Source organism: Sceloporus undulatus, chromosome 2, assembly GCF_019175285.1.
Source record: "Sceloporus undulatus isolate JIND9_A2432 ecotype Alabama chromosome 2, SceUnd_v1.1, whole genome shotgun sequence".
In the NCBI taxonomy this organism is placed as follows: domain Eukaryota; kingdom Metazoa; phylum Chordata; class Lepidosauria; order Squamata; family Phrynosomatidae; genus Sceloporus; species Sceloporus undulatus.
In genome coordinates this window covers 25174478-25246566 of record NC_056523.1, presented here as the reverse complement: position 1 = coordinate 25246566, position 72089 = coordinate 25174478, and the positions used below count along the sequence as shown (strand labels likewise).

General features: G+C 41.2%; 2 protein-coding genes and 1 long non-coding RNA gene across 5 annotated transcripts in view; 2 read left to right on the top strand and 1 right to left on the bottom strand.

Moving 5' to 3' along the window:
* The window catches only part of FAM107A (family with sequence similarity 107 member A), an 80324-nt gene extending 66350 nt beyond the window's left edge, over positions 1–13974 (top strand). For all 3 annotated transcript variants that reach the window (XM_042447895.1, XM_042447896.1, XM_042447897.1), the window contains 3 exons: positions 2967–3141; positions 8928–9084; positions 12666–13974. In XM_042447895.1, coding sequence (XP_042303829.1) covers positions 2967–3141; positions 8928–9084; positions 12666–12773 — 440 coding nt within the window. In that variant the 3' untranslated portion in view covers positions 12774–13974. The remainder of the gene's footprint in view (positions 1–2966; positions 3142–8927; positions 9085–12665) is intronic.
* A 15772-nt stretch (positions 13975–29746) lies between these two features.
* On the top strand, positions 29747–59691 carry LOC121920730 (peroxisomal acyl-coenzyme A oxidase 2-like). The gene is made up of 14 exons (XM_042447890.1): positions 29747–29906; positions 33075–33237; positions 36112–36263; positions 37618–37725; positions 39666–39785; positions 41791–41906; positions 46203–46375; positions 48633–48795; positions 49624–49814; positions 51681–51842; positions 52540–52645; positions 53748–53965; positions 56829–56961; positions 58334–59691. The coding sequence occupies exons 1-14, from the start codon at positions 29747–29749 to the stop codon at positions 58394–58396; spliced, it is 2028 nt and encodes a 675-aa protein (XP_042303824.1). The 3' UTR covers positions 58397–59691.
* On the bottom strand, positions 29863–55485 carry LOC121920733. Its single transcript, XR_006101742.1, has 3 exons — positions 55310–55485; positions 54375–54483; positions 29863–29998 (listed from the first exon to the last, which is right to left on the bottom strand). It is a non-coding gene; the product is annotated as an uncharacterized LOC121920733 (long non-coding RNA).
* Positions 59692–72089: the final 12398 nt, after the last annotated feature.

Below are 72089 nucleotides of genomic sequence, written 5' to 3'. Positions count from 1 at the left end.
GAAGCAATGCATGATTTTAGTAAGAAGATTTTATTTGGCAAGTAGACTTTTGTGAAATATACAGACAGCACAAAAAAGTAAAGTCTCCTGATCGTAGCAATATGTGAGATAGGGTAATTCAGAGCTTGAGTAAGGGTGGTCAGGGGGCATATAAAGCTTATGAAAATTTGTAACAGAGCAAGCTTGAGTATGAAGTTCTCTTAGGCCATAATACCATAGCTTTTCCTCACATAGCTTGCAGACTCTTATTGAGTTCAAAACTACAGAATTATTATTATTATTAGTTGTTGTTGTTGTTGTGTGTCTTCAAGTCATTTCTGATTTATTGCTACCCTCAGGGGTAAGGTTTGTTCAGAGGAGGTTTGCCTTTGCCTTTGAGGTTGAGAGAGTGTGACTTGCTCACATCACCCAGTGGGTTTCCATGGGTGAGAGGGGATTCAAACCCTGGTCTCCAGGGTTGTAGTCCAGCACTCAAACTACTATACCACCCTGGCTCTCTTTATAGTTTAGGCTCTTGTCTAGTTCTTTCATGACTGCCCTTCCCATTCCTAGTCTTCATCTTATTTCTTGACTGCAGTTTGTTAAAAACAGATTTAAAGATTAACATGTTTGGGATGAACTTATGAAGCCCAAAGGCCTTGATGAACAGCCAAGTGGTGTTTAAGATTAATTAGGCACCATCTCAAAAAGTTCGATTATTCACAAGAAAGAGCTGGTTATGGAGTTGTGTTGTTCTCACGTAAGTAAACCATAGATGCCCCTTGTATTGTATGAAGCAAAGATGATTTGCAGTAAGAAACATCTGTGAGCAAGAACAGCAATGGCCAGCATAAACAGCTTTGTTGTTGTGTGTCTCCGAGTAATTTTTTTTCTTATGGCAACCCTAAAGTGAACCTGTCCTGGGGTTTTCTTGGCAAGTTTCTTCAGAGGGGGTTTGCCATGGCCATCCTCTGAGGCTGAGAGCGTGTGACTTGCTCAAGGTCACCCAATGGGGTTTTATACTCGAGCGGGGAATCAAATCCTGATCTCCAGGGTGCCAGAGCTCAACCCACTGCATCATGTAAGTAAGCCATAGATGCCCCTCATATTGTATGAAGCAATGATGACTTGCAGCAAGGAACATCTCTGAGCGAGAACAGAAGTGGCCAACCTAAACAGCTTACCCCCTCCCTTTTTTATTTGCATAGCCAGCAAGGGTTTCTGAATCTCATGTAAAATAATTTGATGGAAAGAGTCACTGGACTTCAGTATTCCTGTGGTGTTTAATCTGAGCATTGCACTTTTCACCCCAATTATGCTGATCTAATCGGTTGTGATCTATTTTCCTCCCCATGGTTCCACCCCCTCGGTCGTAGCTGTGGGATGCTAGTCCTGCTAGCATGCAATGTGAAATTAGTTGTTCAACATTGTGAATGCTCCTCTTTTCAACCCCTCCCTCCTGTCTTCATGAATTTTTATCTGACTGTAATTCACTTAATTCTCACCTGCTTTTTCTCAGCTTTCACTTTGACTTTGGAAAAGTTTCACAGGATTCAGTTCCTCAGTCACAAGGGACGTCATGGGCGAGGGCGTAGAGAAGGGAGAAATAATGTTCATTTTGAACACTTTTCCAGACATTGTTGGGCTGCAACTCCCTAATTCTGACCAACAACCCTATATGGAGGTTGGCAGTACCATGTTCATTGTTGCATCTCCAGCCACACTTACACCTATGCAACTAGTGTCCATATTAATGTTTCCTTTGGGTAGGCAAACATTCCCATATTAATATTAGAGTACCCATGTGTCCTGCTTTGGTGAGAACCATCTTTTTCATGAAGGGCTGGCCAGTCCAAGTTCAGGATAAAGAAGAAGAACCCCAAGAAGAGAGGAAAACAGGGACCTTGAAGTTGACCATGAACTATTGATTCATTTAAACAAGACTGGAGAAATGTTGTCAGATTTATGAAGAAGAATTGGAATAATGTAATAGTTTTAGGATTTGAAATATAATAATATACTATTAAGTAGAAATGTCATATTGTAGTTAGTAATATAAGCATGTAATTTTTATTATGAATTAGAGGGAGTAGGAGTAAGTGATAATGCTAACCTTAGGTTGATAAGTGGGAAGCCACATGTATTTCCTTGTATATGTTTATATTTCTGTTTGTGTTTTAGGGAGGTTGTAGTTTAGTTGGAGGATTAGGGATTTACATGTTATCCTTGAAAGTTGTTTTAGGTTAAAGATTGCTTGTTTTTCTGTGTGCCTTCCATTTGGTTCCAATTTATGGCAACCCTAAGGTGAAGCTATCATGGGGTTTTCTTGGCAGGTTTCTTCAAGGGGGGGGGGGGGGGTGCCATTGCCATCCTCTGAAGCTGAGAGCATGTAATTTGCCCAAAGTCATCCAGTGGGTTGACATGCCTGAGCTAGGATTTGTACCTGGTTTTCATCTGTAAAATGTTGCAGGGTATGAAATAGTGATTGGTTCCAGGACCCCCGGTGAATACCAAAATCCATGGATGCTCAAGTCCCATTATATACAACGGCATAGTAAAATGGTGTCCCATATATTATATATATATAGTCGAGCCTCTATTTTCAGAGGGGATCTGTTCCTGACCACCACCACCCGTGAAAACAGAGTTTCTCATATATTCAAGCTCCACTGGCTTGCATATAGGTGCGTGGCTGTAGGAGCGTGCATGCCTGTGCCATGGTCACACACCCCATTATTTCCCCTTCTGTTTGCCCCTTGCGCATAAGCGTGGTTTCCAAAACCGCAAGAATGGACAGAGGACTGTACATACCTTTGTGAAATATTTTCAAGCGGTGGAGGGTTGAGTCCGTGGATACAGAGGGGCAGCTGTATGTGAAGCCAGACTTGAGCTATGCCACATTTTCTCTAAAAATGCTGTTTATTTATTATCTTAGTTGAGAGACGTTCTCATTTTCTCTCTCTCTCTCTCTCTCTTCCCTCCCCCAGCATCTATGTATTCTGAAATACAAAGAGAGAGGCCTGGTATTGGTAATATCATGGCTCATCCAGACTATTTTGATGGGAACCCTGATCTGATCAAACCTAAAAAGCTGCTCAATCCTGTGAGAGCCTCAAAAAGCCACCAAGAACTTCACAGAGAGCTCCTTATGAATCACAAAAGGTAAGAAGGAAAATGGCGACATATTTGCTTAAAATACTATACCTCAAGGAATGTCATAGAATCATAGAGGTGGAAGAGACCACAAGAGCCATCCAGTCCAACTCCATTCTGCCATGCAGAACTGTAGAATTATGAAGAAAAAAGAAATCACTGCAAACATGAACCACTAACCCTTACAGTTTATCCCACTTGCAAATGCTGAAACATATTTTTCAACCCTACAATGCAGAATGTTCTTTTCTGCCAAGGCTTTGCTCTGTAGCTAGGAACATAGGGTAATGTCATGTGTCTTCCTGGGGACCACTGGTATGTAAGGGTTCATTTACACCGTAGAGATAATGCAGTTTGACACCACTTTAAATGCTGTAGCTCTATCCTATGGGATCCTGGGTTATATCATTTTACAAGGACTTTTGCCTTATTTGCCAAAGAGTGCTGGTCCCTCACAAAATTATAAATCCCAGAATCCTGTAGGATGAAGTCATGTCAGTTAAAGTGATGTCAAACTGCATTATTTCTACAATGTAGACGCATCTTATGATTTGCAGAACTCCAGAGCACAGAGTCATAGGAAAGAGAACTATGAGAAAAGAAGAGTCAGTCAGTTTTGAAAGGAGGCTCTCAGTAACCCAAGGGGCTCCATGGTACTAGTATTCAGAGGTCATGTTAGTCTGGATTTGTATGCATTTTCTCACAGACATCTTTCTCCCTGTTAGTCTCAAAGGTGCTACAAGATCCCTTTTTCATCAAGGGACTGGAATTATTTAAAGCCCCCTTCAGAAACTGCTTACAACTTTACAAGTTTTCCTTCACAGACATGAGGATTGGGAACTGGATATTTATTTTGGTGGAAAGCCCTCAGTGTGGGCAAAAAATATAATAGGGGATGGAGAACCTGTGTCCTTCCTCATATTTCTGGCTCCAGTTCCCATCAGCCCCACCTAGCCTGGCCAGTGATGAAGCATAGAAGGATTCAAGTTTCTCTCTCATTATATAGGGACTTTTTGTGGTAAGCAACACTTGGGTGATCTATTGCTTATTGGTAATGTCTTTGTATTAAATTATAATTTTATTTAAAAATAAAAAATAAAAAGGGCTACATGGTCAAAATAGGTTCTCCTGATACAGAGTTGGATTATTATGTTCCATTGTGAACTCTGAATTCCTGCTCATGGAGTTAATTGGATTGGCTCCATAATGCCCAATAAAGTACGGGACACATGGATCTTTTCTTTATCAAAATCTTCATCCTTACTATCTCACAGCCCAGGATAACTTCCATCAGTCAGTAGAACCCTAACACATGCAGCACTGTTTATTTTACTGGACTTTAATCCCAGGCGTTCGGTATTTGATCAACTGAAGTTGAAAAGATGGTTTGTGTCTGTCATCTGTCATTAGCCACAGAAACATTCAGTAAACTATAATCTGAAATGAATGGGCTGATAACATGGGGCAGCCTGTGAAATGAAGCACGCATGGATGCCTCAGGGGAGTAACCTTTGGTTTCTCAGCAGGGCAAATCCAGACAGACAAGATCCATGCAGGTGATGTGATTTACCCAGAGGATACTTGCAGTGTACCTGTGTTAAATCACAAGTGTACAGAACATATACTGCTGGAACTAAAGAGTGACTTTTGTTGAAAATACTTTCCTTCGCCCATTGTGAGAACTAATTATCTAATGCTGCTGCCCTAAACACAGCAATTTGGTCAAAGATTTTGAGTGGGACTGGCTTCTAAATAAATATGCATAGGATTGTGCTTACTTTTCAACTATCCCAATTCTGGCAGGAAGAGTATTGATTAATTACCTGTCATCCAGTCTTTTCAGCTTCTTTTAAAATGTCCCATATTATCTCCCCTCTTTTTTGTACAGTTGGCCTTCCATATCCACAGATTCTTTATCTATGGATTCAACTAAAAATACATATAAATTCCAAAAAGCAAACCATGATATTGCCATTTTATATATGGGATACCATTTTACTGCACCATTGTATACAATGGGACCTGAGCATCCATGGATTTTGGTATCCATGGTGGGTCCTGGAACCAAACCCCAGCAGATACCAAAGGCCCACTGTAAATAAATAAATTTTCCAAATTCTGGTTAACAAAAAAATATACAAGGATGGCTTGGTTAATGGGGTGCAAGTAGTGGGATCCTTCCCTCCTGGAAACTTCATTTTAAACCCAAAACCTGCTCCAGGATAGGTTTTGCCCAGTCAATATGCCTGCACAAGCACCCCCAATTTGGTCTTGTTTGAGGTCAGACAGACATTTTGTCGATATCTTACTTGACTCCTCAGCATTGCTGGCCATGCCACAATCCAACTGCAGCTTGCTGAGCCACTTTCATCTCACAGTATCGCCTAACATCAGTGCAGAACTGCCTTCTGTCATTATCTGCTACCACCTTTTATATCATTAGTTCTTGGATATGTGCATGAGAGAGTGTCTTTATGTGAATGGTGATTCCCTTTGGTGCATAAATAAAACTACATTTGGACTTGCATTCTGGAGTTGCTGTTTCTCAGAACCAATATGCATAGGGGCAGTACAGACCACCCCTTTTGGGGCAGTCTGTAAGCGCCTGTTTTTGGTCTGCAGCATTGCCGTAACAACCAAACCAGCCGGCAATGTTGCGGACCAAAAAAAAGGGCTGCCTAGAGCGGCTCCTTTTTGGGATATCATAAGGGCTGCATCGCAGCCCTTACTACGTCTCTTCCTTTGCATGACGTGTGGGCACTGTGATGCCCACACATCATACACACACACCCCAAGTCAAAGAATGTAAACCATGGTCTGTTCTAAGATTTCCCAAACCCTACAAGAGGCCATTTGTAAAGATATTTCTGCTAGACAAAAAGAGGAGGTTAAAGGAGGTGATAAATATCCTGTTTCCCAGCAGCCACTACTTTTATTTGTTTTACAGAGCATGTTTGTGTTTGAAAAAGCAAGCAGAGAGCAGTTAGCACATGTCATTCAAAACTGCTAATGCAGGAGAGGAACTCAGATTTATTTTTAAAAGCCAATGGAAAGCTTATCATAAGATGAACAAGGATGATCAGATGCTAATTTTCTTCTTTTTGTCAATGTATTTATTTGTTTAATACAATTATTCCCTGCCTTTCAGTGGAAAACGTCCTGTTGAAGCAGCTTGCAGAAACTTAAAACAAGAACAAAAAAATGCAAACCAAATTATAAGCACCTAGACCTAAGAAAGTGTGTTAATATAACCATGAATGATACAGAATGTTTTGTTGTTCATTGTTGCGTCCCTTAAAATGATTTCCGATTTACAGTGACCCTAAAGTGAATCGATCATAGGGTTTTCTTAGCAGGTTTCTTCAGAAGGGGTTTGCCATTGTAGAGTTTTATCCTGGTTTATCCCAGGTCTATTCTTACCAGTTATTCACACAGCCAACAATGCAAATCTTTTAGATAAACTCGGGGAAAACCCCTGAGATCAGTTAACCTGGGTCAAGTAGGTTTTTTGGCAACCCCCCCCCCCAAAAAACCCCTTACTCTGGTGCATTTGAAAGGCAAGCATGTGAATAACAAATATTCAACCCACATTCTACTGGGATTATTTTCACCGTCTGAATAACCCCTAGTCCCACACTCAAACCACTACAACATGCTGGCTCTCTGGCAGTAACAGAAATTACATTATTTGTCTTGAGTGATACTAAAGTTGGAACAGTGGGGAAAGATATTCAGCTTCTGTGGTGCTGAACTCCAAAATGGAAATGGATAATCATAGAGCAAACAGAGATACCCAGGGATGATTTTTAAATGGGGGAATACCAATACCTGAAACACTAATGCTAGAGTCATGCATGTGATTACTGATTGAATTACTCCCCCTGCTGGATGAAAGGAAGAAATGATCTACACTTTTTAAAACTGGGTGATCTTAATAAGATCAATTGTATACTTCATTGAAACTGATTATTTATTATTGTAGTTCTTTCATCTTATTTTTATGGCTACACCTAGATGATCATAGGACAATAAAAAAAATTGGTGAAACATCTTTGCTCTGATGGATATGGATCCTGGTATGTGTAGCATAGTTTGAGACTATTGAGATTATCACACTGGGCAGGAGGTATCGCTCCCATCCTTACCCTGTCCTTATCACATCGACACTTATCCCATCCTTCTCCTTTCAGTGACACCACTCATTGTATTAACTTGAGTTTCCATTAATACAAACTGATGGGGCCATTCCATTTGAAGGATGGGACAAGGATGGGATAAATGTGATGTCATTTGAAAATCTTATTGCAATTGTGTGATAAGAACATGCTAAGAATGGGATAATGACAATGTCGTCTGAAAATCTCTGCGTGATTGGGTGGGAAGGGCGGGACAGGGACAGGACAAGAACGTCCCGTCCCCCATGTGATACTCTCCAAAAGTCCAAAACACACTGCAGAAATAGTCCAGTCTGAGACTGCTTTAACTGCCCTGGATGAATGCTAGGCAATCCTGGGAGTTGTAGTTTATTGTGGCACCAGTGTTCTCTGTCGAAGAAGGCTAAATGTCTCACAAAACTACAGGTCCCAGGCATTGAGCCAAGGCTTTTAAAGTGGTCTCAAACTGGGTTATTTTTGCAGTGTGTTTTGGACATATGACTCAAAGTTTGATTTCCCACTTGACCATGGGACACATCGGGTGACCTAGGGCAAGTTGCATGCTCTCAGCCTCAGGGGAAGGCAATGGCAAACATCCTTTGAAGAAATCCTGCCAAGAAAACCCCATGATGGGTTCACCTTAGGATGAGCATAAGCCAGAATCAACTTGGAAGCACACAACATGAACAACAAATTATAGGCACCCAACTGATCCACCTTGAGGCTTCCAAATGTCTTTTTGTTGCCATGCAATTGTAGGAACCTCACGAGGATTTATGGGCCTCTTGCTTCTCGCCGCTTCTTCCTGGGGAATGGAACCTCTGCTGTGCTCAGTCAGCCAGAATCCATGTAAGAAGATCCCTTGCAGCCAACTCTCTGCCACTTCCTATCATACACATACACTTTCAGACAAGCTTCACTGTGAGGAAGATCTTGCCAATGCAGACCACTCATTTTCACTGCTCTTGCAGGTTTCTCTGGAAGTTGGATTGGTAATGGCAACCTCTTCCTGCCAGGGCTAGTCTGGTGCTTGAACAAGTTGCATTTCTCTGTAGAGTTTCTGCATGGGAGGCTTATTTTTCCCTAGAACCAGTACTGGGAAACCCAATTTCCTGCTGAACCTATGTTCCTTTATGTGTTTGCAGCCCCGTTTTGAAGTACATACATTGGTATTTAGAACACAGACAGTATATACCCTCCAATATTCCACAAATAAAAACTTGGACAAATAAGTAATTTGATAGATTTCAGTTTGCAAGAAAAAGAGAAATATGGGAAGAAATTGTAGATAAATTATAAATTATAAATAAATATAATTATTATAGATATAAGTATTATATTTATAAATATTATAACATTTTATATTTATAAATATACATAATATATACATTATTTTTATATTTATAAATATAAATATTTATTTATATTTATATTATTGTATTCTATTTTAAATGTATTATACTGTATTATGTCATTGTACATATTGTGGAAATGATATGGTATCATATATTTAACTGTTTCAAACATGTCCTATTGACAAGAGTAAATGTTGGGAGAAAGGAGCATGTGACTGGATAAAGTTTTCTCCTCCAGCACTTAAATTCAATTTCAGCTTATGCATTTTCTTCTCTCCATCCATAGAGGATTAGGAGTGGAAAGCAAACCAGAACTTCAGCGGGTGCTGGAGCATCGGCGACGAAACCAGCTGATACGACAGAAGAAAGAAGAAGAAGAGGCAAAAAAATTAAAATCTCCTTTTGAACAAGAGCTCTTGAAGAGGCAACAAAGGCTGGAACAGGTAGGAAGCCATTCTGAAATTCTAAAATCATAGAATCTTAAAGTTGGAACGAACCACAAGGGATATCTAGTCTAACCCGCAGGAATACACAATGAAAGCACTCCTAAAAAATCCAACCTCTGTTTATATACTTCCAAAGATAGTGAGTCTATCATATAGTTGTGCATATAGTTATCTTCAATAACACAGACCTGTGATTTTAAAAAAAAAAAAACACCTTTTTTCAGCATCGTAGCTGTTTTTAATGTCTTTTGGGGTGCTGAATTCATAAAACACAATAAAAATGTGTTTCACCAATTTGATATTTTTATCGATTCAGTTTTGATCCCTACGTGCAGACTCTGATGTTCCAGTGTGATTTCTTTTAGTGCTTTTGGGTGGATTTTTGTGTCTCATATCAGCAAACTAAAGTGTTTTGAAAGTCTGTTAGACATAGGCGCGTTACAGACCGCCCGTTTGGGGTGGCCTGTTACCGGCCCTTTCCCCGCCGGATCGGGGCCTCAGGTGCCACAACGGCAGCCTCCGAGGCCCTGATCTGCCACTTTCCAGGCCACGGGGAAGCTGCAAAAGGCCACTTCCCCGCGGCCTGGAAAGGGGTGTCCTTGGGGCTTCAAGCCCCAAGGACACCCGGCGACGGTGGGGAGGAAGAGAAAGGGGCCGCTTGGCCCCTTTCTCCTCTGCATCACTGGCGCAGCCATGTAAAGGCCGCGCCCAGCGATGCAAAGCTGGAAGGCGCTCCGAAACGGAGCTCCTTCCGGGGCCGCAGAAAGGGCACCCTAGGCACCCTCGCGCGGCCCCACTACGTCACAACCACGCTGCCCCGTTTAGAGGCACCGCAGTCGTGACATAGTCACGGCAGCGCCCGTGTGCATAGGGTGCCGCCATTTTGTACAGACTTGGTCCGTACTAGGATTAGGGGCATCAAAAAGTGACACCCCTTCCTAACCCCAGTACGGACCCAGTCTGTACTTTTATGCCCATTTGTAATGGGCCTTAAAGTCTGTTAGGCTGAAAGACTTAAACTCTTTCTTACTCTTTGCAAGATAATTCTGTGAAGGATCACTTCATTCAATCACATATTACAATATAGAAATGTAAAAACAAATATAAATATAAAATCTGTTCCATTGTAGAATAGACTGTAGTGAAGATGTTTCCCCTCTTTGGAGATGTTTAAACAAAAGCTGGACTTTTTTTAGAAGTCCTTGAGTTGTATTTTCCTGCATGGCTTCGGATTGTACTAGTTGGCTTTTGCGGTCTGTTCTATGATTCCATGAGTCTACAAGCTTTCTCATTCAAACTCTGGATTCAATTTGTGACATGGTTTTGTGTTCTATTACCTTTTGCCCAGGATTCACAGGAATATCCTACAAGTTTTCAAATAACTATTTGGATAAATGGTTACAATCTGTGTTCTTCTCTCAGCAATGTGATTATAGCCACAGGATTCCTAAGCCTCCAGCCTTGATGGCTGAGCAGCTGCGTTTCTATCTTTATCTTATGCCATTTACCAGCTGTTAAATCCCATTGAAATCACTTGGAACTCTAAGCTTGTAAACAGTTCCAGAATATTTCAGGGTTTTTTTTATTAATCATCCTAAAAGAGCGGGAGGTCCCCAATATGTTACCCATTGCATTCTGGCAAGATGAAGATTTTAATTATGCTGTTGATAAACCTGTGCACACATCACCTGAAGGCATAACATCTTGCTATGTTATCAACATCTTGCTGTGTTCATGCTTCTTTTGGTTAATACTGGCAGGTTCCTTCTCTCTGAACGTGCCTAATCACAGGCAATTCCCAACAATGCAAGACATGCCCTGATGTACTGAATGTTTCATGCCTTTGGGGAAGCCCTACATGAGCTTAGCTGGAAAGCTGCAGTTAAGCTTTTTTTTTATTAAAAGACATACCTGAAGCTCATTTAAAGGAAATGCTCTTGTATTTAATTAAGAATTTCCTTACTGTCCGCTTTTATTTTCATGCCTCCTAATTATTTTTATTAATTATTTTGGTTTTAATCATTTCCAAAGTGAAATCAAACTAGTAGTAAAAGACAGGAAAATACAATATCCAAATGTATATTAATTAAGAGCTTTTAGCAGCTGCCTGGCATTTTCTAATAAAGATTGAGTCTCCCGTATCTGAAATGCTTGAGACCAGAAGTGTTTTGGATTTTGGGGGAAAAAAATTGGATTTTGGATTTTGGCCATCAACCAGTCTGAAATCCCATTGTCGGTTCCTGGGAAAGACCACCAAGTCTTCATTACATTGCAAGATGTCATCAAGCACCTCCAGAGGCTAGTTATCAGATATAAATATTAGTTCTAAAACCTAGTCTTCTCATGCACACAGACAGCATCCATCTCTGTGCACACAGTTGTGCTCTGTGTGCACAGAGAAATTCTCCCATGCAATATGTCATCCTCAGACCTCAGTCTGAGCCCCTTCCATTTTCCATGGTCTTCACTTCAGACAGGTAATTATCACCCCTCTGCATCCCTCAAACTCTGCTATGTAATTTCCATTTCAGTTAGCTCTGAATGCTGTGTCTGTTTGAATTACTATTGGCCAGTTACAAACCGGCATTTGGGACGTCCGGAGGACGTCCCATTTTAAAAAAGGGGCATCTCTTCTAGACGCCCCTGAGCCTAATACGGACTCCGTCCGTACAAGATGGCGCCGGCCCTTCTACATGGCCGGCGCCATCTTTGCGTATCGGACGCTGAGCGTCCGTACGCGTCGCGTCCTTTGTGACGTAGCGAGTGCGCCCCTGGGACCTCGCTATTTGGAGCTTCTTTTTCAGTCTGCATGGGAGCCGCGCCGTGTGAAGGCTCCGGCTCCCCCGCGGACTAACCGGCGGCGGCGGCAGACCACCGCAAAGCGGCGGTTTGTATCCCGCCACTGTGTGTTTGATTGCATACTTGCTAATTTCACAATAAAACATTCCTAATTCATCCAAACTTGGAGTCCTCCTCAGTGAGTACTGGTATACACAGGTGCCAACCACCCTAAAGGTTACCCAACCTCTTACCGAACTTAAGCTGATTTATCTCTGTCAACATCATGGTTACTAAAGTGAAACTGACAGTTGGTGGGGACCCATCAGTACTCCGACCTTTCTTTAGGTAACACTGTAAACATTGTCCCTCCCTGCTCATGGTGGTTTGACTGCCATATGAAGTTCTAGTTATGGTTTACAATATAAACTGTCAATAGCACATGCCATGATTTGGTGTGGTGCTTGGCCTGAATCAGGGGCTCTTGAAACCAGTCATCCTATTCATCATGCCTCTCAAATGACCATTGCCTTGCCTGTGTTAACTTCCTGGGGAAAAATTGATCTCTCTGCGATTTTTTTCATGCCAGACCTAATTTTGTTAAATATTTGATTATCACCTAGGAATTTGTCTGTTCTGTGCAATCATGCTGACCACATGTTCACAGAGTAGTCTCTGACAATGCTGGCTCTTCAGCCCCCTATGGATAGACATGACTTGTCAACCTTGTCAACAGGGAATACCTTTACATTTACATTTACCTTTAATTTAATTAATATCTTCTGCCTTTCTTCCACCAGCTGGAAAGGGAACAAGAGAAGGAAGAAGAAAATGAACCCGAATTTATTAAAGTGAAAGAAAACCTGAGGAGAACATCGCTCCTTACTGGGACCGAGAAGGTTGCCTAATAGGCATCAGCTGAGACCAAAGTGTACAAGAACCTTCTGCTTCTTTGAATACCTTCATGCTGACATCTTTGTAAACAGTGGCCGTTTGCAGTCTGTGTCATTGGGGGCTACTTCCTGTTTATTAATGCTTGCTCCAATAGAAATCCCAAGAGGGGCATTTACATTGGGTAAAGAGTAACACCCAAAACAAACGTGCGGTATTCTACCAGTAGAGTACGCAGATGAGAAAAAGGTGAGGGAAGACAGACTGAGTTTTCTTTGCAAGAACTAGGACCATGTCAATGCCCTTTCTCCATTGCTTATGATTAACCCTTGACCTAACCTTTTGAGATTCGGCATGTGTTCAGGATGGAAGCATTTGGGGAGTGGAACATGCTACGCAAATAGGGGTTTGTTAAATGCCGCAATTTCAAGTTTCAAAATACTTGAAACACTGCTGGTATCAAAATCTCTAGTATGCTAATCTAACTGTTGGAAGAAGTTTGTTAGAAAACCAGTGAGGATGGGGGGGAAGCATCCGTCAGCAGGGAAAACACTAGCTATGTTTTAAAGCACATTTGTCTATACTTGCATGATCTGTGCTGTATCTACCACAACACCATCCAGCCAATGTTATTGTTTCAATAGACCACTGCAAGGTGGAGAAAACTTGGGATGCTTCCCAAGTTTGTAGAGAAAATTTTAATGCCTGGACTCTGAAATGAGGGGCAGGGATAGGCTGAACATGTGTCAGAAGAAATGTCTAGGGGCTGCACAAAAGGGAGAAGAAATCACACGTACTGAACATTTAAACTGATTCACTTGTGTGTGTGTTTTAATGGCAAAGCCAGGATTGTTAGAAGAAGCCAAGAGAAACTGGGAAATTAGATGGTAAACAGTGCATGTGTGGAGGCCAAAAAATCATGAACAAAGGGTGGTTTGACACTGAAGCCCATTGAGGCTTTGTTTTTACGCACAATTGGTGGGGAATTAAAGGAGAAATTCCAGTGTTTTAATATAACATTATCTAGTGTTCTTCTATGAAGCTATACCTTTCCTCCTGGCCAATATCCAAATATAATGTTTACTCACAACTAAATCTTTTCCACTAAAGGTGCCGGCAGCTTCAATTAAAAGTTTATTTCTTGCAATTTCAGCCCACATTATGATTTTCTGTTTGTTCTGTCAAGGGAACTAGTAATAAACTGATCTGTTTATTAGACTTTTAAAAAGACTCATTGAATAGCCCTAGAGTCAACATGGGTTTCAGAGAAAGAAGTCATGCCAGACAGACCTGATCTCTTTTTTTATATATAAAATTATCAGCTTGTTAGATGAAGGGAATGCTGTGGATATAGTATATCTTTATTTCAGTAAGGCCTTTGACAAAGGTCCCCATGACATTCTTGCAAACATGCTTGTAGAATGTAGTCTAGACAAGGCAACTGTTACATGGATTTGTATTTGGTTGACCGGCCGAAGCCAAAGGGTACTCAACAATGGCTCCTTTTCATCCTGGAGAGAAGGGACCAATGGGGTCCCACAGGGCTCTGTCCTGGGCCCAGTGCTATTCAACATCTTTATCAATGACTTGGAGGAAAAAATTGGGGGCATGCTTATCAAATTTGCAGATGACACCAAATTAGGAGGAGTAGCTAATACCTCAAAGGACAGGATCAAGATTCAAAGTGACCTGAATGGACTGGAAAGCTGGACCAAAGCTAACAAAATGAAATTCAACACGGAGAAATGTAAGGTACTGAACTTAGGGCAGAAGAATGAAATGCACAGATATAGGATGGGGGACACCTGGCTGAATGAAACTACATGTGAAAGGGATCTAGGAGTCCAAGTAGACCACAAGTTGAACATGAGTCAACAGTGCAATGCGGCCGCTAACAAGGCCAATGCAATTTTAGGCTGCATCAATAGAGGTCTAGTGTCTAGATCAAGGGAAGTAATAGTGCCACTCTATTCTGCTCTGGTCAGACCCTACCTGGAATATTGTGTCCAGTTCTGGGCACCACAATTCAAAAAGGACATTGAGAAACTGGAGTGTGTCCAGAGGAGGGTGACTAAACTGGTGAAGGGTCTGGAAACCATATGAGGAACGACTCAGGGAGCTGGGGATGTTTAGCCTGGAGAAGAGAAGGTTAAGAGGTAATATGATGGCCCTGTTTAAATACTTGAAGGGATGTCATATTGAGGAGGGAGCTAGATTGTTTTCTGCTGCTCCAGAGACTAGGACCCGGAGCAATGGATGCAAGCTACAGGAAAAGAGATTCCACCTCAACATTAGGAGGAACTTCCTGACAGTAAGGGCTGTTCGACAGTGGAATGCACTCCCTCGGAGTGTAGAGTCTCCTTCCTTGGAGGTCTTTAAACAGAGGCTGGAAGGCCATCTGTCAGGGATTCTTTGATTGAGATTTCCTGCATGGCAGGGGGTTGGACTAGATGGCCCTTGTGGTCTCTTCCAACTCTAGGATTCTATGATTCTGTGATTCTAATGGCAGTTTTTCTTCTCACAGAGGAAAGATGGGAGGCTTTCATTACAGTTGTTTTAACTGCATGTTATGAGCAAAAAAAGAGGGGGGGAAAGCCACACTGCACAGTTACAGAACTTTGGTCCCATAGCTCCATCATAAAGGATCCTGGAATTTGTGATTTGGTGAGGTACAGTGTCCCTCCACATTTGCTGGGTTTGGGTGTGAAGGACCCCTGTGAATGTGGAAAAACTGCAAATAATAATAAAAAAACCACTATTCTTTTTACCTAAGAGAACACCTCTCTAGGAATCTCCAGATGCTTCAGTGCAACTCTGTGCCAGAAGTTGATAACAAAATCATGCTGGAGAACCTACAGATGCCTAGAGAAGTGTTTTCTCTAGGTACTTTTAGGTTCTCCAGCACAGCTCTATGGTCAATGTCTGGCACAGTTGTGCTGGAGGGCCTAGAAATTCCTAGAGAGAAAATATTAAGCCGCAAAAGTCAAAGCCACAAATGTGGAGGGCCAACTGTACTCAGATTTTTGTAGTCATTCTCCCCTAAACTACAGCATAGCAGCTCTCTGGCAGAAAAAATTAAGGACCTCGGTAAACTTCAAATGCCATGATTGGATAGGATGGAACAAGGCGGTTAAAGCAGAATCAAAGTGCTATAACAGTATGACATGGATACAACCCTAATATAGAAAAAAAAAATTGTAGAAGGTTAGTACAGGAAACAACCAGAGTGAATGAAGACTGACAATTCCAGAGACAAGTGTTGCAGTGCTTCCTGGCAGATAACTCCTGCTGTTGACATTTAAAAGACATTGTGTAGCCATTCTGTCATTTTTCTTTTGGATCTTTCCAGATGAGCATTTTACTGTGCAATTGCACTGCCTCATTCATGGAAGTTGGTGTGAGAGGGCCAGATGACATCATCTTCAGTTTGCAGCCTTCTTGTGTTTTCCCTCTGTTTGTCCTGTTCTTTTATTTTCCAGGGAAATTTGTTCTGGAAAAGGATGGAATGGCTGCAATTAAAATGTCTTTCAGTAGGAGTCCTCTGTATAGAATCATTCATAGAGAGTTTTCTCTGGTAAGAAAAAAAGTTCACTATAAGCATCAGAATTCGTGCCTCCAAACAAATTTGCCCACTCTCCAACTGTAGTATTACATTTGGGACACAGGAAGGAATTCCTGTGGGGTTTTTGTGGGTTTTTCGGGCTATGTGGCCTTGTTGAGAAGCGTTCCTGAAAATCGACCCCTGGGGAACACATCCAGAACGCGATGGTAATGTCCGGCGGTGGCAGCAGCGTTCTCCCTATGCGGTAAGATGCGTTCTATGCCGCCTTCACAGTCCCTTTTAAAATGCAACAGGCCCGTTCATGGTGTCACTTCCCACGTTGACCTCCTCCCATACCACACCATACCGAATCTTTGATAATGTTTTTTGTACTAACGTTCCTCATCAATCATAACTCTCATATATCACAGAATTTAGTGGCCACATAAACAAACCACAAAATTAAAATCATCCCTTTAAATTACAATATCATATGCACAGCCTAAATGTATTTACATGTACCTAGTTCCATGGAATTAAAGTGAAAATTTGGTGAGATGTGATGTTTTTAAAGAAAGGTTTAAAATAATTTTTAAATTTTAAACTAAAAAACTAGTGACTTCTCAGTCCCCCCCCCCCCCCCCCCCCCCCCCCCCCCCCCCCCTTCTCTTATGCTGAGCTCCAGCATTTTATAGAGCCACAGGCAAACAGCACATCCTATTTAGGCCAAAAGGCAGATGTCTGTGGATCAGTGATGTAACTCCCCCCTTGGGGTGTCACCTGGTGTGGACCACACTCCATGCATCCCCCAATGACACTCTTGCCAGTGTTGAAGCAAAATTAATCAGATAAGTTTCTGTGGAGGTGAGCACTTTTTCCTAAACTTCAGGCAGCAGAATTTCCTGGACCAGGCCTAAGTAGGGGGCGGGGACCCAATGAACTATTGATAGGTTCCTGGTGGCATTCTTTCTTTTTTACTCCTTATATTTAATTAGTTTGTAAAATGCACTCACTTCATTGGTTGAAATGTATTCTCATAACTGACTTCGTCATAAAAGCAGTTTACTTCCTAAAAGTAAAGATGCTGTTGGAAGGAGCTGCAGAAATGTTATTATCTGCAAATGGGAACCTCTGGGAGAAACAATTTTGCCTTAAAACAAGGCCAAGTTTTTCCCACACCTTTCCTCACCACCACTACCACAAAAATTGAATTAAACCTCTGCATTAGACAATTTTGCTTGCCCACAGAATGGTGTAGTAGTTTAAGTATGGGGCTACAGCACTAAAGACAAGGGTTCAATTCCCTACTTGGCCATGGAACCCACTGGGTGAACATGGGCAATTCACGTGCTCTCAGCCTCAGGGGAAGGCAATGGCAAACCTCCTCTGAACAAATCTTGCCAAGAAAACCCCATGATAGGGTCACCATAAATTGGAAATGACTTGAAGGCACACAACAGCAACAACCAATTTCATAGCAGGCATAGTCCATAGTGACCCTAGGTCTGAAAATGTGATGTTGAACATCTGAAGCTTCCCCACCCTGTTTTCTTCATGCAGTTCTCCTCTTCAATGGAAAGAGAAGCTCCAAGAGTAGAAAAATAATATTGCCAAACTACTGTTATGAAACTAGGCATGACTTAACAAGATTGCCCAAGTGCTTTGATATTAATGGGATCTCTATTAATTAAGAATTTCATCTATAGGAGATTACTGAGAAGGCAAGGTGAGAAAGATCAAAAGATCTATCTACTCCAAATTAATTCTGAAGAAATGAATCAGGTTAATTTTGTGGCCCTATACTCCAGGCAATTCTATATTCAAGGATTACAATTCAGGGATTACGTTTGGTACTTTATTACATTTAAATACCACCTTTTTTCTGCTAGAAAGCAAGGTGATAGAATAAACAGGGTTCCCAGGTGGTCTCTCATCTAGCCAAAGAACAGACCCAGATCTGCTTCCCTTGAGCAAGACTGTTGTAATACATAGTCTTGCTAAACCTATATAGCCTATATAAACCTACATAGTCTATGTAAACCTATATAGCCTACAAACGCTATCAGAAATTGTGAGCAATTATTTTTTTAAATTCATTGGGTTTCCATCTAATGAAATATGTGAGTGGCACTGCACTCTTCTCAGAGCTGCAATTTTGCAAGTAGCTCCTCAATATTCAGAGCTTAACTAAGTACTGTTAGAATTCAAAAAGTAGCCATCTTAGTCTGTAGAATTATATGTAGAGAGATCTTGTTGCACCTTTGAGACTAAATGAAAGAAAGAAGTTGGCAGCATGAGCTTTCATAGACTTCAGTCTACTTCCTCAGATGCATAGTTACCTTTGGCCAATGTTGTTATTTGACATCAAGTTGGCTTTGACCTGTGATGACCTTCTGAATGAGAGACCTCCAAGACACGCTCTTATCAGCAGCCCTGCTCAGGTCCTGCAAACTCAGTGCTTCTTAATCTGAGTCTATCCACTTGTAGTACAATTTTCCTCTTTTCCTTCATTAAGCTAGTTTTAATTTTTTTCCCAATCATTTAATTGTTTTTTAACTTTTGTATTTTTGTAGATTTCAACTACAGTATGTTTTTTAAATTCTTGTAAGCTGCTTTGAGTCCTAGACTGGAAAAAAGGCAGAATTATATTATTATACTCATTCTCATTCTCATTTATTCCTACTGGCTCCCTACTTTACTAAACATTATACTAAAATGTCTACATGCAACCCACTGTATCCTTTTAAAAATGAGGGCACAATGAAGATGCATTTTAAAAAGGAATGTAAAGGTGGGGGAAATGCCAGGTCCCTTTTTTAGTAATGGGCAATATTTTCATGGCATAGTGGTTTCAGGGTTGGTCTGTGTCTCTAGAAACTAGGGTTCAATTCCCAGCTCAGCCATGAAACCCACTGAAGGACCTTGGACAAGTCACATGCTCTCAGCTTCATGGTAAGGCAATGGCAAACCTCTTCTGAACACACCTTCCCCCCAAAAATAAAAATAAGATAGGGTTGTCTTAAAGTGGCTGTACTTCAGAAATGACTTGAAGACACACAACAACAACAAACTCTGAATAGATCTAACATTGGATTTAACCCAGAGATTTTGTGGTATTACAAATCCCAGCCCAAATGTTGTAGGGTTACAAGTCCCAATAGGCCTAGCCATCAAATACCTTATGGTCACCATAAGTAAAAAATAACTTGAAGGCACATAGCAGCAACAGCATTTTCCACTTATTGTTGAAAAGTTACACTGAAGTTACTTTAAACGTTACTTGAAAGGGCATTTAAAAGGTATTTTAGAGGCACCTGGAACAGAATTTTTCAAACTTTACACTGTTTTATGCATAATCAGTCCTAATATCTTTTTTTAAGTGACAAACAGTAATGAGCAATGTGGTAAAATACTTCAAAAAAGACCATAACACCAGTTACAATTAATTTCTTGCAGAAAAGGGTGTCTTGCAAGGATCTGCATAACACATAACTTTTAGCTTTCACTGTGTCCTGAATGGGCACTTGCAAACCCTGATCCTAAAGGGGCCAGTCATGAAAACTAGGGGACACTTTGGACTATCCCCCCCCCCCCCCCCACTGTTGTAAGGCTTTTGGACAGTGTTTAGATTAATTATATCAGCTTATTCTCTAACTTCAGCCCTGTTGGACCTACAATGCATCTACACTGGAGGAAAAAAATGACATCATTTTAACCGCCATGGCTCCATCCTACAGAATCCCAGGATTTGTAGTTTTGTGAGAAACCAGCACTCTTTGGCAGAGAAGACTAAAGGCCTTGTAAAACTGGTAATCTCAGGATTCTATAGAATGGAGTTATAAGTGGAGTCAAACTGCATTATTTCTACATGCACCCTTAGAGATGTGAGAACCTTAATGTGGTCTCCATTCTCTTTATTGTTTTCATTCTGTTGAGTGGTCGCTTGCAAGCCGCTTGAGGCAGAGACTGAGCTAATTCTGTACGGCATTGTTTCAAACACAAATATGGCACTTTCTATGCAAATAAATAGCTTAACACCCAAGATCCATAGATCACAGGTTCAGGTTTATACTTTCACCACATGGGGGTGCTTTTTACATAGTCTCAGGAAGTAGAGAGCCTTCTGCAGCAGTTAGTATGGAAAGCTTTGAACAAATGCATGAATAAACCCACCCTCACTCATCCATGAAATCCACTGGGTGAAAAAAATGCCAAGAAAACCTCAGGACAGGGCTGCCCTAGGGTCGCCAAAAGTCAGAAATGACTTTAAGGCACGCAACAACAAACGTACCCTCAGTCTTCACCCTAAGACCCTTTCCTGAAAACTAGCACGTAAACATTTGGGCTGTGTAAATGAGACATCCATCACTGTCTTCAGAAGCTGATTTCTATCTCAGTATAGGAGTGGAGGAGGAACAAATATCTTCAGACTAATTGAAAAGATGCCTGGGAGGTGTTTCCACAAAACTCAGTTAAGGGCATTCCATAATCACCACATTGAAGTGCTTGTACACATGCTGGAGGGGATGTACAGTTTGAATTTTTTAAATGCACAGTAGATATGCAAGCGTTCCCTACCCTGGTGCCATTCAGACGTGTTGGACTACCACTTACATCATCCCCTGCCAATAGCATGTCTAATTAGTGGAATCACTAGGAGGGCGCAGTGGTGTGGGGTGACACACAGTTGGGCCCTTCCCTGGCTGGGGGATGAGGACTGCTACAGGGATCTTCATGAGAACAACACCACAGCAGTGAAGAAGAGGGCTTAGCGTGGCCCTCTCCTCATGAGGAGAGCAGCATGCAGCAGCAGTGGAGAGGGAGCAAATGTGCCCTTTTGGCAGCTGCCCCCAGAAAGCCCTGCCCCCCACCTGGATCACTGTCCCCTGCTCAGAATCCTTGTCCCTTGCACCGGGTGACACCGGGGGCAGGAACACCACTGTGTCTAATTAGTGTACTATCTGATAGGGGATATAGTGTTGCTGCTGCTGCTGCTGTCATCATCAGCTTTATTACACCCTTGCCTTGTTTCCCTAAAACTAGGACTTAACGCAGCTTACAGAGTAAAAGAAATATCATATAGATAAAACATAACAATGCAGTGAAACAATCAATTAACATTAAAAGTATTTAAAAACACACAATTAAAATAATAAAAAAACAATTCAATACAGTACAGTTCAAAACAGTACAGCATCCTATTGAAATGTTAGATTTTTTTTTTAAATGCAGTAAAAAGCAGCCAATTCCAGTCTCCTGAGGTTGTACAGCCTGGGAGCAGCCACCTAGAAGACCCTCTGCCATGTACCTACTAAATGCACTGGACAAGACATGTCTTTCAGACTACAGTTCCCTGAACCATGCACCCACCAGGGAGTGTCCAAAAAGTGTCCAAGCTATAGTGTATCAATTGCTGCTATTGTTTTTCAATCAATGTGAATTATTCACAAATCAATATTTATCCCAGGGATTCAAACTCCAATTGGCCACAGTGTGATTAGCATGGCTTCACCATATTGCAGCTCAACACAGAACCTCATTTTCTGTGACCGCTACAGCAACTCTATAGAGATTATGAATTCCTAGGTACATACTTGTGCAATTTTGATCTTCAGCAATGAAGAATCCTCCAATCTTGTGAATTCATATTGCCTTGTATATAAAAGCATTGTATCTTTTATAATTCAATTATTTTCTTATTTTACATAACTGAATTTTATGAGCCCTATAATACAAACACTATTCTGTCACAAGCAGTGTTGTGCAATCAAACAAGGAAATCTATTTCCCTAGAATTAACTTCTGACCTTTTCCTCCGGCCTTCCTTTTAATTCCCAAACCATACAGTCCTTAGATGACATTTTCAGCTACAAATAATCTAGTTCTGCTACCTTTCCATCCATAGCCAAACCCATAGCTTCAGTTCTGACCTGTTTCACCAAGAATGTAAATTATGAAGCCCATTTCACTTTAGCATCAAAAGAGCCATATTCATAAATAAGAATATCAGCGATGAACTCCCTGAGGCACATAAAACTATCAGCTAAAACTTTATTTTTCCCTCTGTTAGAGACAATGTAGAAAGAAATTCCTTCTGTCCTCTCAGGTGCATGTTTATAAGTTATTAACTTTTCTTGTTGTTGTTAACTGCCCTTGAGTCAAGTCTGACTCATGGCAACCCTGTGGATGAGACATCTCTATGACTATCTTCCCCTGCTCTGCTCAGGTTCTGCAAATTCATGCCCAGGACCCTCTGTTTCAGTCTACCATCTAGCATGTGGCCTTCCTCTCTTTGTACTGCCTTCTACCTTTCCTACCATGATTGTCTTTTCTAATGCGTCATGCCTTCTCATGATGTGGCCAAAGTACGACAGCCTCAGTTTAGTCATCTTGGCTTCCAGTGAGAGTTCAGGCTTGATCTGTTCAAAGACCCATTTGTTTGTCTTTTTGACTGTCCATGGTATCCTGAGCACTCTTCTCCAGCATCACAGCTCAAATGAGTTGATTTTATTTTTATCCTCTTTCTTCTCTGTCCAGCTCTCATGTCCATACAGGGTGATGGAGATTACTATGGATTGGACAATCCTAACTTTAGTGCTCCTTTGTATATGGCTCCTGTTTGGGCATGGAGGCATGTGATAAAATCCATTTTTAAAAGGTTTCAGCCCATACCTGACTTGGGGCAGGACGATAAATTCCATTGTGTGCCTTCACATCATTTCTGACTCATAGCAAACCTAAAGAAAATTTATCACAGGGTTTTCTTGGCAAGATTTTTTTCAAAAGGGGTTTCCCATTGCCTTCCTCTGAGGATGAAGTGTGAGACTTGTCCAAGGTCACCCAGTGGGTTTCCATAGCTGAAAAGGGATTCAGACCCTGAATGTTCAGGGTCCTAGTCTAACAGTCAAATCACTACCCCATCCTGATTCTCTCCAGTGAGTTATGTCATTTAAAAAGGAAGATATTTCCCTAGGAGTTAACTTCTCACTCTTCCCTCTAGCCTTCCTTTAAACTCTCAAGTCATACAAGCACTAATATTTTAAAATCATCTTGGCCACTAATTAGCATGGGTCAGTTTCCTTCAGCATAGAGATATCCTGGAGAGAGGTCTAAAAATTCCTATGTGATCTTCCATGTGAACATGTATTATCATTTATACAGATTCCTTGCTCCAAATGTCCTCACCTTCAGAGGTCCAAAAAACCTGGTGGATCAAAGGTTTCTATTCTATATTTCTCTAAACATGGGTAAGGCTCTCCAGATGTGATTGGAGTGCCAAGTTCATCATTTCTCGCCATTGAAAATGCTGCTTTGAGCTGAGAGGATTTGCCGTTCTATCTTTGGTCTACAGCAGTGATTCTCAAAGTGTGCAATAGCACCCCCCTGGGAGTGGTGGAAGCTTCAGTCAAAGTACTGGCAAAGAAGAAAGACAAGGAGAATCAGATGCTTTTAGGATCTTTATGGTGAGGATGAGGTTTAAAAACATGTGGCGGTGCAGAAGAAGAAGCGTAAAAAGGACCTTTCTCACTTGGGGCCCTGCTTAAGCTTTGTGAGTTTTGCTGTGACTTGGCTGGCAGGTTGGGGCTGCACTGCTGCTCCTGCTTTCTTTTGTCAGACAAGCCCAGAGAAGAGGTAGCAGAAGAAACAATGTTGGGAGGGGGGGTTGAGCTGAAGCTGTGTGGGGAAGTCATGTCTCTAGGGGGAGCAGAGAAGGAGTATTCGGGGTTGATTCTTCAAAAGAGTCCTTTGCCTCTCTCAAATTGAGAATTGTGCCTCGCTGGGGAGTAAAGGGGTAAGCCAGCTGCACCCCTCTCTCCCCAGCTAAGAAGGATGGAGAGTTCTTTCTCACCAGGGAGAAGTTTCTCCCTTTGCACCCAGTCACCTTGGGCGCAGCAACCAAGCAGCGACTGAGAAGCCTCAAATACACAGTCAGCATGGGCTAGCTTACTTGCTGTTCACCACTATGATCTTTGGAATAGCGGTATATAAATAAAACAAATTATTATTATTATTATTAGAGGCTTCTTAGCTGCTGCTCAGCCAGCTGCTCAGTTGCTGCCTGCAGGGTGACCAGATGAAAGGGAACAGTGCCCAAACAGGTGGTTGAACAGCAACCAAAAAGCCTCTCATCCATGCCAGCTTTTGCTGCTACACTGGCCTGGTGAACGGCTTCTCCATCACTGCTTGAATGGCTACTTGGCTGCTGCTCCTTTGCACCCAGTCATCCTGGAAACAGCAGCCAGCCAGGTGGCCTTCCTTTTGCTGTAAGGCCAGCCAGAGGAGCAGGCCTGGACTGCTGCTGTATTCACATGCAAGGCTAAGGTGGAGGAGGAGGTGATTGGTGTGCTAGCCATACCTGAGGTGAACACCACTAGCCAAATAGCTGCTGCACAAACAGTAGACCTAATATCACAAAATAGATGGGAGGCACTGAAGTTGCTGCCCAAGAGGAAAGCAGGCAGTAACCCAAAAAAGTTTGGAGACCACTGGTCTAGACCCTATTACCTGAAGGGGCTGATGGAGTAACAATCAACCAGAGCCAGGTCCAGGTTGTATCTAAATGCCAAGGGGATAAGCTGCTCTCATCACTTTTTTAGTGACAAGAATTTTTACTAACTAACAAAACAATTTGTACATTTCACTTTTTCTTCATTAAAGACCTTTTTCCGCCTCTTTGTGGTAAGAAAACTCATTGAGGCCTTATAGAGACAGGCCTTAAAGGCCAAGTTGGGGACGGAGTCGGGGCACAGTGTCCATATGATGTATGCCCTGGCTCCGCCACCAGGGCATCACAGGGCTCCTCTGGTGCTGTGAACGCACTACACAACATCGAAGGAGCGTCATAAAGTTGTGGTGCCACAGTTATCACGCCCTTTCCAAGGTGCAAAAAGGAGCTGCTTTTTGTGGTTCCTTTTTGCGCCCTGGAAAGGCCAGATCAGGGCTGCGGCATGCAGTGGTCACAGCCCCAATCTGGCTGTAAAAGGGGTGGCTAAAGGCCCCCCCTTAGGGGCCATCTGTACAGCCCCTGATAGGCCAAAGCCATAGAGTATTCAGCAAGTGTTCCACAAACAGGATCCTTCTTGTGTGTCCAGAGATTCTGTGGAGACAAAGCAGTCCAACATTAAAAAATATCATGTTTTAGAACGGTGAAAATCTGATACCAATGGATTCCATCCAGATTTTTCTGGCATCCCTAATCAGTGTAGCAGTTCACAAAGCAACACCCTTTGAGCAGGCAGGAATGAAGCCGGTCAGACAGGACCAACTTCTGGCTACTCAAAAATTGCCAAGAGGCCTATGACATTAGAGGAGAAATGCAAAAGTGCCCCAAAAAGAAGCAATAGGAAGGTAGATTATCATACTTTGCAACTTTCCCTACATACCAGGAACTGTTCCTTTTTCCTTAAACATATCTTGGGCAAATCACACCTATTTCTGCTAGGAGGAAACATGATACTTTGTTAAAATGTTGTTGAGGTAAATATCACTGTTCTTTAGATTTTACTTCCCACCTCAAGAGATCTAAACTTTAAATCTCTGAGTGTTAGTTACTGATGTTACATTGTTATGTATCTTCAAGTCAACTCTGACTTACAATAACCTTATCCTTGGATATTCTTAGCAAGATGGATTCAGAGGATGTTTACCATTTCCCTTCCCCTACTTCCTGCAGTCAATAAATAAGAGGAAGACTATGAATGGGAAGAGCAGCTATGAAAGAACTAGATAAGATCCTAAGTACTAAAGCTAGAATTCTACAAGCCATTGTATTCTCCATCACCATGTATAAAAGTGATAGCTAGACAGTGAGGAAAGTGGGTAAGAAGAAAATAAACTCTTTTGCAATGTGGTGCTGGAGAAGAGTGCTGAGGATTCCATGGATAGCCAAAATGACAAACAAATGGGTCCTAGAGCAGATCATGTCTGAACTTTCCCTGGAAGCCAAGATGATTAAATTGAGGCTGTTGTATGATGGCCACATCATGGGAAGGCATGATTCACTGGAAAAGACAATAGTGCTAGGAATAATTCTAGGAAACGTAGCAGGCAGGAGAAAGAGAGGAAGACCACACACCTGATGGATAGATTCAATCAGGGAAGTCACAGGCCTGAATTTGCAGAACCTAAGCCAAGCCTTGGAGGACAAGGTTCTTGGGAGCCTGGAGGAATGGGCCAACTAGAGTTAACAATGATTGTATTTAAGACCTGTCAAGTAATTATGGCTATCTGTTCTATATAAACATATGTGACAGTAAGCACTGCTGAACACAGAAGGACTCCTAAATGAATATTGTTCTTGCAACATCTTCTTAGTTAAAGCAAATGGAATGATAATGGAATGGAAGAAATAATTTTACCTTTACCTGACTGCCCTTGGGGGCTGCTATGATGGCCTTTTTGGAGATTCTAGATCACAGAAAGATATAGTGATTTCTCAATAGCCCTAGGAAACTTTTATGCTTTTTAAGAGTTGTTCCACCATGCTAAGAGTGGACTTGCTTTCTGTAGAAGGGAAGCCAAGGGGATAACTTTCAGTGGTCATTTTTACTCTGCATGTTGGAGAAAAATCTGCACAGGAAACCAGCATCACACCTCAGAGTCATCCTTGAGTAAGTGGCAACAAAATATAATCTTCTTCATGTAATTTTTGTTCTCACTCTGCATATGCTCTTGAGCTGCTTTTTTTCCAGTATTTTAATACTTGGGGTTGCTGACTCAGAAGTGAGTGATTTTGCTGTTCATGATCCCCTCAGGAACTCTTGAGGGATGAGAGTTGATATAGAAATATCTAAAATAAACAAATGATGTAGGAAGAAGAAGACTGTTTTTACTATCTATTAATGCATTGTGCATAAAACTTTAGCCTCTCTAAAATTTATTTTTTACTTTTTAATTCTATCGTCATAATCATAGTAACAGCATTGTTAACAGAGAAGCAGTCTTTAACTGGGAGAAGTTCCTAACAGCAAGAATTGTGGGAGAAATTTGAATGGATTAAGGCCATGCTACTCAGTGATGATCTACAGATCAGTACCAGGTTTCGCCAGCTGTCGGTCTTCACTGAGGTTCTGGGAAACTATGCAAAAATGATAATAATATGGCACAAATATATTGCCAGTCCCTGGCATAAAGAGAAAAAAAGTTTGTCTGTCACACATCAGATAGTAGGTATACTGGCATAGGGACTTTATAATAAGAATATTTATCATATTCCATCAATTTGAAGAGATCCTTTTGGAACTACTACTACTACCAATTATTGTTGTTGTTGTTATGCTCTCACCACCCTAAATAACAACAAAATTAGCTCATTCCTAATGCCGATCCTCTGTAGTTCATACTTAGTAGATATATATAGCTAGCATTTTCTTTTCAGAATATTTTATCTGATCTCTTCAAGGGCCCATTTGTTTTGTTTTGGTTTGTTTGTTTGTTTTAGCTATCCATGTTTGTTTTAGCTATCCCTCAGCACTCTCTTCCAGCATCATATCTCAAATGAGTTTATTTTTCTTTCTGTCTGCTTTCTTTACTGTCCAGTTCTCACCTCCATAATGGTGATGGGGAATACTATGGTTGCCTTGGACAATTAATACTCAGTTGTATACCTTTACTTTTCAAGATCTTCTCTAGTTCTTTTATACTTGCCCTACCCATTCCTAATCTTCTTATTTCGTGCAGTCCAGTAGGTAACTTTCATCAGTAATTTGGAATGAAAAGAAAATTGGGTGGATGTTATGAGCAGGTTTGACATATGGCCACCAGCTGTCTTCTTGTAGCATCTGTCTCAGGCACTATGACAATGACGCCCGTGAAATTTATGTCAAACTATAGAGTTTAAGATGGAAAGCAATGATGATACCTCAGCACTGCATCATTAATTTCTTTGGAATGAAATTGCAAGGCATCAAAATAGAACATTTTATAATTATAACTTGGCAAAAGATATAACTGATAATTGTTTATTAATAAAAAAGATGAAATTTGTTGTAATGAGCTAAAAAAGATAATAAACAATGAACATGTGAATATAAATGGTTAGAAATACATGATTTACTATATATACTCATGTATACATCAAGAAAATTCAGTCAAAAAATGACCCAAAAAAACTGTGTTGATTTAGCCACAGGTCAGTGTAAGCACTGTACTTTAACTCTTATTTAAAAAGAAACCATTCCCTGGAGAAAGATAAAAGTCTAATCTATCCTGGAAGAACTGATCTCCCTCTATTCTCTCATCCTTCTGGCCTTTAGTATGAGAATGAACATGCCTGCTGGAATTTCGTAAGTTTTTTAGCAGACCTTAATCCTCCTTTGCATATCCTCCCACCCTGAGGCCCGGCCATCAACAACAGAACAATACACAGATTAACATGGGAATCATTCCTCCAGACCCAGGGTCACACAGTATATATATATACCCACTCTCTTTCAGGTCAGCATTCTCTGAAGATGCCAGCCACAGACGCTGGTGAAACATCAGGAATAAACTCTTCTAGAACATGGCCACATAGCCCAAAAAACCCACAAAAAACTTTTTGACACTGTTTTCCTTTACTCCATCTTTTAGATTATGTGTTTGCGCTCCTAAATTTTATCTTTAACTTATCCATGGGTCATACCAAACACCATAATTTGAACCCCAAAATTTGCTCTCCACTTATACATGATGTTGACCTACAATTGAGTATACACACAGTACAATTAATTGTGTTTTCAGAGATCATATTTACACATCCATTCATAGACACCCACAAATTACAAGCAATTCTGTGCAATGGTGCATTAATTGTGAGGAACAGCATGCCAACAGATTAGTGTCATCTAGGATAGCAAATGAAGTGTTAGAGGTCATTTCGCCCAACCTGAAAAGTGTTAAGATACTGTACTGCATGTAGTCTAAAATATTCTGGCCAAAGATTTCAGGTAGGAAAATGGAACTCTCTCCAAAAACAGCCTTATTATCTCTTACTGGTTAGTGACCTTAATGCATACACAGCTAACCCTACACCTAAGACTCTCTTGCCTCAGAGGGTGGAACTAGGTCTAATAGCTTTAAGTTACAAGAAGGTGGCTGTTGGTTGAACATTAGAAGGAACTTCTTGACAGTAAAAGCAGTTTGGCAATGGAATCAGTTGCCTAGATTGCTTATGGGGTCTCCTTCTCTGGATGTTTTCAGAAGGAGGCTGGGCAGTTACTTACTGGGAATGCTCTAGCTCACTAGAGATCCTGCATTGGGCAAAGAGTTGGACCTGATGACCTATAGGGCCCCTTTCAGTGCTATGATTCTATGATTGTACCAACATTGTTTCCTACCTTGAACAAACGGAAAAAAGATTAAGATCCACAGACAAATTATCTATAATGAAAAACATCTTCATTATTAGGCCTCAGAAGACCCTCAGATAACTGATTGTGCTGTGACTTCAGTGCTCCTTCAACATTCACAATGGCAATGTGGAATGTAAATACAATTTCACCAAATTTCACTGGACAGCATGTGAACCCTGACCTGGCTGCAGAAAGGCAAAATCCCTCATTCAATGTAGAACGGCTTACCAATATACTGGATGGAGGTGCTGAGTACACCAAGATCCGGAGGTCAGTTGGTGAGTAAACCACTTTGGAAGAACTCATGCCATGGCTTGCTTGTCTGATGATTCTCTGTTATCTGACTCTTGATGTCTTCTCCATAATGTTGCTGCATACAGAGAGAGAAAGGAAGAGAGTTTCATAATTGCTATGATGTTTGGCTGCAGCATTAAAGCCAAGAACTAAAAATTAGAAGTCATGCCAGATATCAGAACATGGGCAGAACTCAGTTTATGAGAGAGTTTTAAAAGGGAGGAATGTCTGGCCCTTTTTGTTAAGGAGGGGAAAAAATCCACCAAATGTGTGGTGTTTCCACATCTGAGTCAGAAGAAAAAGAGAGTTGTAGGAGCTTATAGCTTGGCTTATTAAACTGTCTTACTTCTACCTGGTTTAAGGCTTAATTCGGGCAACATCCTGATCTTATCACATGCTTTTAACCACAAAATTTGCTGCCTAAATACAACCTGAGTCCATCCCTGCTTGCAGAGCTGCTCCTCCCAGCTCTTTTTGGATCCAGGAGTTTTCTGATTTAAGAAAATGGCCACCAGAGTGGTTCTGCAAGTGAAGGTGGACCCGGGATGTATTTGGGCAGCAAATTCAGCAGTAAAAAAGCTTGTGATAAGATCAGGATGCTGCCCGATTTAAGCCTTAAACTGGATAGAGTTGAGCCAGTTTAATAAGCCAAGCGATAAGCTACTTGGACAGAAACATTTATTGTCAGAGGAAGAATTTCTGTGTCCTGCACTGTTTTTGTTCTTTCTGTTCTCTGGGCACTTCTGCAGGCAGCCCTGGGAAACCCTTGGGAGGCTACCCCTCATCACTGCAGGCAACACTAAAAAGTGAGACCATGGATGGGGAACCTTGGTCCTCCAGATCAACTACTATTCCCATGATGCTTCACCACTGGCCAGACCAGCTAGGACTGATAGCTTGGAGAGATCAGGGTGACCAGATGCCATAACCACAAAGGAGGACAAGGCCCCTCCAAATGTGGGACATTCAAGAAAAATGGAAAGCGTTGCAAAAGAAAAGCTAAATATAAACTCATGCTTCTTACTTGTGCTGAAAATGGAAGCCATTTTGAAATTCCTCTTGGACAGAAGGTTGAAATGTAGAACATGTCCTGGAAAAGGAGCATGTCTGGTCCACCTGGGAGAGCTACAAACTCCCCAGCTCTGAGCTGGACAGACCAGTGGTCTGACTCAATAGGAAGCTGGGATGGTTGATTGTTGGGCAGTTTGTGTAGGTTGTGTTGCAGAGGAAGAGCCTCAGGTGTGTGAGCAGGGAGGGGTGAGCAAGTGAGTAAAGAAGACCATTGCCATATGTTGGCTGCTGACTGTCTGACTGGGGAAAGTTGGGATCATGGCCATAGACTCAAGGGGTGCATCTACATGGTAGAAATAATGGTGTCACTTTAAGTGCTGTAGCTCCATCTTATGGAACCCTGGGATTTGTCGTTTTACAGCCTTTATCTTTCCCTGTCAGAGAGCTCTGGTACCTCACAAAACTATAAATCCCAGCATTCTGGAGCCATGGCAGTCAAAGTGGTATCAAACTACATTATTTCTACAGTGTAGAAGTGCCCTTGATGGCTGTGGGTGAAGGGCTTAGACTAGGAGACTCAGAGGGCAGGGAACAACACCTGGCCTCCTATTTATATCTGTGGAGACTTGTTAAAATCTAAGATATAAGGAACAGTGAACAATAGCCACAAGAGTTTACCATTCTTTGAGTCAGCTTGTTCTGTTTAATAAATTGTCTCCTAAATAATTATTGTTCACCTCTGTTTGACTATTTGGCCAAGGGGTCAATGGCATTGGCAGAGCAATGCAGGTGGAAACTTTTGGAGGGGGGACATTAAGGGTTACCTGCAATTCTTGATGAGGGTAGAAAACCAAAGAAGGTCTGAGGGATCATGGAAGATTCCCCAGCTTGCAGAACCCACTTCTTTTAGATTAAGGAGGACACTAAGTATTTGGCTTGAAGACTCCCCTAACCTTAACATTAACCTGCTTGATCCTTGCTTGGTGCATGTTCATTAAATCAACCTCAATAAACTGTGTAGTTTACCTGACTTATTGCGAGCACAGTCCAGTGATTTTCTTGCTATCAGATCTGAATTTCTTTCTGTTCAAAGTACTCCCAATCAAAATGGAAACAATATTGGTGGTATAGGTGGATAACAGGGCCTAGAAATACCATGAAGGCACCAGATATTGTCTGATCTTGGAAGCTGAGCAGGGTCAGCCTTAGGCTGCATCTACATTGCAGAATTAATGTAATTTGACATCACTTTAACTGCCATGGCTCCATCTTACAGCATTCTGAGTTTTATGGGGCACAACTCTTTAGCAGAGAAAACAAGACTAAAGACCTCCCTGAATCTAGTTCCAGTTAGTCTCCCCTTACCCTTCGACAGCGATGGCAGCTGGTTGATGGGGTTTTAATGTTGATGCTGGGGTTGTAGTTTTGATTTTAACATTGTTGTTTGATATATGTATCTGTATTTTTATTGTATCGTAGTTTGCTGTTCACCGCCCTGATCATTGGAAGGGCGGTATACAAATAAAAATTTTATTTATTTATTTATTATTATAAAAGACCTCACAGAGAAGACTAAATATCTTATAAAACTACAAATCCCAGGATTCCATAGGATGAAGTTACAGCACTTAAAGTGGTGTCAGACCCATTATTTCTACAGTGTAGATGCACTCCCAAGACTCCCTGATTTGCCCAGCTAGTATAATGGCCAGGTTGGGATTTGCAGTGTGACTAGATGTCCTTATTTTCCAGAACATGGCCTACATTTCAGCTTTCTGTCCAGGAGGAATTCCAAAATGTCCTCCATTTTGAGCATGACTAAGAAGCATGAATTTATTATATAGCTTTTATTTGGTAATGTTCTTCATTTTTCTTGAATGTCCTACATTCTGTGGTGTCTTGTCCACCTTTGAGTTTATGACATCTGGTCACCCTTCATACAGTAACATTAACATGTCAGAGTTTTGTGCTGAAGGCATCTAGAGATTTCTGCTGTTGTTTTAAAATTTTCAAAAATTACAGGAAATGTGTAAATGAACCTATATAAGGGGTAGTTCCTTCTTTAAATGTATTTGTGAATTTCAGTGGATCATATCTCAGCTTTAGCCAACGTAAAAGAACTATGGAATATTTCCCCACAGATGCCTGGATCCAGAGTGATCCAGTATTTAGCAGAGAAAATCGGTACTTCCAAACCCAGAATGAAACCTACGAAGCTGCTGTCAGGAAGTCTTTTCATCTTGCAAAAAAGAGGAATGAAATGAAATGGACTGAAGATGGGCCTGAAATGGCGCACTGCTATAGGTATTTCCTATATCTATAGGTATTCGTGTATGAAGATGTTTCCTAAGTGAGAGCTGGGTTAACTGTCTGCAGTAAAAACAACAAAGTGTCTTAGACAAATATATATTATGACAAAATATATATATTAACCTTTAAGGAGCTAGAACGGTTCTTTAAAAACAGTAAGAAACTGAATTGTTTTTCTTAAAGCATTTGTTTTCAGCTGAAGTAAACAAAATGACTAATGAAAAGTTAGATCTCAGGTGGAAATCTGATCTCTCAAATGATGGAATATGTTCCAACACTGAGTCTAGATTTCATAGCTTTTTAGCTTAACAAGGAACACTAATTTTCTTTAGAAATCTCACATGAAACAATTACCTCATTGTGGCATTTCTACAATTAAAGTGTTTGTTTTTTTAAAATAAAAGCCAAAGAGAAACAAGAAGTGTTGCTTAAAAGAAAATATAAGACTATAATTCCCTACATTGTGTGGGATTAAGTGCCATTGAACACAGTGGGACTTTTTGATGATGATGATGATGATGATGATGATGATGATGATGATGATGAATTTATTGCCCATCTTTCTCTCAATAATGAGACTCAAGGCCACTAATAACAGATTTAAAAGCTATGCATAGGATTACACTTTGTGGCTACAATTTTAAACACACCTTAAAACTGGTGTGAGCAATTTGTGGCCCTCTAGAGGTTTTTGGACTGCAATTCTCATGGCCTCTCAACATTGCCTAGGCTGGCTGGGAATGATGGAAGCTGCAGTGTTAGCACATATGAAAGACTACATGCTTCCCTCCTTGCATTAAAGAAAAGTAAACTTCATTGAACATAGAATTCAAAGACATAGCTGTGTTAATAATAGTAACAATAATAATAATAAAGTTTATTTATATTTCCCGCCTCTCCCACAGATCGAGGCGGGATTACATCATTATAATTATACAAACACAAAATACAATCAATAAAACACTAATGCTGAATTAACCAACATTCCTATTAGTTCTCTAAAATAGCAATTCATCAATTAACCAACAATCATAGTCAAAAGTGGAGCAATCGTCATAACCTTTTATATGGAGTCCAGTGGATAAGCCCGCCAGAAGAGATACGTTTTGAGTGCCTTCTTAAAGGCCTCTAAGGTATTGATGAGATGGATCTTTTCTGGTAGGCTATTCCATAATTTTGGGACCGCATCAGTAAATGCCCTACGGGAGGCTGACATTAACCTGATATTATGATGTTCTAGTAAAAACTTCCCAGATGTTCTGAGAGGGCAGGGCGGATTATGTAGGCATAATTTGGGCCTGAGCCATGTAGGGCTTTAAAAGTAAAAACCAACATGTTGTACTGCGCCAGGAAGCTAACTGGCAGCCAGTGAAGAGATTTCAATACTGATGTTATATGGTCAAACCTAAATGTCCTGGTGACCAATCTGGCTGCCGCATTTTTTATCACGGTTATCTTTTGAACCAATTGAAGCTTCTGAACTTGGTACAAGTGTAGACCCAAACAGAGCGCATTCCAGAAATCTAAGCGAGAGAATACCAGTGCTTCAGGGTCCTTTCAGTCCAGGTAAGGAAGCAGTTGGCGTATCAACCAAAGCTGATACCAAGCACTCCTGGCCGTCACATTTATCTGATGTCAGCTGCAGAGACAGATCAAGGAGTACTCCCAGACTACGGACCTCATCCTTTAGGGAAAGTGTGACCCCATCCAGGACTGGCTGGCAAATCTCCATCCCTGGACTTGGGGAACCTATCGCAAGTACTGTACCTCCATTTTCTTTGAGTTTGTTTTCCCTCATCCAGCCTATTACCAACCCAAGACAGGCATCCAGAGGAGAGATGCCATCCCTAGTCACTGCAGTAGTCAGAGACATAGAGAAATACATTTGGGTGTCATCAGTGTACTGGTAACTCCATGTCCTGTGTCTCCGGATGACCTCTCCCAGCGGTTTCATGTAAATGTTAAACAGCATGAGGGACAGAATGGCACCCTGAGGGACGCCAGATGTCAGCTCTCTCTTGGAAGAGCAGCTGCCTCCCAGCCCCACCATCTGGAATCTACCCGAGAAGTAGGACCGAAGCCACTGGAGCACAGTGCCCCCAATGCCTAACTCCCTCAGGCATTCCAGAAGGATACCACGGTCAATGGTATCAAATGCCGCTGAGATGTCCAAGAGCACCAACAGGGTCACACTTCCCCCGTCGATGCCCAGACAGAGATTATCGAATAAGACGACCATGGCAGTTTCAACTCCGTATCCCATCCTGAAGGCGGTTTGTTACTCTGGATAGTTATGTAAAGAGGTATTGTAGCACCTTTGAGACTAACTAACTGAGGCTGCTGCCAGCCACACTGGAGAAATAATGCAGTTTGACACCGTTTGAACTGTTATGGCTCCATCCCATGTAATTCTGGGATTTGGTAAGTTAGGGTTGCACCAGTGCTTTGTGACAAAAAAGGCTAAATATCTCACAAAACTACAAATCCCAGAATTCTATAACATTGACCCATGGCAGTTAAAGCAGTGTCAAACTGCATTAATTCTATAGTAAGGATGCAGCCTCAGAGAAAGAAAGAAGTTAGTAGCATAAGCTTTTGTAGACTTGCATCTAAGGAAGTAGACTGAAGTCTATGAAAGCTTATGCTACCAATTTCATTCTTTATTTGGTTAATCTCAAAGGTGCTACAATTCCCTTTTCGTTCAACATAGTGAGACTTACATCTGCATTAAATATGAAAACACTGTACTGGCTATTGTCTGACTGCAATTTTGGCTAACCTTCTCTTGCAGTTTTGCACTTCTGCCATGGTCCCATGTTTGAGGGCAAATTTCTGGAACATAACAGCATTTTGTATATTCTTTTGCAGAACTCTTAGTCCTGATTTGGCATTGAATGCACACCCATTCTTTGTGAAGTGCATTTTAAATCTGGGCACAGATGAACAGATTGCCAAGTGGATCCCCTTGGCAGAAAAGTGTTACATCATAGGAGCCTATGCCCAAACTGAGTTGGGACATGGTAAGTTCTCTATGTGTTGTTGCTTTACAGACCTATGAAGCTAGGCAGGCTTTAGTGCCAAGAATACACCCAGTTGGATGCCCCAATTATTTTTTCATGGGCTTTTCGCCAAATTTGAAGGAGTTATTTGAAATGGTCTGACCGAATATATAGGCTACGTGGCATATATGGAATTTACTCATGGTGCTCCAGTTGTTTGTCCGTTCATGCAGCGTAGTATGTTTGGCAGCTAATAGAAAGGAGCAATATAGAGAGTATTTGAGCACCTTAAGAGGGAGGCACTCATCCTCTAGACCAGCAGTACTTTGAGATTCTGTTGATGAAAAGTCATGTGTGCACAAACAGACTTTGTTTTCAGGGAGAGAAAATAAATATACTGATATCTATTCTGTGTGTGTGTGTGTGTGTGTGTGTGTGTGTGTGTGTATGCGTGCAAGAAAACAAACAATAAGGCAAATAGGAAAGCTAGGCTTTTATCCCAGTTATGGCCACTGTACATTTGTTACATCTGTCTTTCATACCATCCAACTGTCCCAGATTGGTAGGAACAGTCACAGTTAATCCCCCTTTGCCCTGTTTTTTCAACTGCTCTGAAAATGTCCTACTTTCCCTCTCCTCCTACTTTCCCTTTTCTCCCCACCTTACTTCAATTGCTACAAACAGTTCAAAGTACAAAAGTACCCAGCTCTGCAGGGAGAGAGGAGAGGAGGGGGCAAAATCTTGTCCTTCCCAGTAGGCTCACGCAAAATCAAATTGCTGCAGCCTCTTCAAGCTGGTGTGTTCTTCCTCACATGTCCTCATTTTCATCTGTGAAATGTTGAAGAGTATGGTCTTTATCCCACATAGCCTTGGGGAAGCCTGACAATATGTGTGTTGATTCATTCAAGATGTCGCCCACTTCTATGTCAATGTCACATTGGCATTCATGTTGGGCCGTAGCTAGTTCTATCATGGAAAAATTAATATTGTGAAGCTCAAAATATTTTTTCCAATGCTCTAAGGAGAATACTTACTAATTATGCTCTGTGGAGGAGGTAATCCAAAATTTGCTGATAATATTTTTTTGTCAAATTGAGTCAGTTTATGTAGATGTTCAAAGGAGGATGATAGAGGAAAATGTAATTAGGCATATTGACTAAAGCCTCATGGTGGTTTCAGGCTGTACCAGAGAGGTCCAAAATATGAAAGCTTACTTTTTACTAACATTGCTGTGAAAGTGTAGCTTGTTGTCTGGAAGAAGAAACTGGGCTTCATCCTGAAGAAAGTCTTGGATTTGTTGACCTTGCTTGTGGCTCCTAAATCTGCTCTTGCTATTCTCTGAGAAACCATGTCTTTATGCCATTTTGTTATTAAGGAACAAATCTTCGAGGGTTGGAGACAACAGCCACTTTTGATATTGCCACTCAGGAATTTATTCTCAACACACCAACCCTCTCTGCTATGAAGTGGTGGCCAGCAGACTGTAAGTAGAAAATATCCAAGGGGGTGGGGGTGGGATTTTATGACCACATCACCAGTCAACTTGGGGTTCATGTTTTCCTTTGGGTGTTTCCTTAGATGGACCTATAACTGAATTAAGATTTTCAGACCAGCAGTTAAGCGCTGGTAAATCATTTAGGAAGTGCGCATGTGTGAAAGCCTGCTGTGCTTCATAAACATCAGGGGATCATTGGCTCCCCTTCAGCGTCGCTGAATCGTTCAGGGAGAGGCAAATTCCTATGAGCGCAAAGTTCCTATTCATAGAAATTTGCCTCTCCCTGAACAATTCAGGGATGCTGGAGGGGAGCCAATGATCCCCTGACGTTTAGGAAGCGTGGCAGGCTTTCACACATGACACAGAGCTTCCTAAACTTTTGCAGCATTTTACCAACCAGCACTTAAGCGCTGGTCTGAAAATCTTTGCTGTGATACATTTCTCAGTGGAACATTGTTATATTGGAATCGTTTAGAGATCTTGTAGAGCAGTGATTCCCAAACTCTAGCCTTCCAAGTGTTTTGGACTTCTCCTCCCAGAATCACAGACCATTGGCTAAGATGACTGAATCTTCTGGGTGCTGAAGTCACAGAGAAACACCTGAGTTTGGGAATCACCACTGTATAGCAAGTGGGGCAGCTTCTGTATGTACATGGGGCCAATTTCCTAGAAGTTATGTTTTAAAACAGAGTTGTTCTTCTGATGGACTTGGGGAACACACATTTGCTTTTATGAAGACTGAGGAAATTATCACACGAGGCTTTAAAACCACTATTAAAGTTATAAAATAGCACCTTCAGCAATATTTATCACACGGCAGCATCTCCATCTGGTTGCTATCTTGGATCAGGCATTTTTAGAGTGTTCCTTTTCATTGACAGGGAAACCCCATCAATAAGCTGCCAATCATGCTGAAGACCCATTAGTCCTCAGATGCAAAATGTCACTGCTACAGCAGTTCCAATATTGCCAGTCATACAGTGTCAATATCTCCTCCTCTTGCCCTGCCCCTCTCCCCCTCACTATTCCCAAGCAAGATGGTTTCTTATGCCTGTACTGCAGCCATTCACTCAAAACCACAAGGTTGCGAGTTCAAGACCAGCAAAAGGGCCCAAGCTGGACTCAGGCTTGCATCCTTCCAAGGTCGCTAAAATGAGTACCCAGACTGTTGGGGGCAAATTAGCTGACTTGCTCATTAGCTTACTTGCTGTTCACCGCTATGATCTTTGGAATAGCGGTATATAAATAAAACAAATTATTATTATTATTATTATTATTATTATTATTATTAAATCACATTAACAAAGCTCTGAAACTGCATTAAAAATAAAAAATAAAAAAACCAAAGGCATGCTGGGTAGACAATAGAGCACAGGGGACTGTTGTGGAGACATGCAGCAATGGGTCCTTCCAAACCAGTATGTTTCCATTTTCTTTAACTAACACAGTTGTGGCAAGAACAGGGCTAGTGTGATAATGCCCATAAAGGTTTTCCATGCTTTTGAAACAGCACATTTTTGCATGCTTCAAAAATGCTTCGAAATAGAACCTTTTGCGGCCAGCACTGCAATACAGTGTTGAGCAGCAGTAAAGAGGCTGATGTAGAGTCACATAAGTAGCACATTGTCCTGCCTTCTAAAAAGCAAACGTGACCATCAGGTTTGAAAATCAGGACTTTGGCTATGTTCTTCATCATCCTCTTTTAAAGACAGCTAGAAGTGTTAAATGGAACCCCTTTTCTACTCTTCTCCAGATGTTGTTGAACTACAACTGCCAGTAGCTCTATAAAATGCTGGCAGCCATAGTCCAACAACATCTGGAGGGCTGCATTATTCCCACCCCTGGTATCACTAATGGTATGAACATTCAGGTTGACTTTTCAAACAAGTGGCAACTCTTTGTTTCTCTTGCTGTCCTCTGCCCTGCAGTGGGGCGAACATCGACCCATGCTGCTGTTTTTGCTCAGCTTTACATAGAAGGAAAGTGTTATGGCATGCATCCATTCCTAGTGCAGATCCGCAGCCTCCAAGATCATTCTCCAGCACCAGGTAACTAACTCCAGGAGGCCTTGGGAGGGTAGTTCAAGCACCAGTTTCCATGTTTGTATACTGTGACTGCAGTTTTCTGCACAATAGTGAAAGGTGTATAAAGTACACTTTTATGAAAGAGATAGATATATACAATGTATATGCCAGTGTAGTGTTATATTGTTGTTGTATGGCTTCAAGTTATTTCTGAGGTATGGCAACCCTAAGGCAACCTATCATGGGGTTTCTTGGCGATATATTCAGAGACGGTTTGCCAGTGCCTTTCTCTGAGGCTGAGAGAGTGTGACTTGGCCCAAGATCACCCAGTGGCTTTCCATAGCTAAGTAGGGATTTGAATCCTGGTCTCCTGGAATCCTAGTCCAACACTCAAACCACTACCATAACATGCTCACTTTATAGTCTGTACACACTTAAAACAAGGAAAAGAGTCCCCAGAAATTTCAAATGAAGGAATCTCTTAGGGACTGTACAGACAGCCTGACAGGGGCAGCGCTATGCCATTCCTGGAAGTGCTGGATTGGGGATGCGGCAACCACACGCCATGCCTAACCTGATGTAAAAAGGAGCCGCGAAACATTGGCTCCTACTTGCGCCATACAAGAGGCAACATAAGCGCCCCAGCGCGGTATTATGACACCACTTGTACGCAGCGCCATCATCATCTGGATGGGCATGCACCATGATGGCAGGCGGGTGGCAACAGTAGGGCTTTGAGCATGTAAATGCTCAGCCCTACCTGAGCCCTAGTTTGCCTGCAGGCCAGCACAAAGTGCCTGTCTGTACAGGCTCATAGACAATTTAGTGGATTCTGAAAACAAATGATTAAGAGACTATGGAATTTTTCCCCTGATTATGTTATATATTGCTGTTTCTGGAATGTACTGTTAACATACAATTACACTTATACAGTGGGCCCTCCCCTTACAGGGGGGATCCATTTCGGATCCCCCGTGTAAGGGAAAATCTGAGTATTCTCGTGCTCCATTGGAAACAATGGGGGACGTGCTTACGGCTTGGGGTGGCTCGTGCACCATAGGCATGAACACCATTGCTTTTATAGTTATGCAGTTTCTGCATATGCTGGAAGCCGCATATAGTGCGCTCACGTATGGTGCAGGGCCACTTTATATAGTTATAATTAAGCTTGAAGAAAGCATAATGTCCAAAAAATTGAGGTCTTTTTAATGAAAAGATTGAGAGAAATTCTAAGTCCCCAATAAACTTTTAATTTTAAAATCCTTTCTATTTCCTTTTTTTAAAATCAAGGTCTTACCATGAATAGTCCTTATACTCTCCAGTTCCCATAGTATTAGGTCTATAGCAGACTGGTTTTGTTCCACAAAATGAGTCACTAAAATACAGCTACTCTGCAGCTTCTTGGGTTGCAAAGATGTTCCGCCATTCCATTTTTAGGATACTTCATTTTTGAACACATAATTATTTTTATATTTCTTATCTTTTAGAAAATCTTCGAATCCTATATTTATTTGCACTGAATAATGTACAGTCAGCTCTCCATTTTCACAGGGGATCCGTTCCGGACCCCCCCCCCCCCTGAAAATGGAGACTCACCGATATTCAAGCCCCATAGACTTGAATGGGCTGCGTGCCTATAAGCGTATGCAGGGCGTGTACTGCGGGGTCTCATGTCAATGAAATGGTTGGAAATGTGCCAGGTGACCTACAGTTCTGGGTATAGTTGCACTTGCTGGAGTGATCTTTGGCTTCTGAATATTATGTCCTTTATGTTCCTTGTGTTGTTTTAAAAAACTATGGCCTCCTAGAACTTTTGTTGTCTGGTTGAATCCCCAAACTGTCCAGTTTCATCTTTAATAATGGATGGGTTGCACAAAATAGCCCCAGTAGGGCTTCAGTATTTCTTGAATTTACCAAAACCATTCATACATCCTGGCTCCATGGTATATTTCCTTTACGAAAGTTGGATATGGTGCAGCCTGATACATGTATGTTTTTAAATGTTTTGTTTGCTATTTTTGTTCCTCAGGAGTAACAGTAGGGGATATTGGCCCTAAAATGAACTGCGACAATGTTGACAATGGCTTTCTCATGCTGAAGAAAGTTCGGGTTCCAAGAGAAAACATGTTGGCCAAATATTCTCAGGTACATTTGGCAAGAGGGAGCAAATGGGCTTATCTATATCAGAACTCTGTGCAAAACATCAAGGGCCTCTAGTAATTTTCATATGCATAGGATTTCATATGCACTCTGTCAAGGAATTTGCAAGATCGTCATCAGTTTCCTTTCCTTTCCTGTTTTAAAACAAAAGAGAGGCCAGCCCCCATACTTATGGGGAAATCTTTGAAATTTTGCAACAACATTGAATGCTCAAACCTCTGAGACTGGAAGCCTTGCCAAAAGTATAACGGAGGTGGGGGATGGGGGTTAAAAAGGATCACAGTTTTGGGAGAAAGATGATATAATAAATAAATTTCTCCCATAAGTATTTTTTTGTTAACTGCCCTTGAGTCCATCTCGACCCATGGCAACCCTATGGATGAGACATCTCCAAGACCCTCTGTCCTCCACTGCTCTGCTTAATTCCTGCAACCCCATAAAACCTGTGACCTCCTTAATAGAGTCCATCCATCTAGCATGCAGCCTTCTTCTCTTTCTACTTCCCTCCACTTTTCCTAGCATTATTAGTTTTTCTAGTCAGTCCTCCCTTCTCATGATGTGGCCAAAGTACGACAGCCTCAGTTTTGTCATCTTGGCTTCCAGGGAGATGTCTGGCTTGATCTGGTCTAGGATCCATTTGTTTGTCCTTTTGGCTGTCCATGGGATCTTCAGCACTCTTCCCCAGCACCACATCTTAAATGAATTGATTTTCTTCCTATCTTCTTACTTAACTGCCCAGTGCTCACATTCATACATGGTAATAGGGAACACAATGGTTTGTATGATTCTAACTTTTGTGCTCAGTTGTATACCTTTGTATTTTAGAATCTTTTCTAGTTCTGTCATAGCTGCTTCCATTCTTAATTTTCTTCTGATTTTCTGGCTGCAGTCCCTGTTCCTATCAATGTTTGATCCCAGATATGAGAATTCTTTTACTATTTCTATTTCCTCGTTATCTAGGTTAAAATTGTGTAGATTCTCATGGTCATTATTTTTGTTTTCTTTATGTTCAACAGTAGACCTGCATTTGCATTTTCTTCCTGATCTTCCTTAGTAGGTGTTCCAGGACCGTGAGGTTTTCTGCTACTACTGTGGTATCATGTTCATATCTTAGGTTGTGGATATTCCTTCCTCCTACTTTCACTCTTCCTTCTTCTGTGTCCACCCCTGCTTTTCTTATAATATGTTCTGCATACAAGTTGACCAGGTAGGGTGATAACATGAAGCCTTGTCTGACCTTTTGCCAATTGGGAACATTCTGTTTCTCCATGTTCTGTTCTAACAGTAGCTTCTTGTCCATCAGGACTATCAGATGTGTTGGAACTCCCATGTCTTTAAGAGTGTTCCATAGTCTTTCATGATCTATGCAATTGAAGGCTTTGCTATAGTTCGTAAAGCACATACTGATTTTCTTTTGGAATTCCCTGGTGTGCTCCATTATCCATCACATATTTGCAGTGTAGTCCCTAGCACCTCTTCCTTTCCTGAACTCCGCTTTGACCTCTGAGATTTCTCTCTCCATTTATGGTTGGAGTCTATGTTGCAGAATTTTGAGAATAATTTTGCTTGCGTGGGAGATCAGTGCTGTGGTCCTATAGTGTCTGCAGTCTTTTGTGTCTCCTTTTTTGTGTGTGTGTGGATAGGGTTGTATATTGACTGCTTCCAATCTGTTGGCCGTTGTTCTGTTTTCCATATCTGTTGATGTATGTTGGTTAGCAGTAGAGTTGACTCTGTTAATGTGGATTCCAGCAATTTGATTGTAACATCGTCTGTTCCTGGTGATTTGTTTTTTGCCATTTCTCTTATTGCAGATTCCACCTCACTTTTTAGAATTTGAGGTTCATCTTCATATGACTCTTAGTTCTATGTGTCCTTCATGTTGTAATCTTTTTTGTATAACTCTTCTGTGTACTGCATCCAATGCCTTTTTATTCCCTCCTGGTCTTGAATTATGTTATTTTTATTGTCATAGAGCAGGGGTCGGCAACCTGCGGCCCACGGGCCGGATGCGGCCCGCCAAGGCCTTCTTACCGGCCCCTGCGCAGTCCTGCCGCTGATTGCCGCCGATTTTCTCCGTTTTTTCGCCGCTCCAGCCGCCATTTTGTTTTTCAAAATGGCGGCCAAAGTCTCGCGTGACCTCAGGATGGCAAAGGTCACACGAGATTTCGGCCGCCATTTTGAAAAACAAAATGGCGGCGCCCATGTAGGAGGCCTGGTGCAGCCCCTGTAGCACTCCAACAGGGCTCCAGGGGCTGCAGTAGGCCTGCAGCAGGCTCCACCTCGCCTCCGCCCTCCTCCTCCTCCTCCCTAAGAGCAGGGAAAGGAGGAGGAGAAAGAAGGAAGGAGTACAGAGCGAGGGAGCCAGAGCAGTAGCTCCAGCCAAGCAAGGCCAGAGGTTGGTTCATTGGGGGAGGGGTTAGCTGGATGTTCTTTCTGCAAAATCCCCTCTGAGCACCTTGTGGCTTTTCTGGGTTGAAACTGTGCATGCTTGCTGTAGTTCATTTTCAATTGCATTTTAGTAATTTCTTTGCTTGTACCATTATTATTATTATTATTATTATTACTACTTGCCCTGGGTGTTCTTTCTGCAAAATCCCCTCTCAATGAGAAAGGGGGGAGGAGGTGGAAAGGTGAGTCATTTCAGGTCTGCCTTGGGTTTTTTCCATTATTTTTTAAAAATATATAACACTTATTTTTTGTTGTTTTATTTCATTATTTTTATTATTGCTTTTTATTTCATTTCATTATTTTTATTATTTATGAAGGTGAGACAGTGTGACTTTCCAAAGTGCTGTAACAAAGGTCTGCTGTAACAATGATAGTGGTGGTGGTGATGATGATGATGATGCTTCGGTGGAAGCTCCACCCCCAATGTGTGGCTCTGCCCCTGGAGGGTGGAAGCTCCACCCTGGCATGTGGCTCCACCCCCAGAAGGTGGCAGCTCCACCCCCAGCATATGGCTCCACCCCTGGAGGGTGGAAGCTCCACCCCCAGCTTCGGCCCCCCAGTTGTCTGAGGGACAGCAACCTGGCCCCCGACTCAAAAAGGTTGCCTACCCCTGTCATAGAGCATCCCGGTCCTTGATATGACTTTTCGTTCGATTTCCCAGATCTAGTGAGATAGATCTCTTATTCTTCCCTTTTTGTTGTTGTCTTCTATTTCTCTGCATTGGTCATTATATGTAGTAACTTTCTTTATCTTTCCGCACAAGCCATTGTACTGTTGCATTAATTGTTCTTAGTTTGTTCCTATCTCCCTTTTGTTTTTCTTCTCTTCTTTTTTTAAGTATTATGCTCTCCTAAATTCATTTGGAGGACAGGATTCTCATTTAGAGGGGCAATGCTCTTTTTTGCCCCTCCCCAATAGCCACATTTCATTGGTCCAAAACAGACAGGCCAAAAGGGCCACCATCAGACTGCATTTGGGCTATGGCATTTACATGATGCACACCCCGAATGCAGCCGGAAGCTGCCCCAGGCCCACCCCAAGGCAAAAAAATCAGTCTAACAAGGAGAAGTAAAAAACATCAATCAGGGTGAAAGCGGCCTCTGGCTGCTCCTTTTGACTCGTCTGGTTGACCTTAGTGTCTAGTTGCCAGATGACTTCCATTGTTGCTTTTAACAAGGCGATAAAAACAATCTTCTTCTGGCAGGCCTCCCCAGACTGACCTCTGCCCGGAACAGAACTAATTGCTCATCTTATCAAGCCCCCTTGGTATCACCACTTTTGTGAACTGTTTTAATTGTTGTTATGTAGTTATATGGTTTTATTGTTGTAATTTTATATTCAAGGGAGGGAGGGTTGAAGGGTTGGGGGGTCTGGGTTATTGTTTTTCTTGTTATTAATTTTTGTACAGTATTTATATTAACCTTTGCTGTTATCGCCTCGATCCTCAAAACGGAGAGGCAGGATGCAAATATTTATTATTATTATTATTAACTTGCATGTTTAACTATTTGGGCTCAAAGCTGTTATCAATACTCCCACCCCTTGGTCTGTTTTATGGTATGTCTTATATTCAAATTGTTATTCCTGCAAGTGATTCCTGCGATTAAGCTTCAAGATTATGTTGCACACAATACAGGTAAATTCTTTCTCTGTGAAACAGATTTTCCAGAGATATATTCCCAAATGTTTTGATAAGAATATAGAGCTAGACTTAGAACCAGTTTGGGGACTCCTTGCTATGGATCATGACTCAGAAGCATTGGATTCTTGTTTCTCATAATTCATAGCAGTCCCACCCTCCCTTTTCACTTCTTTTTGTTCTGTACATTCCAGGTTTTGCCAGATGGTCAGTATAAGAAACAAGGTGCTGAGAAGATTACCTATTTGCCTATGACTTTGACCCGTGTGGAAGTAATTCAGCTTGAAAATGTCCCAACCCTGATGAAGGCGTGCACCATTGCTATCCGATATTCTGCAGTGCGCCGACAGTCTGAGTTGAAACCTGGGTATGATATGAGAAAGGAGATCTGGCTCCAGTCAAGAGGACCATCATTTTCCAGCTCCTCTGTTGCTGTTCTTCTTGTGGATTTGCTTTCCTCCTTTCATCTTTTTGTTGTTTCTGGCTATTCTTTTTCTTTTCTCCATTTCCATTTATAAAGTCAAAGATGAGGATTACTGGAGGCACTGCTGAGGAGGAACTGAGAGCCTTATCACATTGCAAACAAATCCCACAGGCAAATGAAGAGGAAAGTGTTTCTTTTTCTGTCTTCACATGATGTCAAAACACTTTCATTCTCTTTCAGTCTTAAAAGCATGGGAGAAGGTGATTAAAGTGTCCCTTTGCCAAATGGATTTTTCCAACCTGGTAAAAAGGACACTTTTACAACCCTATTTAAAGATTTTATGACTGAATGAGAATGCTTCGGCATCACCCAGAGACAGAAAGAGAAATGTTCTTCTCTCTGTTTGCCTGCTGGGTTTGTTTATAATGCAATAAGGCTGTGAGTGTGAGTTCATAGTGAGTCATCCCTGGAGACACAAAAGGGAGACGGTGTTGTTGTTCTCCTATGATAGGATGGGCAATTTAATTGGATCAGTAACCACTTTGGTCCCTCCTAGGGCCCAACTTGGCCTGTACCCATCAAAAAATATGGAGGGATGGGTATATTTTCCAGAACTATAAGTGACTTGTGAATTGGAAGCACAAAAACGTCCTTCCACACACTCAATAAAACAAAACCTTCTACCTTGAATGACAACTCCGAGAATCCTGCTTCTCTTCAAAGCTTTGGTTCTTAACCTATACCTTATCCACAAAATCTGCAAATAGCCTTAGTCTGATTCTGGAAGCTAGGATTGGTGTGCTTAGCCAAGCTTTACTGACTGAACCAGAGAATGCAGAAGCCCTTCCTGTTGGAATTGGCAAATCATTTCTAATGATAACAAATGAAAATTTCTTCCAATAATCAATGTGAGGGAAGAAAATTAAAGAATCGAAGGCCTTCACCAATAATGTAGTAATCTTTCTGGAAGATCCTAAAGAATGTCTGGAAAATGTTTAGAGTAAACAAAGAAAAGTTGGCAATAATTACAAAGAATACAACAAAAATGAAATATATATAATCAAGGAAAGATTTGGTTTTCAAAAAAAAAATTAAAAGTGAAATAATTAGGGATTAATCTAACTGGTAAAAATTTGGAATTATTTGACAATAATTATGCTAAAATATGGGCCAAAATCTAAAAAGATTTTAAAAGTTGATCAGATGTAAATTTATTGATGGGGAGGATGACAACTATAAAAATGAATGTCCTGCCAAACTTTTTGTTATTTTTCAAAACCTCCCCATACTAGCAAATGAGAATCCTTTTGAAATTTGGGAAAGGAAATTTTGTTTATTTGGAAAGGGAAAAGACCCAGAATAAAAAGAAGAGTACTGCAAGATTCTAGACAGAGAGGAAGACTGGGTCTTCCAAATTTCAATTTATACTACCATGCTTGTTGTATTGCTTGGATGAAAGAATGGATCACATTAGAGGACCAAAAGCTTTTACAATTAGAAGGCCCAGATATACGTTTTGGATGGCACTCCTATTTGTGGTATAAAAAGTTGGATAAAAATAAAGATTTGGAAACCATTTCATCAGAAGAGCTCTACTAAAAGTTTGGATTAAATGTAAAAACAAGTTCTACAGAAAAATTCCAGGCTGGATCTCCCTACTAGAGACATTTATTAAAGGTGATTAGATGGGCCAGGAAAAATGGTTAATTTATAATGACATTCTGATGAAAGAAAATGAGAATTCCAGATTAAAAGCCAGAGAAGAATTACTGAACGAAGGAATTTTTTTTGTCAATGGTTCACCCATTGACAATTATATGAAAGAACAAAAATGGATCTCAAACTTGAGGATATACAATCATCACAGACAGAATTAGATAAAATCATAATTTTATCAGTGGCCGAACAAATGCAACCCATATTCAACCCAGATCCCAGCTGTGCTTACCCAGTGACTTTTCAAAAATGGCAAAATCTCATTTTTGAAAAGCTGCTGGATAAGTGTGGCTGGAATCTGGGACGTATACGGGTTGCATTTGCCCAGCCACTGGCAAGTGGAAAACACCTGGTTTTAAACTTAAATACACCATTATCCTGTCAACGATAAGGCACTTTAAAAGCAATGCAATAATCATCTGTGTTTGTCTAAACCAGTGTTTGTGTTAAGAAAAAAAAAAGGGAAAAAATTGCCTTTCCTCAGTGACCCAGAAGCAAAGATTCTTGACTATCAAACTCAGCAACAGAAGCTTCTACCTCAGCTGGCAACTGCCTACGCCTTTCACTTTGTTAGCAACTATCTGAAGGAGATTTTAGATGGAGGCTATACAGAAACTAAAGAAGGGATGTGTGGCTTGGTTCCAGAGGTACTGTAAATCTTCACATCTTTACAAAGCAAGATAAGAATTGTCAGTTATTTCAACTTGCGGTGAGGGAACAATTTTATATGCTAACAATGCAATCTTATAAATAGCATCTCAAAGGTCTCACTGTGTTCAGTGAAACTTGTGTCTGTTGTGTGCCTTCCAGTCATTTCCAACTTCATGGGGTTTTCTTGGCAAGATTTATTCAGAGGAGGTTTGCCATTACCTTCCCCTGAGGCTGAGATCATGTCACTTGCCCAAGATCACCCAGTGCACTTTATGGCCAAACTGGGAATTGAACTCTGGTCTCCAGAGTCATAGTCCAACACTCAAACCACTATGCCATGCTGGCTCATTTAAGTGTGTAGTAGCTTGCAACCTAAGCTGTGCTCCACCTATTAATGAATTCTCATTAAAATGTGATAAACAAGAAGTGGCCATACTATTTTCTACTAGAGAGAAGAGATGATGGTGCCCCTTCCTCTTCCATGTGTGGTAGCTGACAAAACTTCAGCCTCATTTAAGAAATTTTATGCCAATTATATCATTTACTAAATTCTAAAGAAATACAGTTTATTTAGATGGGGAGCCTATGCTAAGACCTAAGAGAAAGTAGCATTAATTCAGATATGAAAAATGACCCATTGGTCAATGTTAGGAAAGCAATGTATATGAAGTGACATAAATTTAATTTTCCCTGATGCAGAGAAGCTAAGCCAGTTGAAAACCATTTGGAGCTCTTTTTATAATGCTGCAATTGCAGATGATTTGTATTGTTCACAGAAATTTGCATGCTCTTAGTTAACACCAGTATTTCTGCTTTATTTGCAGCTTCATGCACTTATTTCAGGCCTTAAAGCGATAGCTACAGACTATACTTCATCCGGTGTGGAGGTGTGCCGGAAGGCCTGTGGAGGACATGGATACTCTCTTCTCAGTGGTTTACCTTCCCTGTACACTAAAGTGGTTTCATCTTGTACTTATGAAGGTGAAAACACTGTTCTCCTTTTACAGACAGCCAGGTAACTTCACTAAAATATAGTCAAGATCTTAAGGCAGACCTAACATGGGGTTTTCTTGACAAGATTTGTTCAGAGGAGCCATTGTCTTCCCTTGAGGCTTTAATGGCCAAGCTGGGAATCAAATCCTGGTCTTCAGTGTCATAATCCAACACCCAAACCACTATGCCATACTAGTGGTGTGCATGAGGAGATATGGAGGAAGAGGTCAATATGTGTTGCTGAAGCAGTACTGCAACTCTCTTCTCTCTTCCAGAAACTGACCAGAAATTTGCTAGGGGTTCTCCAGAACAAAAAGGGATAGAAACTTCTGCTGTTAATAATTTCTGGGGTTTCTGCATTACAATTTAGACACTATATTCATAACCAGGAAAGTGCTTGAATATAATTTTACAAAGATAAAGGTTTTCTCTTGACAAGATTGTCTACTCGTGTCCAACTGTAAGTGGGGGGTGCTCATCTCCATTACTAAGCCAAAGAGCCAGCATTGTCAAAGACAACTATGTGATCATGTGGTCAGCATGACTGCACAGAGCGCTCTTACCTTCCCACTGAAGTGGTACCTATTTATCTACTTGCACTTTTACATGCGTTTGAACTGCTAGGTTGGCAGAAGCTGGGACTAGGGATGGGCGCTCTCCCCATCACACAGCACTTGGGTTTCAAACTACCCATCTACTGATCTTGCAGTCGCTGAGCCACAGCATCCCTTATCATTTACTACTACCAATTAATTACAACAGTTAACAAAAAAACTTCTTTTTACAAAGTCTTTTTACTTCTACCTAGCTCCCCTTTCTTCCTTGTCGTTCGCCTAGCTAGAGGTTTGGGTTTGTTTGTTTTTAGCAACATCGGCTTTGGGATGGGAAACACTGGGAAACAAAAAATTCCAGTGTTGGGGTGCAGAAGTATGTTGTGAACAATGCAGTAAATACTGAACAGGAGTCTACTTGAACCAATCCAACTGTGTACCTCCTTACAGCAGGCAAGGTAAGCAGCACCTGCCTTTAGAATCCCTTACTAAACATGTATGAGAAGCAAAAGAGAAAGAAGGGGAGAGCAGCTAAGCCTCACTAGCTATCCCCAACATGTCAACAACATGTCAACAACATGTCAACAAGCATATATCTATAAGTTTAGCCAACAAAATGGAAATTATTAGAAAAGTGGAGGCTGGTGAAAGAAAAAATAATCATACCTGGATACATTTTGGAAGAAGCCTTGGAGTGGTTTCGAGAAGTTTTCAAATGTTTTTCTTTACTCATGCAGTGTTTACCTGACCTGGTCCTGGTTGTTTCATTTCACATGTGCATATCTTTCGTTCTGAATAAAATGTCATCTGAGACATGTTCAAGCTGCTCTTCTTTTTTTGTGGTGTCAGAACCTATCCCAATTCTTGCTGCCTCTGATACCAAAGTTTCTATTAAGAAAATAATGCCCAGGAACACATTTTGCTTTGTTAACTGAGGTATACCTGTTTAGTGTTCCAGTAATCTGTATTATGAGCATATGGAAACTTTAGACAAAATTGTATTGGTCTATTAGCAGAATGCAAATCTTCACCACTGTACTAACACAGGCACCTTAACCACCTTAACCACCACTGGTTAAGGGAGAAGGTTGCTCTGTCTTCCCCAGGTGGGGAACGTATGTTCTTGTGCAAAATAAGTTCTTGTGGCAGTATAACCAGGAGTTATGCCAGGATGAGCCACCAAAAGGATTCTTGTCATATTATTATTTTACTGTTATCTTATCCTATTCTATCCTTTTTTTTAACACCTGAAAAAATAAAGGTTACAAAATGATATATGGTTCACAAATTGATTTGGGATGGCAATTTGTCTCAGTTTTCATTATCTTTCTCCTTAGGTTTCTGACAAAATACTTTGGGATTGCAAAAAAAGGCCAGCCTGTCCCTCCAACAGTTGCCTATTTATCTTCCAAACACTTTGGAAAATGCCAAGCCCAGGAAAAGAATGATTTCCTAAATCCTGATGTTTACACTGATGCTTATCAGCAGCGAGCCTTCAGGTTGGCATGAAGACTCTAGAACCCAATGTTCTCTTGATATGTCTGCTTGGATGATTCTCATGTCCCACCCTTAGATTCAGGATGTGTGCCAACAGATCAAGTGTAGTGCACTGGTTGAGAAGAGAGGTCTTAGGACAGGGGTGGGAAAACGTATTTGACCTGGGGGTCAAATTCCAATTTGCACAGAGTCTCTGAAACTGCATAATAGCAGTGGGAAGCGTTAAATCCAAGGGGACAGGCCAAGAACAAAGCAGGCAGGACTGTGACTGACTGACAGTCATTTATGGTTATTATTATAGCAAAGGGTGTTGTATACAGTTAGTAAGGAAATATAGCTATAGTTTTTTGTGAGTTTTTTTTTTGGCTATGTGGCCATGTTCTAGAAGAATTTATTCCTGATGTTTCCTGATGTTTTGCCAGCATCTGTGGCTGGCATCTTCAGAGAATGCTGTGTGACCCTGGGTAGGGAGAACTGATTTCCATATTAATCTGTGTATTGATCTATTGTTGATGGCCAGGCTTTAGGGTGGGAGGATATGCAAAGAGGATTAGTGTCTGCTAATTGGTGAGCATTGTCTGCTGGGAAAACCCCTGACCCTGGGTGGTTTCTCATTTGCATTTGCTGATGTATAGCTAGTTGCACTATTATTTGACATCCTTTTTGTCTGTATTTGCCATTCTTCATTCCTACCTACAGAATACTACAAAGTGCAGCAATCAAATTCCAGAGTTTGGTTCACTTAGGAATTGCAGAACATGAAGCCTGGAACAGGTGCTCTGTCCAGCTCGTCTGGGCTGCTATGGTTGGTATTCATTTTGCCTTTCAGCACAGGCTGAAGTTGTAGCTACTCAGAGACATACCAGGGGAAAGGAGCTCCACTCAGTAGGAGTTTGAGTCCTACACACTCTTCAGCCATCTTAATATTTTAATGCTTTGACTGAAGACAGTTGATAGGAACTTTGACTTGAACTCAGAACCTAGAATCTACCTTCCATGCACAGAATGGCCCTGCTCACAAAAAACACTGTACCCAATTTTGCCCCTTCTCCCCCTTGTCCCAAAGAGCAACTCGTCCCACTCATAAGGGTTCCCCAAACCTCTACGTAGCATAGGTTCCCTAAGCAAGAAGGAACAAGCTGAGGAGTCCTCTCCCATCAGTTAGACCAGTTGCACTGGTCTAAATCAGAATTGTTGGTAACTGCCCTCGAGTCGACATTGACCCATGGCGACCCTGCTGACACCCTGTCCTCCACTGCTCTGCCTAGCTCCTGCAAATTCGTAGTCATGATTTCTTTAATAGAGTCCATCCGTCTAGCATGTGGCCTTCCTCTTTTTCTACTTCCCTCTGCCTTTCCTAGAATTTTTTTTACCAATGATTCATGCCTTCTCGTGATATGGCCAAAGTACAACAGCCTAGGTTATGTCATCTTGGTTTCTAGGGAGATTTCTGGCTTGACCTGCTTTATGACTAATTTGTTTGTCTTTTTGGCTACCCACAGGATCCTCAGCACTCTTCTCCAGCACCATATCTCAGCTGAATTCATTTTCCTCCTGTCTCCTTTCTTAACTGTCCAGCTCTCACATCCATACATGGTAATAGGGAATACATTGGCTTGTACAATTCTAACTTTTGTGCTGAGTTATATATCTTTGCATTTTATGATCTTTTCTAGTTCTTTCATAGCTGCCCTTCCCATTCTTAATCTTCTTCTTATTTACTGGATGCAACTGGATGCAACTGAGTAAATGCAGACTTGAAATCAAAGCCCCATAATGCAGGAGTTACACCTACTTTCTTCATGCCTTTGTTAAATCCACTTTGAGTGTATGTAAAATGCTAATAATCATTCTGCATGGAGGTGTCCTATGTGGGATGTGTATCTGATTGTTGATTTTTTTTTCAGGCTCACAGTCACTACATTGTGGTGAAACAGTTTGTCAAAGCACTGCAAAGGTATGAAGAAGAGGTTGCAATACACAGGATCCTCAAACATCTCTGTGACCTTTTTGCACTGCATGGGATGTTCTTGAATATGGGAGATTTTATGCAGGATGGCTATCTTTCCTCAAAGCAAACTGCCATGGTGACTGAATCCTACTTGGATCTCCTGTCTGTCATTAGGTAAGAGGATTCTCTTGTTTCAAAACAATGCATTTTGCTTCATGTTTCTTTCATGCAACCATTATTGATATCTCCATTCTAAGCTACAAAATTACCTCTCATTTTGGACTGGTGAAGCCGGAGGCTCACATATTTCAGGAACGGCTGTAGGAGACATAGCTGGCTACTGTATTTTCTTCATAAAGCTACTTTGTACCTCCTTTTTGCTAGAGGTGGAACCATAAAGTACCAGAACCTGATGGCAGCAGAACTCCCTTCACCCCATGTGCACATTTATCTTTTGCTCTGAGGCTGAATGTTGGAGGTTGGAGAGCAGTAGAGTCTTCTCTTTCTGCTCTAGGTTTCTTTGCAAAAACACCTGCTACAGTACAGTACAGCCCCCTGGTTGCAGGGTAAAGTGAGTGATCACCTCCAGGGCTGGGCAATATGTGATGTCCATCCATATGTTGCTGGGCTGTTGCATTGCACCAAGGAGCCTGTTCTATCCAGGTTTTAGCTCAGCCAGATTCAGATATTTCCTGAAACAAAATGAGACCACTGATGCTACAAATTCTATTATTATTATTATTATTATTATTTGACAACAAAAAGAAAAATTATAACAAAGTAATAAATTTATTTAAGTGCAAAACAGTATAATTATTCAGATTATCTTTTCCGTTATCTATTTTATTGTTGTCTATATTTTCCTACTATCTATAACCCTCCCACCCAGTAACATAAAATTGATAGTCTGGTATATTTTTAAAGCATTTAATTAATCATTATATTCTTCTTGTATCCAATCATTTCAGCAGTGATCCGCTTTATCCCAGTACTGTATATATCTACTATTCTTTATCCATCCATACATTTATTTCCTGCTGGTGGGTGTGAGCTCTTTTAAATATTGCATTTTCATAGAATCACAGAGATGGGAAGGGTTCATATGGACATTAGCTAGAACATCTCCAGCAGATAGCTGGCCAACCTCTTTTTCAAAAATGTTCAGAGAAGGAGACCCCACCACCTCCCTGGACAATTGATTCCATGCCAAACTGCTCTCACTTTCAAGAGGTTCCTTCTAATGTTCAATCAAAATTGACTCTCCTATAACTTAAAATCATTAGACCTAGTCTTACCCTCTGAGTATCACAACTCATTTTTTTATTTAACGGTAGCATCCACCATCATTATGCTTAGATCACCCCAACTCAAAGGTTTCTAGCTATGACTCTGAATACCATTTTGCACCCACCCATCCCAATTTTGTTGTCCTCACAACAATCCTGTGTGAGGTCAGACTGAGAGAAGCAGCAGGCCAAAAGACATCAATAAATTTCATGAATGAGTGGAAAGTCAAACCTGTATCTCTCAAGTCACCCTTCATTCTAGTCATTGTACCATAATGGCTCTCAAGATACTGGGTGCTATGGCCATCCAGTTTCAAGGCTCTCTGGTAGGAGATTTGAGACAAACCTTCAGACGCTGGAGGACTTCCATCTGTAAGAACAGAAACATCAGACTCAATGAACCAGTATTCTAACTCAGTATAAATCAGTGTAATATGCTCCTAAGGCTCTCTTCTTTCAAAGCCACTATTTACATTTCAAAGTACAAAAGGCACTTAACCTTTTTGGCAAATTCCATGTTTAAATGATGTATCTTGTGGTGTGTAAATATCTTACCTGTTTTAAATAAAAGCAGGCACTCAGTAAGTGTTCCTTTGCTTTTGTTTTCATCCTGGCTCTTACATTTTGAAGAGCATGGAAGCTAGGACTTCTCATCTTTGTTTGTTTGTTTGTTTGTTTGTTGGATTTATATCCCGCCTTTCTTCCAAAACCAGATTCAAGGAGGCTAATGATGAAATAAGTGGATACATGAACACTTTGTGATGTTAATGCAAAATCAGTTGTGTAAGCTTTCTAAATATGGCAGACATAAAATCTGAAAGCTTGAGTGTGGTATTATAAGCTTATAGTTGTAAACTGCTTAGACTCTGTTAGTTCAGTATGAGGTGGTATGTAAATGAAGCTGTTTGTTTTTGTTTTGTGAAGCACTAGTGGGCTCAGGGCATTCACACAGGGCATGTTGAGGCCTTAGAGACCTGCAGTTTCTGTATGCCTACAGTCATAAGTTGTGTGGCCCTACTAATGTCCTCTCTGTGTTATTTATTTATTTAGTTAGTTAGTTAGTTAGGCCCTGGACAGATGGGCCCTTTGTGGCATCATGGTGACATGCTAGGGTTGCCTCGGGGCAGTGTGTGCACACGCCCCACAACCCTAGCACATGACGAGAACGTCGCAGCTGCGCAGCACCATCTACACAGCATGCACAGCTATGACATCACAGCAGCGCAGCTTCCAAACAGCGCTGTGCAGCTGTAATGCCAGTGCAATGTCTCTGGTGGTTTGCAGTGGCGCAAAGGAGCCGCTTCCAGGCGCTCCTTTCTTGCTGCACAGCAGCATCGCACAATTTGGATTTATATCCTGACTTTCGCTCAAAATGGGATTTTCATACTGAACAGCTGTTTCTGTATATTTGCCTTTGTGGCGACAATGGGCTCTGCACTCGGTAAAAGCTACTATTTTTTATTTGTTTGTTTGTTTGTTTATGGTATTTATACCCTGCCCTTCAGCCCTAAAGGTATCAAAGCGGCTTAGGCTGCAGAGTGGCCTCTACCCAAAGATAAATGCATTTTCTTCCTGTACATCTTTCACCACATCCAAGGTTTTTTTTCTAATGGAATGCTTCTGTTTGTGTTTTTATTGTAATTTATATATTAGGCTATTTATTTGAATGTAATGGGTCAGACTTTCTGCTGTATACTCTTGGAGATATAAATCATGACTCAAAAAACATAACATTTCCTTTACCTTTTCAGGAGGGATGCTGTGCCATTAGTGGATGCATTTGACTTCTCTGATGGAAATTTAAATTCTGCCCTCGGAAGCTATGACGGCCATGTCTATGAGCGCCTTTATGAGTGGGCCAAGAAGTCCCCAACTAATCAACAGGTGAGAACAGTGCATACTGAACAGGAGGCTGGCAGATGGAGAGCTTATAAAATTACTTTTGGAGTCTACAATTCCCAGACTCCCCAGCAAGCCTGCCCAGTGCATCTCTACTCTCATTTCTCCCAGTGGGAATGCTTGCTGGAGCATTCTGAGAGCTGTAATCCAAAAGAGACTTTGACAAATCCTGGACAGATGTCTGTTTTCAAAATGAAGAGGTAAAGCTTCCAGTTAAAAGCATCAATTGCTAGCACTGCATCATAAGAGAACAGGGACTATTTTGTATATCAAACAGAAACAAAATACTAATACATTTTAGCTTTAAGCTCCTTCAGTCACTAACTAAGGGCCGGTACAGATGGGCACTTTGCGCCAACCTGGGCCTGAAATTAGGGCTAGATAGGACTGGGCATCCACATGTGCCCAGACCTACTATCGGCGCTTGTGTGCCATCATGGTGTGCCGCCATTTACATGGGGTATGCCAGGATGATGCACATGCATCAGAGTGCCCAAATGGTGCTTACCAGAAGGGGCTTCATCATGGCATGCGAGTGCCATGATGACACCCCTAAAAAGAAGCTGCCTAGAGCGGCTTCTTTTTAGGGAGCGCATCAGTTTCATGCTGTGCGGCTGCTGCGGAACTGATCAGGGGCAAAGATGGGTGTCTTTTAGCCACCCATCTGTATAGCTCCTAAGTCTCGGGGTAGATGTTTTAATCATTTAGAAGGGAGGAGAAAAAACATACAAAACCTAGGAAATCATTGAACTGGGGTGCCATGGGGATGAGAGAGTTGTCACCTGAGGAACCATGGAACAGCCAGAATTAGACCTGAGAGGGCCAGAGGTTCTTCACTCATGTTAAAGGAGCACTGGGAAAAAATTCTGGTTGTGCAGCTCTCCTTACTTTTTTCCCTTTCTGTGGTGCCCTTTGGCACATGTAAGAAGGACAATCCACCCCAATTCAGTTGCAGATCAAGCTTTCCAGATAGATAAAGGCCAAGGGGATCCACCTTTGCCGTGTTGAGATGGATATTGAAAAGAGACCTGAGAATTAGAGAAGAATTTGTTTAATAATTAATAATAATTTGTTTTATTTATATACCGCTATTCCAAAGATCATAGCGGTTAACAACAAGTAAGCTAATTAGCAAGTAAGCTAATTTGCCCCCAACAGTCTGGGTACTCATTTTAGCGACCTCGGAAGGATGCAAGCCTGAGTCGAGCTTGGGCCCTTTTGCTGGTCTTGAACTTGCAACCTTGTGGTTTCGAGTGAATGGCTGCAGTACAGGCATTTACCCACTGCGCCACCAGTATTAGGAATTGTGTAAGCATTATTAGTAGTTTGTTTCCTTTCCTTTTCTGTCTCTCAACAGGAGAACCGGGTCTTTGAAACCCATTTGAAGCCACTTTTCCAGAATGCCCTCTCAAAGTTATGAAAGATGAGAATGGAACACAGGCAGTTCCTTTTCCTACTCTCCTCAGAGCAATATTAATTTTTATCAAGAATACAATTCATAAAATGTAAGAGTGGAGTGTTTTGTTTGTCCAGTCACACTGCTGAGCATAGACCAAGCAAGCAGAAGAATTCCTCTAAACTGTGGGCAAGAAGCCTTGTATCTTCACCAGACTGAAAGCACATAATAATCTGTGGAAAGCCAAGTCTCCTGGAACTGCCACTTTAGGATTTCATCCTGCAAGACTTTTACTATAGGGATGGGAACCATGTGGCCTCAAGATGGTGTTGAATAGCGATTCCCAGCATTCTTCATCCTTGGTCTGTGCTGGCTAGGGCTGCTGGAAGTTGCAATCCATCAGCATTTGGAGAATCTGTGCCATTCCAATTCCTGTTTTAAGATCAGGTAGCCATCATACATAATCCTCAATACAATGGTTCCCAGCCTCTGGTCTTCCATTTGTTTTGGACTTCATGCTCCAGAGGCCCCAGCCAACTTGACCATCAGTCAGAACATATGGGAACTGAGTCCAAAATATCTAGAGGAAACAGTGCCCTATAATACTTATGGAGAACTTGTTGCCCTCCAGGTGTTGGACTACAACTGCTATGATCCCTAGCACTTACCTTGCTGGCTGGGGCTGGTGGGAACTGAGATTCCACAATATCTGGAGGGCTACAAGCTCCCATCCTTGCTCTGGATGTGATGGCACAATTGTAATTGGGTTGTTAAAGGGTAAATAGAAGATATTTTCTGGCCTTGATCCAAGTGCTGAATGACCATTTACCATTTAGCAGTGGGTTTAGTGGGTCTTCTCTGGGATTAGCAGTACGATTTAGGCCATCACTTTCAATTGAGTTTACTAGCTGCCTTGGAAGGTAGAACACAGATTAAATAAACCAATTTACTGATTGAACTACTATCTCTTAAATTAACCTACCTCATAGATTGTTTTATGGATAAAGTGAAATCAAGGAGAAAGGACACAATTTTTAAAATGTAATTTTTTAAAAAGACCCATTTCAGAAGGCACTCTGAACAAAGAAAGAAGAGACACTGAGTTAAGGTTGTCTCCGTGAAATGTTATGAGAGAATTTATTTGTTCCAGCATAGGTGTTCCACTACATCTGGACACGGTTACTGTAAGGAATTTCCATGTATGAATATTTTAAAGAAAATAAAAGGAGATACTGTCATGTACAATTAATCTATATAAATTCAAGGAAAAATATACTCCTTTATTTGTCTTTTATCCACTACTACAAATAAAATTATGTTACACAACAATTTGTTCTTATAGTGATTCCTGGCTTTGTAAAAAGATGGATATTACCATAAGCAAAAAAACAACAACAAAGGTTTGTAGACGAAGCTATACATGGAGTATGGGAACACCCCTTAATTACAAGAAATATAGTCAAAAATGTAGGAGGCACTACCAGGTGTGAAGGTATCAGCTCTGACTAAAGAAGCCTGTGCATAACTCTTTTGGATTTTAAAATGTATACCCCATCAATACCAGATGTTTTATTTTAATTTTATTTTGTTAGACAAATGAAGGTTAGTCATGCTTATATGAGACAAGAGTAGACCTTCTGCTCACCCACCAGGCTCATGTTGTGAACAATCAGGGATTGATACCTTTCTCCCACCTGAAGGATCCCCAAGCATCCTAACAATACTAGCGGTGTGATTAATAGCACTTTTTTAATACATTCCTGCACAGAACCATTTTCATGCAGCCAGAGAGGAGGTTGTACACATGGACATTACCAGATAGTCAACACAAAAACCAAATAGATTACATAACAGTTAACAGAAGACAGAGAAGCTCCTTTCTCCCTTTCTTGCAGGAAAAACAAGAACAGGGCAAACTGCAGCACAGAAATCTTCAAGATGCCAGCCACAGATGCTGGTGAAACGTCAGGAAGAAACTCTTCTAGAACATGGCCACATAGCCCAAAAAACCCACAAAAACTATCTTTACTCTGTTTAATGCTCACTTGTAACCTCTCGGGGGTAGAGACTGGATTACTTCTGTATTGGAAAATGCCAAGCATAACCAAATACATTTTGACACACCCAAGATCAAAGGCTCAGGTTCATAATTTCACCACACAATGGGAGCTTTTATAGTCTTTGGGAGTAGAGAGCTTTCTCTGGCTGCATCCACACTGCAGAAATAATCCAGTTTGACACCACTTTAACTGCCAGGGATCAATGCTATGGAATTCTGGGAATGCAGGCTTGTTGGTGCACCAGAGCGGATTATTTCTGTAATGTAGATGCAGCCTCTGATGCAAGTATGGAATGTTCTGGACAGGCCCATATGTACATTAAGTCTCAAAATTGTTTTTAGTACAGTACCATTATTTCTTGAGGTTCTAAAAAACAGGACATCAAACATTAGGTCTGTGTAACTATCACTCTCTTTGGGCACTGTAATTTCTGTCTCATTTTAGGGATAGGAAGAAAAAAGAATGTATTTAAGTTACTAATTGAAAAGACATCTGGTACTGCAAGGAAACCTAATTAACGGCTTACTTTAACCTCTACTTCAAAGTCTGTGTGTGTGTGAATGGTGGAGAGGATGTGCACTTTGAAATTTTAAAAAAATACACAGTAGCTTTTTCAGCCTCTCATTGTTATGTGCTAGCCTGTTTATTTTGTTCTGGGGCATGTTTGGATTTATGGGATATTTCACCTGTGTCATAATGTGAGAAATGATTACCTGTCTTGACTTCGTCCAGTCCAAAAAAAATGTATTTTACAATTTACAGTGCAGTCCTAGGCATATTTACTTAGAAGTGTGCTCCTGAGTTCAATAAGACTTACAGGTACATATAGAGAGTAGTGGTTTAAGTGTTGGACTATGACTCTGGAGACCAGGGTTCCCAACTTGGCCATGAAACTAAGTCACAGGCTCTCAGCCTCAGGGGAAGGCAATGGCAAAAACAACCTTGAACAAATCTTGCCAAGAAAACCCCATGATAGGTTAATTTTAGGGTTACCATAAGTTGCAAACGAGTTAAAAACACACAACAACAAACAGCAGCAACAGCAACAACAAGAGCAGTTTTCAACCTGGTATCCTCCAGATGTCCTCATACAGCCCTCATCATAATCAACCAACACAGCCATTAACCACACTATCTGAGGATAACAACAACAGTCATTCAATATCTCAGAAAGGAACCAGGCTGGGGAAGGATGGATAAGATTATGTCCTCACCCTGAATTTCCTCATACAGAATATTTTCCTCCCTGCATTTCTTCATCTGCAATGGACTGAATTCCAGTCTAGGAAGTTTATCACACTGGAGCTAATTTCAGCATTAAATAGAGATTAAAGTGCATGTAGAGCATCCTGCAAATAAAGCGGAAATAGCAAGTAATTCCGCAAATGATTATCACACGCAATTGTGCAAATAAAGTGATATTGGAAGTGCATTGTCACTGAAATCCTGAAAATAAAAAGATGTGCATTAATGCTTCTTTGTGACCACTTTAATGGAGGGTTTTGTGCGACATCATGTGAAATTGTTTCGCATAATTATGCGATTTCTCTGGGACATTTACAGAATCAACTCCCGATCTCCTTTGTGTGATAAACTCCTAGGAAAGATTAGAGTGGTGAAGTTACATCAGTGAATGGAGTTTTGGACAGAGAAGTGGGGCCAAGGACAAAGTTGCAGGGCCAAAAGCAAAGTCAGATGAAATGGATGAAACGCCAGTTATGTGCATGTCTTTTTAGGTTTAAGACTCAGTGGATCTTGAACACAGAATTATTTTTTCTCATCAGCTGCATCTGCACTGCAGAAATAATCTAGTTTGACAACACTTTAACTGCCATGGCTCAATGCTCCGGGATTTGTAGTTTTGTGAGACATTGGCCTTCTCTGTCAAACAGTAAACTACAGTTCCCAGGATTCCATAGCACTGAGCCATCACAGTTAAATTGGTGTCAAACTGGATTATTTCTGCCGTGCAGATGCAGCCATCATCTATTCCCTCCACCCTTTGCTGGAAATAAGCTAAAACAGTGGTTCCCAGTCTTTTCTATGCCTCACACCCCTAGGAAATGTTTGCTTAATGTTCGTACCCTGTACAAAACTAATATGACATTTGCTGATGAAGAAGTCTAACTTTCATTTTTAAACCACAAATTGAACCACATACAATACTGCGGGTGAACAAACTGAACTCTGGGGGGAGGGGACCTTTTAACTCAGTGCATAAAATGCCAGTCTAAGTTGAGCAGTCAGATCCTGATTCAGAAAAAGTTGTGAACGATTGTAAATTGTAAAATGCTGTCCTGTTTATTAAATAAATAATGCGACTGCTATCTCTGCATGTCTACTACTACCACTTCTCAAGGCACACTGGGAGCTGGCTGAGTAATAACTTGGGTGATAACTAGTCACTCAAGTACACAAACCACTCTTTGGAATTTATCACATGGGGGAAATCTTGTGCAGAAATGGGGGTTTAAAATGGAAAAAAACAACATTGTCATTAAAGTGGTGTTAACCCAAATGGAAAGTAGAAAAAATCCCCTCCTTTTTACTTTTAGAAAATCATGAAAGTAAAAAGGAGTGGCTTTTGTCTACTTTCTGTTCGGGTTAACACCAGTTTAACATCAAAGTGTGTTTTTGTACGGGATTTTTCCCATGTGATAAAATCAATAGGTGCACCCCTGAAATTACATCTTTCACTCCCTATGCAAATGTTCCATTTTCTCTGCTCCTGACCTTTAGCCCACAGTGCAACTGCGCACTCAAAAGGAATAACACAACTGCTGATTTGGATCTCTCTCAGAACAGGAGCTACAAAGGTTTCTTACCTTTAACCTGCTTTTGAATCTATGCTGTTCTTCTCGCTCACTTAACTGAACATGCGCACCTACTGATTCTCCAAAGACAAGAACAATCAGAACTTGGATAAGGCATTTTTGGACTAAAGTTCCCAGAATCTCCAGCAAATCTCCCAGCAACTATTTCTCAATTCCTGCTTTTGCTTTTCCATCAATGGGACTTACTCCCAAAGCCAGTTTTATTTTTAGCATTCACGTTTCAGGTGGCCACAATGTGATTACTTTGGCTGAACCCCAGATCACAGAAAAACTTTCTCTGGGAGCAATACAACAGATCTGTAGAGTCTGTTAATCCTTTGGCATACACTTGTGCAAGTCTAATCTTCAGTTTTTAAAAAGCATTTTCTTTGATCTTTTGATTATTATTGCAGCATTATATTTTAAAAAAACACTAAAGATATTCTTGTTGTACATGCCTGCATTTGTATGACCATATGCAAGCTTTTGCAACACAAATGCTGTTCTTTTTCAACCAATGTTATGTTACAATACTATCAGGAAAGATATTTCCCTAGTAGTAACTTCTCAGCCATCCATCCAGTGATTAGTGTTAGCAGAAATAGACCATCTAACTCTACAGTCTTTCTACTCATGACCTAATCCATAGTTTCAGTTGTGAAATATTTTACCATGAATTTCAATGATTTGCATTTCACTTCCAGATTAAAAGAGACCTACTCATAAATTAGAATTGTTGTTAACTGCCATCATGTAAACCTCGACTTATGGTGACCATATACACTCTTCCCTCCACATTTGTGGCTTTGACTTTTGAGGATTTTATTATTCATGGATTTTATTAATATGTTCTCTCTAGGTCCTCCAGTACAACTCTACGGTCAACTTTAACCAAAAGTCGCACTGAAGGACCTAGAGATTCCTAGAGAAAACACTCCACTAGGAATTGGTAGCTCCTCCAGCACAGTTCTATGGTCAATGTCAATGCCTGGCAGATGTTGACCACAGAGTTGTACTGGAGGACTTAGAGATTTCTAGAGAGGTGTTCTCTCAGGTAAAAACATAGTGTTTTTGTTATTTGCAATTTTTCCACATTCACAGGGGTCCTGTGCCCCTAACCCCAGCAAATGTGAGGGATGAGTGTACAGTAAATGAGAAACCTCCAGGGCTTGCAGATTTAGGACCATGGCTTCCTTGCTTGAGTCTGTTCATCTGGTATGTGGTCTTCCTCTTTTCCTACTGCTTTTTAGCGTCCCAAGCATTATTGTCTCTTCTAGTGCATCATGTTTGCTTTTGCCTGAACCTACTGGGAAAGATGAGATTCTGTCCCTCCTCCCCTTTCCTCCCTGCTGAGTTAATTGACAGCAAACTACTTTTGCTTTTTGAATTCAGTTTGCAACAACTGAAGCAAGCTGAGGACAAAGGGGAGAAATGGAAATATTTCCAGATGAGGTAGCTATTATACACATATCCTGCAGAACTAGCCAAACTAGATTATCTGTATTTGAAAGCTGAAGACCATATTATTTGAAAGTTCAAAGGAAGACTGGGATGAACTCTCACTCTTTTCTCCAGTCTTCCTTTGAACTTTCAAATAATATGGTTCTGAGCTAAGGTTTTCAGATACAGATCATCTAGTACTGCTAGTTGTGAAGCTTATTTGCATAATAGCTATCTCATCTGGGAATATTTCCATTTCTCCCCTTTGTCCTCAGTTTACTTCAGTTGTTGCAAACTGAATTCAAAAAGCAAAAGTAGTTTGCCCTCAATTAACTCAGCAGGGAGGAAAGGTGAGGAGGACAGAATCTCATCCTTCCCAGTAGGTTCAGGCAAAAGCAAACTACTTAACCTCCTCTGAGCTTGAGTACTCTTCCTCATTCATAAATTTGGCCATCTTGATAACATTCTGATGTTACTTAGCCACACTCCTCCCAGACTCTCCAACTGTCCCAATTAGACCTATATAGTCCCAAATTATATTACGCTGGCCTACTTTTTCATCTGTTTTTAAAATGTCCCAGCTTCTCTCTCTTTCCACTTTTCCCTTCTGTCCCCCACTTACTTCCATAGATTTAAATTGGCTTGAAAGGACAAAAGTAGTTCCCACTCAATTCTGGAGGGAAAAGGAGTGGAAAGGATGGAGCCTTGCCCTTCCCAGCGGGTTCAAGCAAAAGCAAACTGCTGACAACCTCTCCTAATTTGCCCGTTCTTCCTCAGTGATAACTTATACCATCTTGACCACACTGAAGTTGCTGTCCCAGTTGCCATCTGTGAAAATTTGGGGGTATGATAATATCACTAAACCAAAAATGAGCTCCCTGATTTAGAGGAGAATTGCTGCGTGTATTTTTGATCTAGGCCCTCTAAATGTACACCAATGTTTTAATTAGCTTGCTATTAATTAAGATTGATCTGTTTCACAGATAGTTATGTATAGGGGCATATGCATTTCTCAGGTTCCATCCTAAATTCATGCCATGTTAGAAAAAGGAAAGCTTCCCTCTTCAACCAACTGGATCCAAAGAATTTACAACATCTTGAAAAAAATACAGGCCTCTGATTAATATCATCCCTTTTTTCCCCTCCTGTATTTTTAACACTTTTTCCTGATGAAGAAGTCAGTGGCGCTTTAAAAGCTTGCATCATGTATTTTGTGCATTTTGGTTAGTTAAATAAAGGTATCACTGTTTTGTGCATTTTGGATGTTATTGTACTTACTATATGGCCAACACAGCTATCCCTGAATATGTTTATTCCACTTTGTATGCCAAGTGCTCCTTTAACATGGGATGTCACTCATGTGTTCAACTGAATCAACGGGTGCTAATGTTTCTGTGTGTATGTTTCTCTTAGCCTGCTCAGAGTTCAAGCTTCTGGCTGTAATGAGAATTTGTTAAATGCTGATACAGTACATAGAAAAGCATTGCTTGAACTTTGTACTCTTCGGATACATAAACGCGCAGTACTTTTCAAGCAGACACATGTATTGCCAATGATTAGCCAGAATTATGCACATCCAGAATGGTCAATTATATATTGTATATTCCAGGATGACTTGCTATATTATTATCTAATAATACTTTTGAAAAGACAAAGCATGTTTCTGTCATGGCAATGCCTTTCTGTTACTAAATGAATTAAACAGCATTACAATGCAATAGCATTGCAATGCAATGTTTTGAACTGGCTGAACTTTAATTTTTTGCTTCAAATGTTTTAGTGCCAGGGCAAGCTGTAGGCATTTGCTGCCTAGGGCAAAGAGCAAGATGTAAGGAAGCCAATTGGGCTGGCAGAAACTCTCCGCTTTCCCAAAAGCAAAACTAGATTGAATGTGAATACTGTAATTTCCAGGAGGGTAGATGTGAGAAGAGCAGGGCAAAGGCAAACCACCTCTAGGTATTCCTTGCTTTAAAAAAACCCTATTGTATTAATGGCATTGCTATAGGTCAACAAGCAATTTGAAGGCACATACGCACATACATGAGAAGAAACTTCTTGCTTATAAGAGACAAGAATTTCTTCCCTTAAAAAGAGAGGTCATTTTTCTGTTTCTCGTTGTGCAGGTGACAATTGAAAACTGTGGCCCTTAAACAAGCATTGGACTATATTGTCTACCATTTTTGATAAATATCCAAAAGTAGTGTGTTAAAGATAATGTCAGATGGCTTCCAAACTCTCAGATGGAGGACAAGTAGTGGTGGCCACATGGTAGTTCAATATGGGATTATCCTTTTCATGGGAAAGACTCTCTGACTACAAGAATAGATGTGGAAGAATGTAGAACTGACATTTTAAGAAACTACATAGCTCTCATGAGTTGTTTTAAGAATATGTTCGTTCTCTATGTGAGGAGAAGTAGGGATGAGCATCCCAAATCCCTACTCCCTGTCATTGTTCATGTTGTCTTTCATGATTATTTTCCTGTTATAAATCCTGTGGTGAATGTCCATGAACAGAGAAGGTTGATGATCGAGTTTTCAAAGTGTGAAGAAGATTACTGGGAGGCTATTTGCAACAACAACAACAACTACAACTACAACATTTATTATGGCACACAGCCAGCACAATTTGCAAAGGAAGCATCAAGAAGCTCTGTCTCAACATGAAAGTGAATTTAAAAAAATTACTCTTCTTTCCATCCTTTGGTTGATGGCTGGGGTATTGGGTTGGGTCCATAGGGGAGGCAGAGATTTCATGCCCACCTTCTATAAACTGGAGAATCATTTAAGGTACTTTGATGAAGACTTTTTAGAAAAATATCCAGCTCAGAAGCTGTGTTCCTTCTTCACCCGGAGGGTCTCTCACACTACACAACTATTGTACTATTATTCCACTTTAACTTTTCTAAGCTGCAGCCAATGGAATACTGGAGTCTGTAGCTTAGGGAAACATGAGAGCTCTCTGGCTGAGAATTCTAAATACCTCACAAAGGCTGAGAGAATGTGACCTGATCAAGGTCACCCAGTGAGTTTCCATGGCCGAGTGGTGATTTGAACTCTGGTCCCCAGATTAGAAGACCAATGCTCAACTCACATACTGACTCTCTGCACTGCTTTTTATTTGCAATAAATTTCTGTGGTAGTAAGGTATAAATCAGAAGATGTAACCTTTTCCCAGCATGGAGATGCTCCCATGAGGGTTCTACAAATTCCTGCACAGCTTCCCTATGACTGCTGGGGCTTTTGCTTTAGAGATATCCTCACATGTAGAGGTTCAAATCATCTGGTGGACCAAAAGTTACTGTTCTTCATATACGTCTAGGGCAGGGGAGGGAGAATCATATGGCCCTCCAGATGTTATTGTTACCATTTGCAGTGCTGGCTTGGGCTGATGTGAGCTGCAACCCTATCCTTGTGTTTTATTTACTATATAATGCCAGGTCTCATCTAAGTGCCAAGGAGATGAACTTTGTTCTTCACTCTTCTAATGACAGGAATTTTAACCAGCACTAACCAAACAACATTGTACAGCTATTCCTTATTTATTTATTATTAATCGTTCCCTTTCCCTCCTCTTAAAGGGCTTTTTTCCTGCTTTGGGGTAAGAAAAAGATAGGCGGAGGAAAGGGGAAACAGAGAAAATTTACAAACAGAAGACACCAGTGTCCCTCTGCCATAAAATATAATTAATGAAAATGTATGCTTCAATAATAGCACTGTTCCTTGGAAAAATTCAAGGAATAGGTGAGTCACTGTATCAGTGCTAGTGATGTATGAATCAAACATATTCACCCTGCATGTGCTTCTGCAGGTCAGGAGCTCTTTAACTACTCCTTTATATGCATGAGTAGGTTGTTTACTTCTTTATTTGCAAGCATGCTAATACAAAACCACTTGTATGCATTTGTAAATGCAAGTGTGTGCCTCTGCCCTTCTCTTTTATTGCATCACTTTTATCACCATTATCTCTCATTTTCAACAGCGACACAATATTTTCCACAAGTGAATCTCTCACAATGCTGAAGGCTGTAAACCAGAGGTACCCAACCTTCCTAATGCCACGACCCTTTAATACAGTTCCTCGTGTTGTGGTGACCCAAACCCATGAAATTATTTTCATTGCTACTTCATAACTGTAATTAAATAGGTGTTTTCTAATGGCCTTAGGTGACCCCCATGAAAGGGTCATTTGACCCCCAAAGGGGTCCCGACCCACAGGTTGGGAACCACTGCTGTAAACCCTTCTTCCCTCGCCACAGAAGGGAAGGCAATCCAACGTCACAAACATTATGCTTTGACACAGGGAAAAATGTCTGCTAGAGAGCCAGTGTGGTGTAGTGGTTTGTGTATTTGACTATGACTATTTCAAACCTTGAAAACGGTGACCTTGAGTAAGTCACACTTTCTCAGCCACAGAGGATGGAAATGACAAAAAAAACCCTGATGAAACTTGCCAAGAAATCCCTATGATAGGCTCGCCATAATCCAGAAACGACTTGAAGTCACACAACACACATACACATAATAATAATAATAATAATATGTTTTATTTATAAACCGCTATTCCAAATAGATCATAGCGGTGTACAAGAAAATTATATAACAGTACAAGAAAAATCTACAATTAAGATACACTGTATCTTCAGGCCAGCCCCTGATGACGCTGGGCCGGCCTGCTCTCTCCCTCAACGGCCGAAAGATGAAAGATGACATTAGAGGATTGTGAATTTTTCTCTCAGCCCTAATCAGCGCAGTGGTTCACAGAATTTCATGCTTTGAAAGGGCAAGAGGGAAGCTGGTCACACAAGAGGAACTTCTGGCTACTTAAGAATGGTCAGGAGACCAGGGATAACTCATCTCTGACCTTTGACATTAGAGAAGTGTGACACTGACCCAAAAGCTAGCCATAGAAAGGCAGATTGCCTGTGGTCCAACTCTACTTTCCAGGGACTGTCCCTGTTTCTATGTACCTGTTTCATGCAAATCACTGCCAGTTGCATCCGGCATTTTTCATGTCATTGAGGCAGTGAGTCCATCCTGGACTCCAAATTTTGATGAAATTGTGCAAGGTGCCAAAACAGTTTTTTGGGACTGATTAAGCTTGTTGGATAGTTCCTTTACAGTTAAGAGAAAACTCCAGAGCTTATTCACTATCCAACTGTATTTTTATACAATGCCTTGTGGATCCTGGGCAGTCTAAAATGTATATTGAGACTGCTATGGTCACCTTAGTTGATGATCTCCGTCTGGGTATGGATAGGGGGAGTGTGTCCCTATTAGTACTCTTGGACATCTCAGCGGCCTTCGATACCATCGACCATGGTATCCTTCTGGAACGCCTGGGGGAGTTGGGTATCGGGGGCTCTGCTCTGCAGTGGTTCCGTTCCTACCTCTCGGGTAGATTCCAGATGGTGGAGCTGGGGGACTGTCGCTCCAATAGGAGGGCCCGTACATCTGGGGTCCCTCAGGGAGCAATTTTGTCCCCTATGCTATTTAACATTTACATGAAGCCGCTGGGAGAGATCATCCAGAGACACGGGGTGCGGTGTTATCAGTACGCTGATGACACCCAAATAGTCTTCTCTGTGTCTCCGACTGATGCAGTAACTAGGGATGGCATCTCTCCTCTTAATGCTTGCTTGGAGTCGGTAATGGGCTGGATGAGGGAAAACAGACTCAGCCTGAATCCAGAGAAAACGGAAGTACTGGTGATTGGCTCTCCTGGCCCGGGTAAGGAAATTTTTCCACCTGTCCTAAATGGGGTCACGCTCCCTGTGAAGGACTTGGTTCGCAGTTTGGGGGTGCTCCTGGACTCGTCGCTCCACCTTACTGCTCAGGTGGATGCGATGGTCAGGAGCACTTGTTATCAGCTTCGGCTGATACGCCAACTGCAACCCTTCCTGGGCCGGGGGGACCTTGAAACCGTTGTACATGCTCTGGTAACCTCTCGATTAGATTTCTGTAATGTGCTTTACATGGGGCAACCCTTGTACCAAACCCGGAAGCTTCAATTAGTGCAGAATATGGCTGCTAGGCTAGTTACTGGATGTCCCAGGGCCAGCCATATAACGCCAGTTTTAAAAGATATTCATTGGCTGCCTATTCGCTTCCGGGCTGAATACAAGGTGTTGGTTATCACCTATAAAGCCCTAAATGGCCTGGGCCCAGAGTACTTGGAGGACCGCCTCTCCCCATACAATCCGCCCCGCACTCTCAGATCGGGTGAGAGACATCTTTTAAGAGTTCCAGATGCTAGATATGCTTCATCTCGGAGGGCCTTTTCTGTTACAGCCCCACAGCTCTGGAATTCCCTCCCCAATGAGCTCCGTACTAGCACCTCCCTTAATACTTTTAAGAAGGATCTGAAGACCTTCTTATTCCACCAGGCTTTTCCCCGGTGAGCCTTGTCTGTTATTCTTTTCCCCTTGGCGATGTTTACGATGTATTCCACTCTACACAGCCATTTGCTTGGGGTGCTGTTGGATTTGTATTGTTGTTGACTGCTAATTGTTCTTAACTGTTGCAATTCTGCTGGGGGGGGTTGGAGCTCGTGTTGTTTTAACTGTTTTATCTTTTATTGTTCACCACTGTGATCCTTGGAATAGCGGTATATAAATAAATAAATTATTATTATTATTATTATTATTATTATTATTATTATTAATACATAAATGTAAAATTTACATGGAATCCAACAGCCACTGCTCTTATTTCCTACTGGAGGGAATTTTTTGTCTTGCTTTGTTACAACAAATTGGAAACACTGTTCTTAGTTCCCTCCCCATAAGGTCCAAAGGTTAAACATCTAAGTGCTTGGTACAATTTATTATCCTAAGTGTGTACAATTTAATGCTATATAAGAAGTAAATATCAGTAAGGCAAAGACTCAGAAAAACTATCTTGGGAGAGAAAGGAGGTAATAAAGCTAAATACAGGAGAACAAAGATTTAATCTATGCTACGTAACTGGGGTGGTAAATTCATGGCTCTCCATACATTTTGGATTTCAAGTGCATTTTTACACTACATAGTTATAGCACTATCGTCCCATTTTTACTGCTATGGGTAACATTCTACAAAATCATAGGCTCTGTAGTTTGGTGAAGCACTAGAGCCCTCAGTGTTGGGGAGTTTGAAAGGGCCCTGTCACTAGGTAAGACATTTGGGGAGTAAAGTTTAAAACTTCTGGAGAACCAAATATAATATGACTAAGAAATATTGGCAGAAGGTAAAATACTGGTGGGTGGGTGGGTGTGTGTAATGCCCATGAATCAGGTTTTGGAGATAATATTTTTAAATCCTTGTGGAGGAAAAAGGAATGTTTGGCTTTGAAAAATACATTGGTATTGTATCTCTCTCCAGAGGGTATACCAAAATTGGGGTACCACTAAAGAGAAGCCCCCCCC

What these genes read in the sequence shown, in the direction of transcription:
- LOC121920730 (XM_042447890.1), top strand. Translation starts at nt 29,747, where the DNA reads ATGGCAATGTGGAATGTAAATACAATTTCACCAAATTTCACTGGACAG. An exon ending in CCAAACTGAGTTGGGACATG is followed by an intron (nt 36,264 to 37,617) that starts GTAAGTTCTCTA and finishes TTTGTTATTAAG; the next exon opens with GAACAAATCTTCGAGGGTTG. An exon ending in TGTTGGCCAAATATTCTCAG is followed by an intron (nt 41,907 to 46,202) that starts GTACATTTGGCA and finishes TGTACATTCCAG; the next exon opens with GTTTTGCCAGATGGTCAGTA.